This window comes from Carassius auratus, chromosome 28 (assembly GCF_003368295.1).
Source record: "Carassius auratus strain Wakin chromosome 28, ASM336829v1, whole genome shotgun sequence".
Lineage (NCBI taxonomy): Eukaryota > Metazoa > Chordata > Actinopteri > Cypriniformes > Cyprinidae > Carassius > Carassius auratus.
In genome coordinates, this window is record NC_039270.1 from 26,254,932 (window position 1) to 26,327,020 (window position 72,089).

Genomic DNA, 72,089 nt, shown 5'->3' on the forward strand with positions numbered 1-72,089 from the left:
CAGTGAGATTGTTATTCATGCCGGCGCTAATGATGTTCGACTTCGCCAGTCGGAGATCACTGAAAATAACATTAAAGAGGTGTGTGAAATTGCAAGCACGATGTCAGACACTGTAATATGCTCTGGTCCCCTCCCTGCTTACCGTGGTGATGAGATGCATAGCAGATTGTCATCACTCAATGGCTGGATGTCTAAGTGGTGCCCACAGAATAACATAGGTTTCATAGACAATTGGACGAGCTTTTGGGGCAGACCTGACCTGTTTAAAAGAGATGGTCTTCATCCCTCCTGCGGTGGCGCCACTCTTCTCTCTAGAAATATGGCAAATAGTCTTAGTGTTTATACTTGACTAACTGGGGCCTAGGTCAGGAAGCAGACAGACTGGCTAAACCGACCGTCTGCTAGCTGCCTCCCGTCACAGAGGTCAGTTAATTCTCAGCACATAGAGACTCTTTCACCTAGATATCACACTATAGAGACTGTGTCTGTTCCCCGAACTAGAAAATCCAACGTCCAGAATGTCCAAACCAAGTTAAGATTAACAATTTAATTGAGGTTCAACAAATAAAAAACAGAAGCAATATGGTTAAACAAATGATAAAGCTTGGCTTATTGAATATCAGATCCCTTTCTACGAAAACACTTTTTGTAAATAATATGATCACTGATCTTAATATAGATGTACTCTGTTTGACAGAAACCTGGCTAAAACCTGATGATTACATTACTTTAAATGAGTCCACCCCCCAAGATTACTGTTATAAACATGAGCCGCGTCTAAAAGGCAAAGGGGAAGGTGTTGCTTCAATTTATAACAACGTTTTCAGGATTTCTCAGAGGGCAGGCTTCAAGTATAACACGTTTGAAGTAATGGTGATTCATTTAACATTATCCAGAGAAACAAATGTAAATGATTAATCCCCTGTTATGTTTGTGCTGGCTATTGTATACAGGCCACCAGGGCACCATACAGACTTTATTAAAGAGTTTGGTGATTTTACATCCGAGTTAGTTCTGGCTGCAGATAAAGTCTTAATAGTTGGTGATTTTAATATCCATGTCGATAATGAAAAAGATGCATTGGGATCAGCATTTATAGACATTCTGAACTCTATTGGTGTTAGACAACACGTTTCAGGACCTACTCATTGTCGAAATCATACTCTAGATTTAATACTGTCACATGGAATTGATGTTGATAGTGTTGAAATTATTCAGCCAAGTGATGATATCTCAGATCATTATTTAGTTCTGTGTAAACTTCATATAGCCAAAGTTGTTATAAGTATCGAAGAACCATCACTTCTACCACAAAAGACTGCTTTTTAAGTTATCTTCCTGATGTATCCGAATTCCTTAGCATATCCAAAACCTCAGAACAACTTGATGATCTAACAGAAACTATGGACTCTCTCTTTTCTAGCACTTTAAATACAGTTGCTCCTTTACGCTTAAGAAAGGTTAAGGAAAACAGTTTGACACCATGGTATAATGAGCATACTCGCACCCTAAAGAGAGCAGCCCGAAAAATGGAGCGCAGCTGGAGGAAAACAAAACTAGAGGTATTTCGTATTGCTTGGCGGGAAAGTAGCATATCCTACAGAAAAGCATTAAAAACTGCTAGATCTGATTACTTTTCTTCTCTTTTAGAAGAAAACAAACATAACCCCAGGTATTTATTCAATACAGTGGCTAAATTAACGAAAAATAAATCCTCAACAAGTGTTGACATTTCCCAACACCACAGCAGTAATGACTTTATGAACTACTTTACTTCTAAAATCGATACTATTAGAGATAAAATTGCAACCATTCAGCCGTCAGCTACAGTTTCGCATCAGACAGTGCACTATAGACCCCCTGAGGAACAGTTCCACTCATTCTCTACTATAGGAGAAGTAGAATTGTATAAACTTGTTAAATCATCTAAACTTACAACATGTATGTTAGACCCTATACCATCTAAGCTCTTAAAAGAGGTGCTTCCAGAAGTCATAGGTCCTCTTCTGACTATTATTAATTCCTCATTGTCATTAGGATATGTCCCCAAAACCTTCAAACTGGCTGTTATTAAGCCTCTCATAAAAAAGCCACAACTTGACCCCAGAGAACTAGTTAATTATAGACCAATCTCGAATCTCCCTTTTCTGTCCAAGATACTAGAAAAGGTGGTATCCTCACAATTATATTCCTTCTTAGAGAAAAATGGTATATGTGAGGATTTCCAGTCAGGATTTAGACCGTATCATAGTACTGAAACTGCTCTCCTTAGAGTTACAAATGATCTGCTCTTATCATCTGATCGTGGGTGTATCTCTCTATTAGTTTTATTGGATCTTAGTGCTGCGTTTGACACAATTGACCACAACATTCTTTTGCATAGACTTGAACACTTTGTTGGCATCAGTGGAAGTGCATTAGCATGGTTTAAATCGTACTTATATGACCGCCATCAGTTCGTAGCAGTGAATGAAGATGTATCATATCGATCACAAGTGCAGTATGGAGTACCTCAAGGCTCAGTTCTAGGGCCGCTACTCTTCACGCTTTATATGTTACCCTTGGGAGATATCATCAGGAAACATGGTGTTAGCTTTCACTGTTATGCTGATGATACGCAGCTCTATATTTCCTCGCAGCCCGGTGAAACACACCAATTTGAAAAACTAATGGAATGCATAGTCGATATAAAAAATTGGATGACGAGTAATTTCTTACTGCTAAATTCAGAAAAAACAGAGGTGTTAATCATAGGGCCTAAAAACTCTACTTGTAATAACCTAGAACACGGTCTAAGACTTGATGGTTGCTCTGTCAATTCTTCGTCATCAGTATGGAACCTAGGTGTGCTACTTGATCGCAATCTTTCCTTAGAAAGCCACGTTTCTAGCATTTGTAAAACTGCATTTTTCCATCTCAAAAATATATCTAAATTACGGCCTATGCTCTCAATGTCAAATGCAGAAATGTTAATCCATGCATTTATGACTTCAAGGTTAGACTATTGTAATGCTTTATTGGGTGGTTGTTCTGCACGCCTGGTAAACAAACTACAGCTAGTCCAAAATGCAGCAGCAAGAGTTCTTACTAGAACCAGGAAGTATGACCATATTAGCCCGGTCCTGTCCACACTGCACTGGCTCCCTATCAAACATCGTATAGATTTTAAAATATTGCTTATTACTTATAAAGCCCTGAATGGTTTAGCACCTCAGTATTTGAATGAGCTCCTTTTACATTATACTCCTCTACGTCCGCTACGTTCTCAAAACTCAGGCAATTTGATAATACCTAGAATATCAAAATCAACTGCGGGCGGCAGATCCTTTTCCTATTTGGCGCCTAAACTCTGGAATAACCTACCTAACATTGTTCGGGAGGCAGACACACTCTTGCAGTTTAAATCTAGATTAAAGACCCATCTCTTTAACCTGGCATACACATAACATACTAATATGCTTTTAATATCCAAATCCGTTAAAGGATTATTAGGCTGCATTAATTAGGTAAACTGGAACCGGAACACTTCACATAACACCGTACTTTCTACATCATTAGAAGAATGGCATCTACGCTAATATTTGTCTGTTTCTCTCTTGTTCCGAGGTCACCGTGGCCACCAGATCCAGTCTGTGTCCAGATCAGAGGGTCACTGCAGTCACCCGGATCCAGTACGTATCCAGACCAGATGGTGGATCAGCACCTAGAAAGGACCTCTACTGCCCTGAAAGACAGCGGAGACCAGGACAACTAGAGCCCCAGATACAGATCCCCTGTAAAGACCTTGTCTCAGAGGACCACCAGGACAAGACAACAGGAAACAGATGATTCTTCTGCACAATCTGACTTTGCTGCAGCCTGGAATTGAACTACTGGTTTCGTCTGGTCAGAGGAGAACTGGCCCCCCAACTGAGCCTGGTTTCTCCCAAGGTTTTTTTCTCCATTCTGTCACCGATGGAGTTTCGGTTCCTTGCCGCTGTCGCCTCTGGCTTGCTTAGTTGGGGTCACTTCATCTACAGCGATATCATTGACTTGATTGCAAATTAAAACAGACACTATTTCAACTGAACAGAGATGACATAACTAAATTCAATGATGAACTGCCTTTAACTATCATTTTGCATTATTGAGACACTGTTTTCCAAATGAATGTTGTTCAGTGCTTTGGCGCAATGTATTTTGTTTAAAGCACTATATAAATAAAGGTGATTGATTGATTGATTGATTGTTGGCATCAGTGGAAGTGCATTAGCCTGGTTTACATCGTACTTATATGACCGCCATCCGTTCGTAGCAGTGAATGAAACTGTATCCTATCGATCACAAGTGCAATATGGAGTACCTCAAGGCTCAGTACTAGGGCCGCTGCTCTTCACGCTTTATATGTTACCCTTGGGAGATATCATCAGGAAACATGGTGTTAGCTTTCACTGTTATGCTGATGATACTCAGCTCTATATTTCTTCACGGCCCGGTGAAACACACCAATTTGAAAAACTAATGGAATGCACAGTAGATATAAAAAACTGGATGACGAGTAATTTCTTACTGCTAAATTCTGAAAAAAGAAACAGAGGTGTTAATTATAGGACCTAAAAACTCCGCTTGTAATAACCTAGAACACTGTCTAAGACTTGATGGTTGCTCTGTCAATTCTTCGTCATCAGTTAGGAACCTAGGAGTGCTATTTGATCACAATCTTTCCTTAGAAAGCCACGTTTCTAGCATTTGTAAAACTGCATTTTTCCATCTCAAAAATATATTTAAATTATGGCCTTATGCTCTCAATGTCAAATGCAGAAATGTTAATCCATGCATTTATGACTTCAAGGTTAGATTATTGTAATGCTTTATTGGGTGGTTGTTCTGCACGCTTAGTAAACAAACTACAGCTAGTCCAAAATGCAGCAGCAAGAGTTCTTACGAGTGACCATATTAGCCCGGTCCTGTCAACTCTGCACTGGCTCCCTATCAAACATTGTATAGATTTTAAAATATTGCTTATTACTTATAAAGCCCTGAATGATTTAGCACCTCAGTATTTGAATGAGCTCCTTTTACATTATACTCCTCTACGTCCGCTACGTTCTCAAAACTCAGGCAATTTGATAATACCTAGAATATCAAAATCAACTGCGGGCGGCAGATCCTTCTCCTATTTGGCGCCTAAACTCTGGAATAACCTTCCTAACATTGTTCGGGAGGCAGACACACTCTTGCAGTTTAAATCTAGATTAAAGACCCATCTCTTTAACCTGGCATACACATAACATAGTAATATGCTTTTAATATCCAAATCCGTTAAAGGATTTTTAGGCTGCATTAATTAGGTAAACCGGAACCCGAAACACTTCCCATATAACTCTATGTACTTGCTACATCATTAGAAGAATGGCATCTACGCTAATATTTGTCTGTTTCCCTCTTGTTCTGAGGTCACTGTGGCCACCAGATCCAGTCTGGTGTATTTTGTTTAAAGCGCTATATAAATAAAGGTGACTTTGACTTTGACTTGGTGCTCTTCAAGGATGTTGTCCCACCCTTTCTTTGAGAGCCTTCTCTCTTTCTCTAGTATCAACACAGACTGTTATCCATTATCCAATTTGTCTACAGTGAACTTTTAAAGATACATAGTCTACAGCTGGGGATTGATTAAAGAACTAGATTGTTGTATTCCCTATTATAATTTATTGTTATGCATTTGCACTTTTTCTATCTGGACACGGAGCATAATAAACTTGCAACTTGTTCATTATCATTACCTGTGAAACTGTTGATTTCTACATGGCAGTTCAATTAATATTGTCTTTTTAGACCATTGTTATTGACTGGTTTGAGTTATAAGCAAGGGACATGGGTGGCCTAAAATACACCAGAATGCAGGAAATCACAACTATGAAATAAAAACATTTCTGGGGGAGGAGCCCCCAGAGCCCCCGCTCAAACAGCCCCACCTAAAATACTTTTCACCAGCCGCCACTGGTTAGTAGTTATTCCAGTAGCAGTAGTTATTCCACATTATGAAATATTTATTAAGAAAAGAACCCCAGATGTTTTATCTGTGTTTACAGCCGAGTTGGTAGCTATTGTTATGGCTTTCCAATGTGTAGAGGAAAATAGAGTTAAAAAAGCAGTAATATGTTCAGATTCATTGGCTGTGTTATAGCGAATTCAGTCAGGCAGACAAGATAACATACTTGTAATACTGCAGTATATATATATATATATATAATATGGAAAAATCAGGGCATTTTTCTTTCATTCCCTTGGGTTCCAGCACATGTTGGAGTTGAAGGAAATGAGAAGGCAGATAAGCATGCTAAGGATTCTTTGAACTTAAATCACATAGGAATGGACATAAAATGGTTCATTTGTATCACAGTTATCATCTGTTGACATTGGATTGTCTGATCACTCAGCTGTTTTCTTTAATCTGGAGATGCATCTTTGAAGTATGCCTACAAAACGAACTGCAACATTCCGGAATTGGAAGTCTATTGATCAAACAGTTTTTTCTAATTCTGTTGTATCCACTTTAAGTGACCAGCATTCAACATCTTTGGAGGAGAAAGTTTCACAGTTTAACAATGCACTTGTTACTAATCTTGACTCTTATGCTACTCTAAGGTCACGTCAGATTACTTCAGCCCGCACTGCTCCTTGGTATAATGATAATTTGCGCACTAGGAAGGCTGCATGTCATAAAATGGAGCGTAAATGGCTTGCTTACTGGCTTGAATGGTCATTATTTGGCCTTGGAAGGACCTTCTGGGTGACTACAGAGCATTAATTGAGACTGAAAGATCTTCTTATTTTTCTCAGACTATTGAAAACAATCAAGGAAACCCCAGACATTTGTTTCAAACTATAAATAGACTGCTTAAAGTTGATGCTGCCACCACCTTGCCTGTTTCTCAACAGCTATGTGATTCTTTTCTTAAATTTTTTAACTCTAAATTTGATAGTGTTCGCAAACAAATTTCTGTTGCATCTGCTCCCACTGTCTCACTTCTCTGTTCATCTGGGTTTACTGGTTTTCCTCTCACTAATTTTCCACATCTTGATTCTGAGGGTCTCAAAAGGGAGGTATCAAGCATGAAATCTACCACTTGCTTGCTTGATCCCATTCCCTCAAGCTTATTTAAATCTTGCTTCGATGTTTTGAGCCCTATTGTCCTTAGTATTATGAATGATTCATTGCAGATGGGAGAGGTTCCAGCAGCATTAAAGATTGCTGCTGTAACCCCAGTACCAAAAAAAGAAAATACTACTCTGGAGGATTTTAATAATTTAGGCCTATCTCCAACCTTCCGTTCATGGCAAAAATACTTGAGCGTGTTGTTGCCTTTCATCTATGTAACCGTCTCGCAAATAATAACCTGTTTGATCCTCTTCAGTCAGGTTTTCGTAAATTCCACAGTACTGAAACGGCGATTTGTTGATGGCTTCTGACTCTGGTGTAATTTCCATTCTCATTCTTCTTGATTTAAGAGCAGCTTTTGATACTGTTGATCATAGTCAATTACTCGCCCGCCTTGAACAAGATTTTGGTGTGTCGGGGACAGCTTTGAAGTGGTTTAAATCCTATTTTACTGACCGCTCTCAGTTCATTTCCATGGGCGGTTTCAGGTCTGAGATTAGCTCTGTTTTCACTGGGGTTCCTCAGGGCTCAGTCTTGGGCCCTCTGCTTTTTAATATTTATCTGGCACAACTTGGACAGTTGTTGCGATCGCTTGACCTCCATTATCACTTTTATGCTGATGCTACGCAGATTCAAGTTCAAGTTCAAGTCTGCTTTATTGTCAATTTCCACATGTACAGTACATACATACAGAGAATCGAAATTGCGTTACTCTCAGACCCCGGTGCATACAGTTAACATTAACATTAAAGCCTAAAAAAAAAAAAAAAAACTAGATCAAATATAAAATGTAGATACAACTATACAATAAGGGAATGATATAAAATTAGAAATAAAGTTAAATAAAGAAGCGCAAGGCAAATGAATGATATAGTGCAAATAAATGAAGTGAACAACAGTGCAGTTAAAAGATTTTTTAGTGCAAAAAAATTACTTATTAAAAATATCTTATTAAGTCTGGTTAAAGTGACAAGTGACAAGTGACCAAGAGCAGTTATTTAACTGACTGATGAGGTAGTGGAATGACATCAGTTCCATGCCGAATGAGGTAGTGAGCAGACCAATGCTGCACAAGTGACTAGTGCAAGCCATCACATAATAATTAGTGTGTGTGGAGGGGGGGTTCATAGTTCAGTGGTACCTGGGGAAGAAGAGGGGAGGGGGGGCAGGTTCGGGAGGGAGTTCAGCTTCCTGACAGCCTGGTGGATGAAGCTGTCCTTCAGTCTGCTGGTCCTGAAGAAGCTGTGTGACGGGTGGGTGAGATCACCTGTGATGCAGAGGGCTTTGCGGGTGAAACGTGTTCCGTAAATGTCTTGGAGGGAGGGGAGAGAGACACCAATGATCTTCTCAGCTGCTCTCACTATGCGTTGCAGAGTCTTTCAGCAGGACGCGTTGCAGGCGCCATACCACACAGTGATGCAGCTCGTCAGGATGCTCTTGATGGTGCCTCTGTAGAAGGTGTACATGATGGGGGGTGGGGCTCTGGCTCTCCTCAGTCTGCGGAGATTTATATACACTCACAGTTTGGTGAACATCTTGATGTTGATTTTCTGTCCGGATGTGTTTCTGAGATAAAGGAATGGATGAGTACAAATTTTTTGTGTCTGAATAGTGGTAAAACTGAAGTTATGCTTATTGGTTCCCGTCATCAAATTTCAAAAGCTGGTTCCTTATCTTTGACTATTGATGGCTCAGTCTTGGCTACTCAAGCTAAAGTGAGGAATCTTGGAGTAATTTTTGATACCAGGCTTTCATTTGATTCTTTTGTCCAGAGTACAGTTAAATCATCCTTTTTTCACCTCAGAAATATAGCTAGATTACGTCCTATGCTAAATTTCTCAGTAGCTGAAAAGCTGATGAATTCCTTTGTCATCTCTAGGATAGATTACTGTAACGCCCTTCTAGCCGGAGTCTCTCGATCACCAGGAGCTCAGTCCTCATGTATCCGCAGAGAGCAGCTTCACTTCGGCTAGACCTTTTGATATGTGCCGCTGGCTCTGATGTCTCTTCAGTGGTTAAACATAAAATATAATTCAGCTGTGGGGTAAATCTAACAGGTTTTCTTTGGTCTGTATTCAATTTATCTATATGTTAAAATGAAAATAAAAAAGGCAAATTTATATAATATTTCGTTTCATTGTAATGGCTGCATATCCCTGAACTAAGTACATTTCTGTAGCTGTTATTATGCTTAAATGAAAACCAAAGTAGGCAGTGGTATTTGATATCCTATATCGTTTTATTGTAAATATACAGAGAGGAAAATTACAGGATTTGGGTCGTCGCGGACATCACACTCCCCAGTCGAATGCATGAAGTCAGAACTACCGATGATGCACGTCCAAAATCAGCGTACTTTTTTTTTTTTTAAATCAGCTCTACTTTGTATTGAGAAACGCGCGCAGACCTACGTCACCAGTCTATTTGCCTAATCTACTCAGTACTTTACACCGCGGTGGAAACGCAGAAAGCAACAGGTCTGGGGGGGGGGGGAAGTTCCTGGGAAAAAAAGTTCCTGTTACAAATGTTCCGGGTAATTTCGGTGGAAACGCGGCATACAATATGTACAAAACTCGGCCGCTAGGATATTGACTGGGTCCAGGGTAAGCAATCACATCACTCCAGTTTTGGAGTCCTTACACTGGCTCCCAGTCCGATTCAGAGTGGATTTTAAATTATGATGCTGACATATAAAGCATTGCATGGCTTGGCCTCTTATTATTTATCTGCGTTGTTAACTTCCTATACCCCAACTCGGAGACTGCGTTCTTCACAATCCAACTTGTTGGCTGTTCCTCAAACACGTGTCACACCCAGGGGCGGGCTATGCTTTGACTAAGCCACACCCCTTCTCAACTTCCACCTCGAGGAGGTCCCCAAAGCCAACCCAATGGCCAAACAACACGAGAACAAGTAAGTGATAAAACAATCTTTATTTAAATATTTAAAAATAGCTTGGGGAATAGGGAAAGGGCAATTAAAACTAAACTCTGACTCGGCCCTCCAGATGGGCTATGGCCGGGAAGAGGTCAGGGAGCAAGGGGGCCACGGGGATCCGGGGCGTGGGACTCGGGGCCCGGCCAGAGTCTTAGGTATCCGGGCGGGTGATACCTCCGGGCGGAAACACTTCCGGGCGGAACCAAACTTCCCGAATTTTGGTTCACCTTGTGACATCCTCCCCCGCCAATCCGTTCTAGTCCCTAGAACGTCCTCGGGCTGTCCACTCACCATAGCGGGCAGGGGGTCGGCCTCGGTTCTCTCGCTGGGATCGTCTCACTGGTGAATCGGGCTCAGCTTGTTCAGGGGCTGCTTCTGGTTCTCTCGGGGCGATCGGGGGTGGTGCCACCACGGGTCTCCCTGGTACCACAGCCCAACCTTCAATCCAGGGGGCCGCTGGTACAGGTTCCGTGGGGACTTCTTCCACGGCTTCAGGGTAGTTAGGGCATGGGCGAATCATGTTCCGGTGCACCACACGGTCGGGGCCTGACTTCCCTTCTGGCCGGATGGTATAGACCGGCTGTCCCGGCCTCTGCTGCCGGCAGACTACATAAGGGGTGGCCTCCCAACGGTCACTCAGTTTCCCCTTCCCCTGCCGCCGATTATCTCTCACCAACACCCTCTCTCCTGGCAGTAGAGGGGCTTCTCTAGCAGTCCGATCATACAACCGCTTACTTTTCTCTCCTGCCGTCTGTATCCTTTTCGACACCTGCTCGTAGGCGAAATGCAAGCGCTGGTGATGGCGCCCCACCCACTCCGTTACACTTGCTTCCTCTTGGTCGGCTGTCACTCCTAGGACCAGGTCAGTAGGCATTCGTATGTGTATGCCAAACATCAGGTAAGTGGGGGCGTAACCCGTAGTACTATGTATACTGTTGTTATAGGCCTGTAGGAGGTTTGGCAATGCACTCACCCAATCGTCCTGCCGTTGTTGGTCCAAGGTCCCCAGCAGCCCCAATAGGGTCTGATTGAATCTCTCACAGCCGCCGTTCCCCTGAGGATGATACGAAGTGGTGTGAGTTTTCGTGCAACCGTACAACTGGCATAGTTCTCTAATTACCCTGGACTCAAAGTTGGCTCCTTGATCGGAGTGCAGAAACTCCGGGCATCCGAACGTCTGGACTTAAACAATATGCATCTCGGGCAAGCTTGAATTAGGGCGTGCACCGATGCCTCTAGCCCGGGCCAAAAGAAGAATCTCCTAAGCAGGGACACGGTCCTCTCCTGTCCCTGGTGCCCCAACTGGTTGTGGTACGCCGAAACTAACGCCGTTACCTCATCTGCGGGTACCACGATCTGGCGTACTTCTTCGCCCAACTTCGGGTCACTGACCCTTCTGCACAGAACGCCATCTCTCAGCTCCAGCCTGTCCCATTGCCCCAGCAGCCTCCTCCCAGTATCCGTCTGGGCTAACCTCTCCGCTGGCGTCAGCCGTCGGCCCTGTTCCAGCCATTCTCTTACCAGCCGCACATCTTGTTCCCTGGCCTGTCTCTCCCTCCACCGACGGGGATCCCATCCCCAGTTCTCAGGCACGGCCTCTTGTCTGCTGCCTGGTGCCTCTACTGCTCCTACCATATAGCCCTCCTCCGGGCTGGCCCCTCCGGGGCTTTCCGCTTCGGGCAGCCTTGAGAGGACGTCCGCGTTCGTGTGTTCACGCCCTGGTCGGTACTGTAGTTGATAGTCAAAGTTGGCCAGTTGGGCCACCCACCGCTGCTCCACGGCTCCCAGCTTCGCCGTCTGTAAGTGTACTAATGGGTTATTGTCTGTAATGATCGTCACCTTGGCACCCCAGAGGTAGTCTTTAAATTTCTCACTTAGGGCCCACTTCAATGCCAGCAGCTCCAATTTGAAATACCTATAGTTCGCATCGTTCCTCTCGGCTGGGTGGAGGCTCCGGCTGGCGTACGCGATGACCCTCTCGACTCCGTCCTGCCGTTGAGCCAACACCGCTCCCAGCCCGAGATTGCTGGCATCTGTATACAAAAGGAATGGTTTTGTGAAATCTGCGTATGCCAAGATAGGGGCCTGTAGCAGCTCCTGCTTCAATGTCTGGAACGCCGACTCACAATTTGCATCCCAGTCTACGTTGGGCGACCCCCGGCCCCGGTTACGACCTGTGCCAACCAGCAACTGATTAAGGGGTCTAGCAATTTTTGAAAAGTCCTTTATGAAACGCCTATAGTATCCCACAAATCCTAAAAAGGATCGCACTTGCCTCACTGTCCTCGGGTTCTTCCAGTCTTTCACGGCCGATACCTTTCCAGGATCTACGGACACTCCAGCCGCACTGACCACGTGGCCCAGAAAGTTGACTTCTCTCCGTAGTAAGTGACACTTATTGGGCTGTAGTTTCAATCCGTACTTCTCCATGGCCCGAAAGACTTCCTCGAGGTGCCTCAGGTGTGAATCAAAATCTGGGGAGTAGACAATCACATCATCCAGGTAAACTAATACTGACTCCATTAACTGACCTCCCAAGCACCGCTGCATCAGCCGCTGGAAGGTGGCCGGAGCGTTACAGAGCCCGAAAGGCATCCGGTCCCATTCAAATAGTCCAAACGTGGTTGTAAAGGCATTCTTCTCCCGGTCTGCTTCGGCCACCTGCACCTGCCAGTAGCCACTGGCCAAATCTAGGGTAGAGTACCATGCCAAATGCGTGAGGCTGGCAAGCGAATCTTCGATCCGCGGCAAAGGGAAAGCGTCTTTCTTAGTCACGAGGTTCAGCTTACGGTAGTCCACACAGAATCTCCAAGCCCCCGTCTTCTTTTGCACCAGCACTATGGGGGCCATCTCCGAAGGAGGGCCTGTAACTTCTGTGTCTGTACTTGCTCTAAATCCTCCCCTTGTAATGACTCACCCGCCAGGTGGCTCGGCACACTCCTCTCCATACCACCCCATGGGGTGTCTACTTGTGTCAGGGCCACCTCGATGACAGTGGGGCACACCTGACGAAAACTAATATCCCTCTCTTCCCTTACTTGGTGGGGTGTAACCGTTGTCAGACGGGCTAATCGTTGGTGCCGATGTAGTTGCACCGCGTATGGGTGTACATTCCGTATCCTCACGGGGACTCTCCCCCGCCGGACCGTCGCTAGTCCTCGTGCCACTTCCACTTGTGGACAATCCACATGGGGCTCCACCAGCACCCACTCTTCTGGGCCCGCTCTTCGGGGCGGTACTCGCGCCCACACAACAGCCTCACTTTTTGCGGGGACAGACAAAGCAAAACGACACATCACTCTTCCTACCTCTTCCTGTTCTCTGCGGACTTGGCTCATTTGCACCCTTCGACAGTCAGCTACCACACACTCCCACTTGGGCCTCTCTGCAGGTGGTATCTTCGATACGGGCCTAGCCCGAAATAGCTCTTCCCAGCAATCAGCGAGGACATTCATGCCCAACAGGGCTCGATGTGCACCCAGACAATGGTCTTGCACGATAGTCACACCTTTCTGGGGGACCATCACTCCGTGAACCTCTAGGTCCGTCAATCGGTAGCCAATATATGGGATGTCGAGGCCGTTTGCGCCCTTCAGAGTAAGCCAGGGGGCCTCCGCCCCTGGTGCCCCTTGTTTCCCAAACACTTCTTCGGATAAACTCTCAGCAAATAACGTCACTTGGGAGCCTGTGTCTACCAGGCATTGAATCTCCTTGCCGCACACTCTCACCTTCGCCACGGGGCTACGCCCAATCATCTGGCTCCTAGAGCCATATCCTCTTCCAGGGTCTTCTCGAGGGGTCCCGGCCACACGACCCACAGTGGCCGGCCGACCTAAAAACCCCCTTCTGACGCCCTGCGGGGCCCACACTGGCGGCTATAGTGACCTGGTTTGCCACAGCGGTTGCAGATGGGTCGCCCTTGCTCGTCCCATTCAAAACGGGGCCGATTAAAGTGGTTCGGGCGCCTGAACGGCTCTCGGCCTCCCTCTGAGTACACTCGGTCTCGGGGCGCTGGCCGTGGTTCCTCCCGCGCCCGTCCTTGGCGCAATTCTCCTACGAGGGCTTTAGACAGTTCAGACATCTGATCGCGGACATCTTTCAAAAGTTCAGCCTTCAGTGCTTGCTTCCAGTCAGGGCCTCCGGGTTGTGCTGGATCTACTTCACTGACGGCCGCACACACTGGGGGACCACTCACCTCAGTCTCATCACCTTCCAGGGCCAGTGCCTCTTTCTTCAGATCTTCGAACGTAAGACCCGGGTCCCTTCGAAACTGGATACGTAGGCTCTGTCTCACCGGACCCTCCTTCAGCCCCAGAAGAAACTGGTCCCGCAATAGAGTTTCTCCATCTCCCAACCCGTGGTCCTGACGGGTCTGTAGTCGGGCGAATTGCTCTCGCAACCTCAGGGCGAAAGCTCTAATCGGTTGACGGGGGCCCTGCTTACAATTGAAGAACTGGGAGCGAAGGACAGCTACGGGGGTGTGGTCACCATACTGTTCAGTGAGGAACTGGAACACGGTTTGGGCGTTGGCTCTAACGGCTTCGGGGGCGGCATGCACCTCTCGCCGCGCTTCTCCATCCAGGGAGTTTAACACAAATTGAAGCCGCTGGGCTGCACTAAGGCCCTGTAGGTCGGCCAGGTACTCTAGTTGGGCCTTCCATTCAGACAATCGTACCTCGGATTCTGTCCCCCCATATTTTTGGATCCAGGGGCTCCCCATAAAAACGGGCATAGCACGGGGTGGGGCTGAAGGCCCCGCGTTGTCGGTCATTGGACGACCCTGGTTACTCAACTCGAGGTGGAAACCCTGCCGACTACGCCAAATCTGTCACACCCAGGGGCGGGCTATGCTTTGACTAAGCCACACCCCTTCTCAACTTCCACCTCGAGGAGGTCCCCAAAGCCAACCCAATGGCCAAACAACACGAGAACAAGTAAGTGATAAAACAATCTTTATTTAAATATTTAAAAATAGCTTGGGGAATAGGGAAAGGGCAATTAAAACTAAACTCTGACTCGGCCCTCCAGATGGGCTATGGCCGGGAAGAGGTCAGGGAGCAAGGGGGCCACGGGGATCCGGGGCGTGGGACTCGGGGCCCGGCCAGAGTCTTAGGTATCCGTAGCGCCCTCCTTCTTCCTCCTCTTCGCTGAATACAACTCACGGTAAGTACTGGTTCACACAGTTCGTTCTCGGGGTGCTCACTCTCTTTCTCTTCCTCCACAGGCAACGGCTGGGACACAAAGGCACAGTTAATTCGGCTTGGTTTTGCTCTCACCTCTTCGCTGATTGCAGCTCACAGTAAGTACTGGTTCACACAGTTCGTTCCTTGGGTGCTCACTCGCTTTCTCTTTCTCCACAGGCAGCGGCGTAAGTACAGGTTTCCTCGGTCTCTCCTCGTGTTACCCACTCTCTCTCCTTTTCTCTCCACAGGTATCAACTTGGGCACAATAGCACAGTTAGTTTGCTTTGAATGGCTCTCACCTCTGGGCTGGACACAGCGTACTGAAAGTACAGGTTTCGCTCTATTTCTCCTCGCGTTATCCACTCTCTCTCCTCCTCTCTACAGGTATCAACTTGGACACAAAACACAGTTACTCTGCTTTGGATGGCTTTCACCTCTGGGCTGGACACAACGTACTGTAAGTACAGGGTTCGCTCTATTCCTCCTCGTGTTATTCACTCTCTCTCCTTTTCTCTCCACAGGTATCAACTTGGGCACAATAGCACAGTTAGTTTGCTTTGAATGACTCTCACCTCTGGGCTGAACACAGCGTACTGTAAGTACAGGTTTCCTCTGTTTCTCCGTGTGTTACTCACTCTCTCTTTCCTTCACTCTCCACAGGTATCAACTTAGGCACAATAGCACAGTTAGTTTGCTTTGAATGGCTCTCACCTCTGGGCTGAACACAGCGTACCGTGCTATCTCCGGAGATCTGAAGCACGCTCACAACATATACTGTACTGAACTAGGCTAGAACCAGCAGTCTCCTTGTCCTCCCGCGACGAAGTGCGTGAAGGCGGGGGTTTATCTGACAGGACACACGGCAATATACAGCAACCCACAGCAATATACAGCACCACGTCAAAATTATAGGTTTTCACAGCACGAAGACTCACCCACCACACTCAGTGTACGAAAAGGACACCCGTCTTCCTTCACTTCGCTTGGTTCGGATCTGGCGATGGAATATGTGGCCTAGCTAGTGATGTCGTCGTTGTGACTACTTCAATAAGTATTCCTTCTGCTCTCCCACCACGCTATATTAGGGGTAGGGCCGCCCTCCTCCTCCTGGAGAGATCTACACAACGCCAGGTCAATATACAGGGCACTTTCGGCTTGCTCTTAGTACTCACATCAATGCCGCTTCCAATCCCCTTTTTCACGTCGTCTCAGTTCGCCGTATAATCCGTTCACTTCTCAACCTTTAAGGTTTGCGATGTCTTCACAATCATACAATTCCAGCCTGAGGGAGAGAGAGAGTTAGACAGCCACCAGCAGCGCACCAAGACGGGCACGACACAGTGCTTCACACACACCAGAAAGAGCTCCCAGACTGTGAAATAACTTGGCCTTAAGTACTGCCTTGTCCAGCGTATCCTCCAATCACCAACCGCTGTCCCTAACTAGGCACAGGTGCATCGAATTCCCTGATTTTCCCTCTTACGGCGCTACCGGAAGTTCCGGTGTTCCGGGCGGAAACACTTCCGGGCGGAACCAAACTTCCCGAATTTTGGTTCCGCCCCTAAAGATCGTCACCTTGTGACACACGCTCACGATCTATGGGTGACAGGGCCTGCTCCATATGCTCCTGTCCTTTGGAATTCTCTGCCTCCTGATCTTAGGGAAGCACAGGGCTACGACATTTTTAAAGGTAGACTTAAGACTTATTTTTTTTAAATTAGCATTTGATTGCTAATGTTACTTTTATTGTTTGAGCTTTGTATTGCTTGTTTTTGTACAGCGCTTTGAGACAGTGGCGTAGCCAGGGGAGGGGCCATGGGGGCACTGGCCCCTCCTGAAAACTGATTGGCCCCCCAGTGTGCCCCCACCTTTCTACTTGTCTGTCACTCACAAATTCAAATCATAATCTTTCAGTTTAGTAAATAACTCATGATTGCGTCGCGATGCTTCTCAACGAGGACCAAGAATAGCGAGCTGCTGTTTTCCAACAACAACAAAAAAGCACACGATAAGTTGATCTATTTTATATAGCTTATGTTTTTTGATTAGCCAGTTGTTGCAGTGCAAGAAGTGTTACTAACGTTAACGTCTTTCAGTGTTAGACCAGGTTCGATGACGATGTTATCTCCTAGAGCAGACCAAGATGCTAATCATTATATTTACTATGCTCCTCTGATGCTGAATGTTGTGGCAAAAACAATTACAAACAAATAGCATCTCAGTGTAAGAGACAAGGAATCAAATTATATTTAAGGAAAGAAGTTTATTTTCCTTAAAGAGGTGCGTTCACTGTTTCAGCAGCTACCCTGAAACACAACAGACCTGAATCACACTGAAAACAGACAGCCTTATTATACTGTTATCACCCCCACTCCTTACAGGGCTCCTTCTCTGTAAATTTCCACTTAACCCCGTAAACCAAAACTAACTCTTTCAGAAAACACAATGGTCCTCCTAACCCCCTGGGCTTTTATTATCTTCACACCCGTGAGGTCAAAGGTCTTTATTTATGGATAACCCCTCTGATCTTTCCTGAGTAAATTACCCACACTAAAGACTTCAAAGGCTCTTTGTTTTACTGTGTGATGTCTTCGTTGCATTTCAGGTGATAAACATACATACTGAGAGAGAAACACAAGTTAAATCAAAAGGAAAAACAAAAATATATGAAAACCCACAAAATGTCTAAGAAAGTAAATAAGTAAGAGTAAAATATAAATTTTTCTACAACACTGAATGTAAAAGGGGTTTACTGCGTTACGATTTACTTATTTTTCGGCCGAATGCGCCGATATAGGCAACAACGCAATTTAAAGCATGGTTTAAAAAAAAAAAGTATAATTGCAATTCTAATAAAGTCATTATTGAATCATGCAGTCGATTAGCAACTTTTTTTCACTTAAGTGAGATGACGAAACAAATCGTATGATGTTTATCTAACGCTCCACACTTGAGACTTTTTTTATAGTCTATGGGTGAGACACATGCAAAAACATCGTTTTTTTTTTTACTGGTCATTTTTGAGATTTGGGGCTGTTTGTTTTCAATAACATGTCTTCTTTCAGACTTGTGGTGAAAAAAAGTCCAAAATACACATATAGCTCTTTATTTTACTACACCTTTAGTCTATTTGCGTCTGTAGATTTCTCATAAATTCAGTTGCCGTTCTAAAATCACCACGGTGCTCCGCGATTGTTGTCTGCACCCTGGAAAGCTCTCTCTCTAAAATGAATTGTATGTAATTTCTATAACCTGATTTTTACTTGCTATATAATATATTGTAGTTTTCTTGAATTTTGTGTCAATCAAAGTAAATAAAATAAGTCTCAAATTCGGTGTGTACTGTGTGTTCACAGAAGTTATTGACAAAACGTCATTTGATGACACCAATACACCAATACATACATAAATATTTAATGCATGATTAAATAGCAAAATAAATAACTAATACTAAAATAACACTGGACTAATTAAGCTATTCTAAACTGTTTCTATAGGATCCACATATTTTACATGTTAAACTAAAGCTACCTTTTTGAACAAGTAGCTATCTAACAAAGTATGGATATATGATATTTTAAATCAATATGCTCAAGATTAATTAGCCTTGACATAAGTAAATTTTGTTTATAAATCAATGCAAATTTACTGCAACTGCTGCTATGCAAATTGAATGGGATGTAGATAATAAACAAAAACAATTTATTATATTAAATTTATATTAGTTATATTAATTCATTAATTGTGTATTTCTATGAATTATTAATGTTATTCTGCATTTATATAAATAAGGCTAATATATATATATATATATATATTATATAAGGCTATTATAAATAAATTCTATTATTATTATTTGTGAGTTGTACACTATTCATACAGTGGATTCTTTTATTTATTACAGTTTTTCTTTCACTTTTGTAAAGTGAAAAGTTAATACACATTGTATTTGTTTTGATTTAGATCAGTGAATAACTGCTATTGAAATATAATAGGGTATCACTGTTTATTACTGATTTTAAAGGTTACTGAACTCTTGAAATGATTTGGATATACAGTTCAAACAACACAAGATTGGCCCCTCTGTATTAATCGTGGCCCCTCTTGTGCCCCCCAGTTGAAAAAATCCTAGAATCGCCCCTGCTTTGAGAAGTTGCCTAAAGTTCATTATTATTATTAAAAATGAATAATTAGGAAAGCTCTGATAAATGCATGGCAGGAACTTTGGGAGAAAGATAAGACTGGACAACATCTAGATAGATTCAAGGGGATGTAGGAATACGTAACTGACATGAGATTAAGAAGATGAGAAGAATCCATAATAATAATAATTAAATTAGGAAATACTGCATTAAATGGAAATCTAAATATAATCAAGAAACATCTGAATGGATTGTGCATGCATTGTAGGATTTTATAAACTGTAGAGCATATAACAACAAACGACAAATGCTAGACGCTAAAAGTGGAAGTCAATGTTAGAAAATAATAAGCTTAAAAGGAATACAAATATTAGATTTGCTTTATCTTAAAGATACAGGATATTCTCTAACAATATAATGATTATTTATCTATGACTATGATGATTTAGTATGATACAGGCATCGATGCTCCACACTCCAGTCCAGATGGTGGCGGCAATGCAGTAATAAGCTAGTCTGCCAACCTCCAGTAAACATCAGAAGAAGAAGAAGAAGAAGAAGAAGAAGAAGAAGAAGAAGAAGAAGAAGCAACATCAGCTCGTGAGCATCGAGTCAGACGCCCGCGCCGCGCTGAAGAACGGTTTGTTTGTTTTTAAAGCTTTCAAACCGATGGAAAAATTATTCAGACGTTCATGAAAGTTTTACAAGAACTGTTATTGAGTGTAACGTGATTAGCGCTAAAATAACTGCAAATAAATAATAGCATCGTTAACCATTAGGACTGATAATGTAACGTTAGCCTAATTTATACTATTTTTATATTATTTAGGCGCTCATAGGCTATAGTTTGACAGAATGATCTAATTCAACACGCCATGAGAAGTCAATCTAACTTAACATTGTCTTCTATTGTTTATTTCTTACTGGTGAACAGCTGATCCTCTCAGGCCAGGTTTATCCATCACCCAGAACACATTCAGACTTGTGCTTATGACAATAATGTGCCATCCCATTCCCTCCTCACAGCAGTCTCTCTCTCTCACTCTCTCTCTCTCTCTCTCGGTCTCTTTCTCTCTCTCTCTCTCTCTCTGTCTCTCTCTCTTTCTCTCTATAGACTGCATGTAAATGGTTGCCTATGGCAAAGGGTCGTGCTTAAAGTTTGACATATGAACTGACTGCCACTGAATGTAATCTTCTTTGTCTTTATTCTTGTTTGTCACTGCTGTAAGTGTTTAATCTAATTTGTTCTGAAAATGGTTACCTAAAGTGTAACATCTTGTCCTAAATTAATAATAGCCTATAAAAAAAAACACGAATCCCCAACCCAGCGTACATTAATTAATTTATAATAGCAAGATTAATTGTATCTATCTTATTGAAACAATTCACTTTGAGCAGTGTATCTTCATCGTTATATTATTTGATTATAATATTATCCTTTGCCTTTGCCACAGAGAGATTAAAGTGTTTTAAAAGTGTATTGCGTTATGCATTTTGCAGTTAGATTAGGAAATAAGAATTAACAGTTGCAGCATTTTAAATGATTATAAAATACATGTTTTTTTCAGACTTGTTAACGTTTTTGAGGTAAGCAGAAACATTTTAAACATCCTTTAGCTGTTAAATATCTGTGAAAATTTGGCATGCACATAATAATATAGTGCAATTGTATAGACTGTGTAAGCAATGTGGTACATCGAAGTGAACTAGACGGAGAGAAGTTAGCAGCCTCCATGTATTATAAACACACATCCAGTAGTGATGAGATAAACAAAGCTGCTCGAACCGATCGACTCACCAAACCATTCAGCTGAAGTGCTCAGATCAATGTGGTCATGAAGACGTGCATTATTGTTTTGAGCATACGTTATTTTACATTTATCGTTGAAGTAATTCCTACATTTCTCTTTTCAAGTATGTTTTTTAAGTGGTTGCATAATTCGTGTTGTTTTATACACCATTGACGCTCACTTTGACTCACTTGAGAGATTTAGTTTGGGTTTATATTCATTTCTCCAAACACAGAAGTCTCCTGTTGACGCGAGATGGTGTTTATTAAAGACGAGAGTGAAGAGCTGAGGATTGCAGAAGTGTTGAAACATGAAGACCCTGAGGAACAAACAGGTTGGTTTCCTCTCGGAGCTGATCTCACTCATTGTTTCCTTATTAAGTCTCCAACTGTACAGAAATGAACGCTGTTATTGAAGAATGTCCTGATTAAAGAGCTTCACATGACCAGACTTATACTGCTTTCAACCAGGTCCTGGCTTTTCTAAACAAGTTAGGCATTTTTAATTACAACAAGTATTACATTTGAAACATAGCACAGAAGTAGCCTAAACAAAACAATTTAGTAACATTAAATCAGGATTAATTTCTTAATCAAAATCAATGAATGCTTGAGATTCTTTCATTTTATATAGGATTTTTAAAAGAACCGATGATGTTTATGATAATTTGACCGTCATCTTATTTTTTTATGTAAGGAATAAAGAGTAAATAGGTAATTCTGCTATTATGAGTGTTAAATATTTTTGCAAATGTGCATAGGATAATTCTATGTATTACTGAAGATTTGAAGAAGATTTTGATGAATTAATGAAGACTTGATCTTTTACACTGCCTGAATAATTAGATCATCCACACTTTATTTTATCTACATAGTGTTTTATTTATCTTGGATATATTGTTGTGTTGTGTATTCAATATTCTTCAAAAATGTTGAATGTTTCAAAATCAGCCTAATGATGCCAAAAGCAATGGGTAATGGTTCACACTGATGTACCGAAGCTAAAAAAGTGCTAGAAATTAAATAGATTTTCAGTTAAATAAGAATTTTGTATGGGTCTCAAATTATTTATATAGTACTTTCAAAATGTCATTCACAAAGTAAAATATTTAATGATACAAACATTAAAACACTACAACACATGTCATACATCACGCTACTTATCACTCACAACAATTAGATTCAGTCAAACACTGAACACAAGAGGAAATTAAAGTCTTTAAGCCAGATATAAAAGTGTCAATACACTCTAAAGGCAACTCGTTGACCTCAGAAGGATTTGTAAAAGGAAATGTCAAATTCAAGCACTTTAGGAACCTAATATAACACTTAATGACATTGACAAATGAAAAAGACATTTGACAAATGACTCTCCCACCCCTCCCTAAAATATAATAAAAAAACAAATAAAATATGGACAGTAATTGGCCAACTAAAAAGCCCATTATCGCAGCATGTACCGCTGCTGCAGGGCCACAGCGTTAACGGCAAGTCAGTTGTGTGTTAAAGTCGTTCACAAAACTACCACCAGGTGGTGCAAAGGGACAGATTGCAAACTGACTGGAATTATGTTTTGAAAACCCGAGATCAAATAACTAAAGAGAAAAAGGTAGCACTTTATTTTACAGTCCTGTTCCTCAAGTACATACTATGTACTTATTATAGTAATTACAATAACTATGAAATAACTAGGTACTAACCCTGAACCTAACCCTACCCCATGCAGTTACCTTGTATTACCAGAACTTTCTTAGATAAATACACTGTAAATACACTATAAGTACATGTTAGTACACATACTGTAAAATAAAGTGCAACCGAGAAAAAAATAACTTTATAACTGTTACGAGCCCCTGCTCTTTCTCTGTTTCCTTTCCTGAGTGCAGCTGCTAATGTGGGTGGAGACTACTACAAACACCTGAATTCTCTACCTATTTAAGAGCTGCTGGCGCTTCAATGGTGGCTTGCCCTGGGATCTCTGTTTTGTGTTTGTGTTTAGTCTTGTTTCGCATTCTCTTTTGTTTAAGGATGGTGAGTGACTGCCTTTTTAGTTACCACAGAGTACATAGAAAGCATGGTTAAGTGAGCTGACCCGGAAGACTTTTGCTGTGTTTGATTTCTTCCTCGGGAGATAGGAAGTTTCCTTGACTCTTGAGTTAGTGCTAGTTTAAATTAGTTAGCTCACCAGTCCTTATTTAGGATTAGTTTTTTATTCACTTTTTGCTGATTTCCTATTTTTGATATTAATTTTACCTGTATAATAAAACTTAAACTTTTGCCCTGGCCACTGTGGTGTTTGTTGCCTTTAGAATGGCTTTCTAATGTTGGTCTCTAAATAGGGTCGTTACAATAACATTAAAACATCCTTAAAAATCCTTAGAAAATGTATATAAAAATATTTTTAGAAAGTTAATTTCAAAACGTGAGATATTCCTCTAGGCTGCAGCCTAATGCATCAAAAATATGATTTACACAAAACCTTTTACTGCATGTTACGGTTATTAAACAGTCATTATGAAAACCATTAAAAATTTACAATTTCCTTATGTTGTATTAAGGGGCTTTCATTTAGCTCTAAAGGCTAATGAAAGTTTTAGAATGGAAAAATCTTGACCTTGGCCGTTGGTCCACTTTACAAGCATAAATATATGTGTACAAGGTTGCACGTTCATGAGAAATTATTCACCTCGCAGCTTACTCTGACATCATAACATTAAAAAAAAGAAAGAATAATAGGTTAAAACTGCAACATGAAAAACTTGAAATCGTACAAAAATTATGGATTATGCCATAAAATGATTGAAAAAGATGGCTTATTGTTGAGTGTTATAGGCTAGGCCTAGTTCCAACACATTTTGGCATTATATTCACATTAATGTCACAAATTATGAGAGGCTTGAAACTTACATTTAATAATTAACTTATTTCAGCAGGTCACACATTTATTTGTTATCTGGCCTTTTTTAACAAATTTATTCCCCATTTACAGAGCCCATGACATGCCGAAAAGTATGTACATGAATTAAAAAATTTACAGTTGGTAGACATCCAAAATGGGTAATACCTGCGGCGGCATTAACTGTAATTCAGTCGTGCGCTAAAATAATTAGCGAAACTACCACTAGTTGCCGCAATTGGACGGATTGAGAAATGAATGTAATTGTAAAATGAGATAAAAGGAGGAAGTAAAACAACAATAACAGTATGATATAACATTGTAACATCTTTAAAGATCATTACAATTTTTTAAGAGTAAATTTCAAAACGTAGGATAGTCTTAGGCTACAGTCTACGCATGAAAAATTAAAAGAAGACCTTTACACAAAGGATCATATGCATACTATTGTTATTTGTCATTAAATATTCAATTCAATTCAAGTTTATTTGTATAGCGCTTTTAAAAAATAAATCGTTACAAAGCAACTTTACAGAAAATTATGTTTCTACAATATTTAGTAGTAGCTAGTAGTTTGTGCACATTTGACAGGATTTTAGAAAAAATAATAATAATAATAATACAAGACGTAGTCAGCTAGACGATGAACTATCAATATTATTAATTAAGTTATTATATGATTCAGTCACACATTTAGCAATAATTGTTAGTTCCCTATCTGTCGGTCACTACGAGTTATGTCGACCGACAAATTAAAGAGAAAACGCCAATGAAATTGGCAAGTGGATTAACACACCTGAGCCACTCCCCGTGCCAGCGGGTATAAATAGGGCGACAGGTGCATCCACTCATTAGATTTTTGCTTCGGAGCCGAGTGGTTGTATGAAAGCCGTTATACTCCACAAAGCCATTCATCTGCTGTGTCGGGAAGCTGTTCTGGTTGGCGGTACGGCGCAAACAGCGGTGTCCCTTTCAGCGATTCCCCTGGGCGCTTCAACTAAGAGAGCAGATTTCCTAAAAAAGCTAATCGCGGACGATTCGCGTCTTTTTCAAGACGCCGTTTCGTCCGCGTCCTTCTGGATGCGGTCGTTTCCTGTTCTCTGACAACGGCCACGTTCGCTCTTTTCCGTGTCTGGGCATTCAGCACGCTGAAGGCGCGTTCGTGGATGGTTCATGCACGCACTGCGTGTGTGACCATGGCAACGCTGTGATCGCGTCTCCCCTTTCTTAAAGGGAAGGGAGTAGAACCCTCTGTCACTACCCGTTCTGGTTTCTCTGTCTCGAGCAGAGGACCGCCGGCTAGTGCTCTGGGAGATTTGAAGGTGACAGTGAGAGCTTCTCCGCCGGGCCACGCCCCACGGACCTCTTACCCCTTCCGCAGTGTTTGTCCTGTGCAGCTGCTGGGTGATTTTGCTGGGCTGTCTTATGGCAGTCCCAACGGGTCATTCAGTTTGCCGCCGGAGATCAGATGTCGATTGCAGCATCGGGGATGGGTTGTTGACCTCTGTGGATGAAGATTCGGCGGGGCTGCCCCCCTCGGGTGTTGTCGCCACTGCCGAATTGGACCCAGAGTTGACAGCCGTGCTTGCCCGGGCAGCTGTGAGCATCAGGATGGAGGTGAATGCACCGCCCAGCCCTGAGTGCTCATGGCTGTTTGATTGGTTCTCGGTGTGGAGCGCGACTCACAACCGCGTTTTACTCTGGTTCCTTTCTTCCCGGATGTGCATGGGGAAGTGATGTAGTCGTGGATGGCCCCTTTTACGGCCGGAAGCAGCTCATTTCGTTCCTCCGTCCTCACTACCCTCGATGGCGAGGCAGCTAGGGGTGTGTTGACATTCCCCAGCAGGAGAGTGCGATTGCGGTGCACTTGTGTCCGCAAAACGCCGCCACTGGGAGGGATAGTCCGCGCCCCTCACCCAAGGCCTGTAAGCTGTCGGCCGCGCTCGCTACCAAGGCTTACAGTGCTGCGGGCCAAGCTGTCTCTGCTTTGCATGCCATGGCTATCCTGCAAACCCAACAAGCCAAGGCTTTAACAATGCACGAGGGTAGGACCAACCCGAGGTTGATGCAGGAGCTGCCCATGGCGACTGACCTCCCCCTTCTGGGTGACGGAAGTCACAACGCAGTCCCTCGGGTAGGCGATGTCCACTCTGGTGGTCCAGTAGTGCCGTTTCAGGTTCAGCCTGGTCTGTATGAGAGACATTGACAAAGTGCACTTTCTCGATGCTCCCATGTCCCAGGCTGTCCTGTGTGGCGACGCTGTCAGGGGCTGTGCCCAGTAGTTCCTGACAGAACAACAGCAGACTGAGGCCATACAGCACATCTTGCCACGACGTGATCCTCCGGTTGCCACCATTCCATCGCAGGCAGTGCCTCAGCCTGCTCGTCGCCAAGGGCGCCCCCCTGCGTCCTCCACACCAGCTCTGCCCCATGCTGAGAGTTCTTCGAGGCCGGCGCGTCGAGCCCCGCGCAGGAGAGCGGCGCCCCCCGTGTCACTCCCGGCTGCAAAGTCCTCGAGGAAGTCGACTAAGCGGCCCTGACATGGGCAACTCGGAGATGCGGAGAACTGCTCTTCAGGAGATGGCGGAGAGAGCGCCACTCCCTCCCCCGGAGGAGGGCCGGGTGGAGAATCTTCTGGTTCTGTTCCGCCGCTGGTCGAATGGCCAGTGGCACCCACATTTTCATTGGAAGAGCAATTTCTCCTTCCTCCGAGTTGCAAGGCTCGTGGGCTGACAATGAGCGACGCACAGCTTCCTCATTCTCACCCACGACGCCCCCTTCCGCCAGCGGCCAAGAGGTCGCGGTTCGTAGACGCAACGCCTCTCCATGCGTCTCTGGCCAGTTCCTCCGGGAACACGGGGAGTGTGGTTGCGATGACCCAGGACGCAGTGCCTTCTGGGCCTTCCGGCACGACTCCCCATCGCTGCACCACTGCGGGTATGTCGACTGTCCCTTTGGTGCCACTTGTACGGTATCTGGGAGCGTGGCTTGCGCTGCCCAACCCGTCACGCTGGCTCATCCGGACGGTTCGACTCGGCTATGCGATTCAGTTCGCCCGGCGACCCCCCAAGTTCAATGGCATGCTCGAGACTTCGGTGGCAGTCCAGGACGCCCCTGTCTTGCGCGAGGAGATTGCTGTCCTCCTGGCGACGGATGCAATCGAGCCGGTCCCTCCAGCCGAGATGAGGACGGGGTTTTACAGCCCTTACTTCATCGTGCCCAAGAAAAGCGGTGGCCTTCAACCTATCCTGGATCTGCGAGTCTTGAATCGGGCCCTACACAAGCTCCCGTTCAGGATGTTGACGCAGAAACGCATTATCAAATGCGTCCAGTCCCAGGACTGGTTTGCAGCGATCGACCTGAAAGACGCGTACTTTCATGTCTCTATCCTCCCTCGTCACAGACCGTTCCTGCGCTTTGTTTTCGAGGGTCAGGCATGGCAGTACAAGGTCCTCCCCTTCGGGCTCTCCCTGTCCCCCCGTGTCTTCACGAAGGTCGCGGAGGGCGCCCTTGCCCCACTTAGGGAAGTGGGCATCAGGATCCTCAACTATCTCGATGACTGGCTCATTATGGCCCGGTCCCGAGAAGAGTTGTGCGATCACAGGGACTTCGTGCTTCGGCACCTCAGTCAGTTGGGGCTTCAGGTCAACCGGGAGAAGAGCAAGCTCTCCCCTGTGCAGAGAATCTCTTATCTCGGTATGGAGTTAGACTCGGTGAGTATGTCTCACCAGCTAGCGTGCCCACTCAGTGCTGAACTGCCTGAGTTCCTTCAGAGGCAGGACAGTGGTACCGCTGAAACACTTTCAGAGGCTCCTGGGGCATATGGCATCCGCAGCCGCAGTCACGCCGCTCGGGTTGCTTCATATGAGACCACTTCAGCACTAGTTACACTCCTGAGTCCCGAGCTGGGCATGGCGCCGCGGTACACATCGTGTCACCATCACACTGATGTGTCGCCGCCTATTCAGTCCTTGGTCGGACCTTGCTTTTCTATGGGCCGGCGTGCCCTTAGAACAAGTGTCCCGGCACGTTGTTGTCACAACAGATGCCTCCAACTCGGGCTGGGGCGCGACATGCAACGGGCAGGCAGCTTCAGGGTCCTGGACAGGACCTCGACTGCTGTGGCACATCAGCTGCCTGGAGTTGCTGGCAGTGCATCTAGCTTTGCAACGGTTTCGTCCGCTAGTGCTGGACAAGCACGTGTTGGTCCGCACGGACAACACTGCGGCTGTTTCGTACATCAACCGACAAGGCGGTTTACGATCACGTCGCATGTCTCAACTCGCCCGTCATCTCCTCCTCTGGAGTCAGACGTGGCTCAAGTCGCTGCGCGCTGTCCACATCCCGGGGGAGCTCAATCGTGCAGCCGACGTGCTCTCACGACAGCTCACTTTCCCCGGGGAATGGCGACTCCATCCCCAGACGGTCCAGCTGATCTGGAGTCAATTCGGGGAAGCCCAGGTAGACCTGTTTGCTTCCCACGAGTCCTCCCACTGCCAGCTGTACTATTCCCTGTCCCAGGCCCCCCTGGGCACAGATGCACTGGCACACAGCTGGCCTCGGGCTTTACGCAAGTATGCGTTTCCCCCAGTGAGCCTGCTCGCACAGACACTGTGCAAGGTCAGGGAGGACGAGGAACAGGTCCTGTTGGTTGCGCCTTACTGGCCCACCCGGACCTGGTTTTCGGAACTCATGCTCCTCGTGACAGCCCCTCCCTGGCGCATCCCCCTGAGGAGAGACCTTCTCTCTCAGGGGCTTGGCACCATTTGGCACCCGCGCCCAGATCTCTGGAACCTCCATGTGTGGCTTCTAGACGGGACTTGGCAGACCTAAGTGATCTGCCCCCAGCGGTGGTAGACACTATCACTCAGGCTAGAGCCCCTTCTACGAGGCAGGCCTATGCTCTGAAGTGGAGTCTGTTCACGAATTGGTGTTCTTCTCACCGGGAAGACCCCCGGAGATGCCCGGTCAGAGTCGTGCTTTCTTTCCTGCAAGGTAGGCTGGAGCGTGGGCTGTCACCCTCCACCCTGAAGGTGATTGCAGCCCATCACGATGCAGTGGACGGCCGGTCCCTGGGGAGGCATGACCTGATCGTTAGGTTCCTGAGGGGTGCCAGAAGGTTACATCCTCCTAGGACACCCCTGATTCCCTCCTGGGACCTCTCTATTGCCCTGGCGGGACTTCAGAGGGGTCCCTTTGAGCCGCTGGATTCGGTTGAGCTGAAGTTCCTGTCTCTCAAGACAGCGCTCCTGATCGCGCTCACTTCCATCAAGAGGGTCGGGGACCTCCAAGCATTTTCGGTAAGTGAAGAGTGCCTTGTGTTCGGGCCGGCCTACTCTCACGTTGTCCTGAGACCCCGGCCTGGATACGTGCCCAAGGTTCCCACCACTCCCTTACGAGACCAGGTGGTGAACCTGCAAGCGCTGCCCCTGGAGGAGGCAGATCCAGCCTTGTCGTTGCTGTGTCCCGTAAGAGCGCTTCGCATATACGTGGACCGCACCCAGAGCTTCAGAAGCTCTGAGCAGCTCCTGGTCTGCTTTGGAGGTCAGCAGAAGGGGAAGGCTGTCTCTAAGCAGAGGTTGGCCCACTGGATAGTGGACGCCATCGCCTTGGCTTACCATTCCTAAGGCGAGCCGTGCCCCCTGGGGGTGAGGGCCCACTCCACACGGAGTGTGGCCCCCTCCTATGCGTTGGCGCACGGCGCCTCTCTGACAGACATTTGTCGAGCTGCGGGCTGGGCGACACCTAACACCTTTGCGAGGTTTTACAACCTCCGTGTAGAGCCAGTTTCCTCCCGTGTGTTGGGTAACAGGTAATTGGCGGGAAGGGCTGGCTGGGTGTCTCGCTTGCTGCGCCATTCCCCCTAACACGGGGATGTGAGCGCCTTCTTCTCCCAGTAGAGTTCCCCGGTTGGCGTACCCTGGTCGAGCATCATCCAGCACCCTCGGCGTCAGACTTGGCGGAGCAGTCTGTCGCCAGGCCCAGTACTGGCGTTAGCATGCCCGGAGCCGGTCAGCCCCTGTACTGGGCTAGGTGTCCATATGGCTGGGTTCCCTACGGGTAATCCCATATGTGTATTCTTCCACGGTAAGGTTTCCCTCTTGGCAAACCCGTGTCTTCCCTTGACAGATCGCTCTGTCAGTCTCTTCTGGCAGCCGTTCCATCCCTACTCCAAGGTAGGACCTGCCTCAGAGACCCTTTCCATATGTAGTACTGCCCCCTGGGTCAGTCCATATCGGTATATCCACATGTCACCTCCCTACGGGTAGGATGTGGTCTCCGTAGCGACCTTTCCTAAAGGCTCACTTCCCCATTGTCTTGCCAGCTGAAAGAACAAATAGGGAAGATTTGAAGCAATCTTTCACTGAAGGTTGAAATCCCTTCCATTTACTTTATGTGGGCGGAACAGCAGCATGGCCTTCTCCAGCAGCGATGTACTCACCCTTTGGCCCCTTCGGTACCAAGGTCAGTGAATTTGCGCTGGGGCTTTGGGAAGGTTAGGACCTTAAGCGTAGCTTTTAAGGCACGCCAAGGCTTGTCAACAATTGCAGCGCCTCAGGGTTGTGACGAGGTTCAGGTTATGGCGTTTTCCATAGGACCCCATTTGTCGGTCGACATAACTCGTAGTGACCGACAGATAGGGAACGTCTCGGTTACGTACGTAACCCTCGTTCCCTGATGGAGGGAACGGAGACGTTATGTCCCCATGCCACAACCTTGGACCATTCGCTGTTGCCGGGACACGTTCTCGGCTCCTCAGCGTAAAACCTAATGAGTGGATGCACCTGTCGCCCTATTTATACCCGCTGGCACGGGGAGTGGCTCAGGTGTGTTAATCCACTTGCCAATTTCATTGGCGTTTTCTCTTAAAATCAGAGATGATTGGCCTCCCAAGTGAGACCCCATTTGTCGGTCGACATAACGTCTCCGTTCCCTCCATCAGGGAACGAGGGTTACGTACGTAACCGAGACGTTCTGTTTGTTGATTCAGGGTTAGCATCATATGAGGTCCTCTGAGGGTCAGCATCATCTCTTCTCAGGTGTTCTGGATCCAGACTGGAGCTTGTGTAAATCCTAGTTACCACGGGATGTAAATCCCAGCAGAAACAGAGAAACAAAATACAGACATCATTAGCATAGCTGCTGATCCAACAAAGTAAAATTAGTTTAACCCAAGCTAATGAATAAAAAAGCACCTTTGATCAGATGCAACTACACTCACAATTTAAAAGATACATTATTCGAATGCTTGGCGAAAGAGATGTGTTTTTAATCTAGATTTAAACAGAGATATAAATATAAATATAAAGCATGTATATGTGTGTATATATATATATATATATATATATATATATATATATATATATATATATATATATATATATATATATATATATATACCGTAATTCCTCAAATAAAAAGCCAGTAGTCAAATAAACGCTGGGTGTCTTATAGTGGCTGGGGGTTTGGTCAACACGGACAAATAAAGGCCGGGGGAACGTTTGTGCAGCAGAGCCAGATAACGAACGTACACGCCCACTGCCAGAGCATTTCTCATTCTCGAGTCAATAACCGGTTGCATCGGTTTTTGGATCACCAGTACACTGAACTGAGAAACGTTTCTGTCAGACGCGTCTGATTCATGAACTGAGGAGCTGATGATACATCATGTGTGATTCAGTGTGAAGCAGACCGACACACAGAGCGTCTGAACCGAACTGATTCTTTTGGTGATTGATTCTGAACTGATTCTGTGCTAGTGTTATGATCTCTGTCCACTGGAAAGCTATCGCTTTTAATTTAAAATGGGTTATTTAAAACAATTACTTATCAAACAGAAGGAATTAGAAATAAAGGCCTGCTTCTAATAAAAGCCTGTTACCTTCTGCAGTTCAGGTAAATAAAGGCCCCAGCTTTTATTTGAGGAATTCTGATATATATATATATATATATATATATATATATATATATATATATATATATATATATATATATATATATATATATATATATATATATATATATATATATATATATATGTATTTGTGTTTTCATTTAGGTTCATTCTTGGTTTAAAAAAAAAAAATCTTCAGGTCCAAATGCAGAGTGGAAAGAGAACGGTGCAGCATTTAGAAATTATTCTTGATTTTTCAAACTACTAACACGTTGCATTTTTGAATTATGCCTTATGTGTGACAAAAAATTGAGTTATTATTAAAATTGATTATTTGTTTCAGCTGTTTGATCGCGCTGGTGTCTCGTGCACATATTCACTGGAAACAGCAGTCTTTCACCAGACATTCAGCATTAGCAGCGATCCACTTACTCCACATATTGTTAATTATGATTTTTTTTCCATCGATACTGAAACGCGTGTGATCTACACAGCCTATTTATGCTTAGCTTTAAATTATTATTTTTTGTTTGTTTATAGCTAAGCCTATATTATTATATACTGCAATTATATTTATCCATTAGAATTATATATTTTAAATTCTTGTTTTGTTCTGATAAATTTGTTAAATTTAAAGGATTTGTTGTAAAGTTAACGGAACTAAAAATATCCTGTTGTTACATTATAACATTATTTGGCCAGCCGTTATTATTTCTAAATGTAATAAAATGCAACTTATACTTGACTTATTTTTTCCTCTCACAAACTTATTTAGCGTGTTTAAAAAATAAAGAAAGAAAACATGCAGCATATGAAAATAGGTTACTCTGGGTTAACAGTAATTATAATTATTATATACTTAGGAACAGTCTGGCCCTAATCTAGGCTATACAGGTTTTTTTTTTCATTGCATTTGAAAATAACTTCGTTCATCACATTTACTTCACGCGCTCTGGCGCAGATCCCCCTCTTGCGTTGCTCAGCTGTGGATGATTTAAAAATGTTTGTTATAAAGGTTGCTGTCCCATTTTATACAGGAATTGTTCATTTAAAAAATTTATTATATTCTTAGTTCTAATTATATTGTTAACACAAGTTCATTTAGGCTATTTAACATGTGCTGTGACATTTTATAGTTTTTAACTTATGAACTCCTTGAGATTTTAAAGTCAGTTTAATAGTATTTAAATTCAAGTTTAAAAAAAGGTTTTAATTGCTTAAATACTGTGAATGTTTATTCTTGTAGAAAATAAGTGTTTATTCTTTAAGAAAATAAGGGAAAAAATAAGGGATGATCCAAATATTTGTTTTGCTTCACCTATTTATGTAGGCTACAATTATTCAAAAAATTATAAAATAATCTAATTTAAAAATGCCATTGGCCTGAGTAAATTTGACCATTCTAGAATTGTAAATAGTAAATAGTAAATGATAGTGTTTTAGGAGGTGAAAATACTGCAAAATTACAAATGGCATTGGATTTTACAGAGCATAACAACTGAAGGTTTATGAAACATTAGTCAATAAAAAAATGTTTTAAACAATTTAACTTAAAGGGTTAGTTCACCCAAAAATGAAAATTATGTCATTAATGACCAATGTTGGGAGTAACGGCGTTACTAACGGAGTTTAATTCTCAGTAACGGAGTAATCTAATTGATTACTTTTCCCCATAGTTGCAACGCCGTTATCGTTACTGAGAATGTAAAGTGTTACTACAGTTTGGTTGAATAAAGTGCGAGGTGTCATGCTGTGGCTAGTAGCTACACATCAGCTGCCTGACACCGATGCAAATCCGATGATGATTGGCTGGGTGGGCGGTGCCCTGCTCACGCTGTTTCACTGCACGCTCTGACAACCACTAAACACAAGATGGCGTCAGCGATAATGGCGTTCTCAAACTGGAAGTACCAGAAATTAAAGGCGAGAATGTTTCTGTAACATGCACGGTATGCCAAGGAAAAAAGACTTTATCCACGTCTACCTCAAGCAACTCAAATCTTATGAACCAACTCACATCAACACATGCTAACATGTTACTGTACTGAATATTTAATGCTGTTTTTAAAACCAGACGCTACTTGTGCGAATAAATCTAGTTTTTAAAGTATTTCATGCCAGAATGTAGTTGTTTTAAACTCGTATGCGGTTTATTTATAAAGTCAGTGTCTATTTAAAAATGTGTTTCGCCGATGTTCTGAGGTTGTCTGTTTATGTCTTTGCATTGACTTAACATTGAAATCACTCGCGCCAGACGCTCTATTTGCATCTGGTGTGAACACACCATTAAGAGTTGGATAGTGTTCTGTTCATTGAAGTGAAGTGACATTCAGCCAAGTATGGTGACCCATACTCAGAATTTGTGCTCTGCATTTAACCCATCCGAAATGCACACACACAGAGCAGTGAACACACACACACACACACACTGTGAGCACACAGCCGGAGCAGTGCAGTAACGTTAGGCCTAATATACAGTTACAGAGATTTGCACTAATGGCCAGGTTTCCCTTTGTTTCTTTTTACCCAAGTTTAAATTTGTTTGTCTTAATTTTGTTTTTGAATTTTATTTTCATGCATATCATATGGCAGGCTGCAATCTATTGAGTTCAAATAAATACAAAACTTTCTAAAATACTAAAATAAAATAGTGTTTTTATTCTTTAATAAGTTAATATAAACATATTATATATTAAAGATGTTTTAGGATGTAATTGCGTTAAATAATACCAGTTATTTTGCTGAGTAACTAATTACTTTTACAATGTGGTAACTGAGTTACTAACTCAATTACATTTTGGGAGAAGTAATTTGTAACTGTAACTAATTACTTTTTTCAAGTAAGATGACCAACACTGTTAATGACTCACCCTGATGTTGTTCCAAACCTGTAAAACCTCCGTTTATCTTCAGAACACAGTTTAAGATATTTTAGATTTAGTCCGAGAGCTCTCAGTCCCTCCATTGAAGCTGTGTGTACGGTCTACTGTCCATGTCCAGAAAGGTAAGAAAAACATCATCAAAGTAGTCCATGTGACATCAGAGGGTCAGTTAGAATATTTTGAAGCATCGAAAATACATTTTGGTTCAAAAATAGCAAAAACAACGACTTTATGCAGCATTGTCTACAAACATAATTTTGGTGTCTTTGCAAAGAAGACCCTTTGGGCTTTACTTTTGATCAACCAGATTTGATAATGCTCAAAAAATATTAAAAGTTATAGACACTGAAGTGCCTTGAAATTTCTTTACCACACTTAAATATTTTTTTTATTTGATATAAAAATACATGAAATGAGTCCTGGAGCAATCTAGAAAAGTAATGGGTTTAAAGCCACATGTCTCATGAGTTTCTATTTCAAATCTGAATAAAATATAATGAAAAATGAGACTCCTGCAAATATTTTTATGAGACTGTCTAGACCCCCACCCCCAAAATATAAGAAAATATATTTACCAATAATATTGAAGGCTTCTACAAACTATTTAGTCAATAAACATACCACTGCATAGTTTTTTTCAATTATAAAACACTAGACAGAAACATGTAAGTGATTTATTTGAGCACTAGAAAACTACAATAAGAATAATTTGAGTAAGAAAAATAAGAATAATAATAATAAAAAAAGATTTAACTTTGTTTGCCAATTACAGAACATCCTGAGATTGCTAGAAATATAGTATTTACAATGAATTACGATGCAAATAAGTGCTGATGTGCTGATGGCCACTTATACAGATGGTAATAACACAAATGTGCCAAAGTAAATAATCCAGTCTCTCTATTCATATAGACGCGTTCACTTTGATAGCCGTGATCATACAGTAATCGCGAGCTGATTTGGGCTGATTTGCACTCAAACACACTCTCACATATATAAAAACTGTTGAAAAATTAAACCGACAAAGGTGATCGCTGTAAGTTCCGCCTCCATCAGCTGACATGTGCATCAGAGCGCGTCACGAGGGAGCGCCAAATTAAAATAAACTATCTTTCGCCTATCTTTCATTCATTATTTTTTCTGGTGGATCGCTTCATTCTGTTTGTGACACTGTACGCTGCAAAACCATGCCGTGTTTTTACTACCGAGACGCAGTTTCCAACCCTGAGTTATTTCCATAACGAATGCAAACAGTTCTGTCGCTGAAGAAATGAAATGTAAACAAAGGAATTATGATCCATATTACAACGTTATTGCTTCGTTGGACTAAACGTGCTTCATGAGATGTTGTTCAGTGGACCCTTACCTTCCTAACTAAACCTGGATTTACAGCTGTGGATGTGTTTATGACTCGTTATTACGATGGATCTGGTATGTACAGAGTTTTCATTGCTCATGTTTTCATGTGTAGTGCTTACACAAATGTAGCAAATACAGTCTTCATAACCTTTCCATTGAAAAACAGCGATCTGTAGTCGATGCTTGAGGCTTCGATCTTTATGATGATACATAGTTTGTCAAGATTAAATTTGTCCCGTTTCATTTAATCTTTTCATAAACACTGACACGTGCAAGTTGAAAGGCGTTCAGGACGAGGGTGTCTTTGTGCTGGCTAACAGGTTAATTTGGAACCTCTTTTTGTTTAATGGTATTTTCACCATCTTATAAAATTCACTGCAAAAGTTGTATATAATGTGAAATTATTAAGAGACTATCCATTCTGCTGCCTATCCCTTACATCGTTACACCAGAAGTCCAATTCAATGATACTTTTAAATATGAATAAACCACCAGCGGGTTGTGGGCAAATGTCTTTTAATGACATATTTATTCATTCAGCCGATTCATTCAAAAATGGCTGATTCGCTCAGATATGAAAATGCAAGTGACTGTCCTTATGAATGGGCCACTGAATCATTGACTCACTCGATTTGTTAAAAAATTTGGATTCATTCAAAGTAAACAAAAACATCAACTTCTTGTTTATTGAAATACAAGGTGTGATCATGTTGATATTGATAATAAACACAAAATAAACCCCAGGCCTGGTCCTCTCTCTTCCTTCACTGTCGTCGCTCCTCTTTTATATCCTTCCATCTCCTCCGTGGGACTCGAGACCGTAGAGTGAGACTCATTTCCAAATCACTCCACCAGCCTCGCTCCTGTTCCCACTTCTCTCGGCCACGCCCCACTAGTCACAGATACATTTGTTGCATCCAGTGCGGACATAATCACTGATTATAATGACTTGTCCTGTATTTTTACATGTTGCGTTTGCATAAACGTAATATCATTTCTGCATTTGTGATCGGAGAAACGTAAAAAAAATACAGCGCTATTCTACTCAAAACTCATGTTTAAATTATCAGTAGCAAATCCTTTAAATGTGTAAACATACTTACAGACTGTGAGTCAGAAGTGCCGGACTGTCATTGCAAAGTTTGAACTGCCCCACTTTATAGACACAGTCTTTGTGCATTGTTGGCTACTGGTTCAGGAAACAGTCCTCATCCTCCATAAAATGCACAGCACACATATGAATATTTGGGTTGGACTGCTCTGGAACAGTGTTGTAAATACAACTTAACCACTAATTTCTAGTGGTGTCCTCTTTTGGAAGGCCAAACCAAGTAGTTTATCTTTTGCAACGAAACACATGGCGGCGGGTGCAACAGCGAGAATAAAAGTTACGCCTTCTTTGTTTGAACATTTGGGTGGTGTTAATGCATCTTCCCACATCGTGATGTAGACGTGGGGGCATGTTAGAATGAGTCGTTTTAGGAGGCCGTGGCTGACTCGTTAAACTTTTATAAAGAATATATTTTTGGGTTTGAGACCTTAGTCTTTGCAACGTTACAGATCTTCTTTATGCACCAAGAGCTTGTAACACTCTAAGGAGAAAATTTTAAATAGCAAAATATGACCCCTGTAACTACTTCTCCTACACTTCAATAATGATGTGGTTTAAATTCTGACTGAAACTGTTCACAAGTAGCGTTACAAAGTGAAGGGGACTCTTTTTATATATATATATATATATATATATATACATTTTTTATACCTGAATGTCAGATTTTCTGTTGCTTTGAGCCATTAAACCCCTATTAACTTCTCTTTTTTCCTCTTTAGACCTGATGGCAATAAAAGAAGAGAATCAAGAACTGAAAGAAATAGAAGAGAAGGATCAATATGAGAGACATGATTTCTTGGCTGTAGAAAAATCCATACGGAATGAAACAAATTCAGTTCAGAAGATCATACCTCCCAGTTACTTAACTTGCCATGACATGAAAATTCACACCGGCGAGAAACCGTTCACATGCCAACACTGCGAAAAGAGTTTTGTTACAAAAGGAAACCTTAAACAACACACGAAGACTCACACCGGAGAGAAGCCGTTCACATGCCAACACTGCGGAAAGAGTTTCGTTACAAAAGGAAACCTTAAAGAACACACGAAGATTCACACCGGAGAGAAGCCGTTCACATGCCAACACTGCGGAAAGAGTTTTGTTACGAAAGGAAATTTAAAAAAACACATGAAAATTCACACTGGAGAGAAGCCGTTCACATGCCAACACTGCGGAAAGAGTTTTATTACAAAAGGAAACCTTAATGAACACACAACAGTTCATTTAGGGAAGCCATTCATATGTAATGTGTGTGGAAGAAGTTACAAAGATGAAGAAAGCATCAAGTCTCACATGATAGTTCACACTGGAGAGAAGTCATTCGCACATGATCTGTCAGGACATGGTTACAAATACATTGAAACCCTTAATTCTCACACGAAAAGAGAACATTCAAGAGAGAGTGGTTTTATGTGCCATCAGTGTGGAGAGAGTTTTAGCTGTAAAGTGAGCCTCTACACTCATGTGAGACTTCATACTACAGAGAAGGCTTTCACCTGCAAACTGTGCGGGGATAGCTTCTCACAAAAAGGAAATTTTAATTTTCACATGAAAATTCACACCAGAGAGAAGCAATAAGTGTGAAATGATTCTCATACATAACCCTTGGATAAGTGAACAGTCCTTACAACTGTAGACTGTAGGATCCATAGAAATGTATTATTCACTACTATAAAATGACATGACTGGGGATGTTTTGTTTTTAAATGGCACAAGAAAATATGCATCGGATTGTCCACCTTTAAAACCATATGCATTATTTGCCTCTTTATAATTTACATTATAAAGAGGCTGCATCTGACCATCTGCTTTGCTATAACTTAGTTGTTTTCAAAGTTTTTTTTTGTCCCAAGGTACACCTTTATGGTTATGAAATTAACATTTTACCTTTCACACCCTGAAATCTAATATCTGAATAAGTATCGAAGAGTTCTGTTCTGTCAAATGCTGAAATGTAAATGAAAGATGATAAATAATAGGATGGGAGTAAAATAATAAAAAAGGTTCAACTGTATTATTTAATTCATCTTTAGTGAATCCGCACAAATTGAGTCACAATTTAGGTTTAGCCTGATGAGCACCTCTCTGAATATACAAACGGGTACCTTCCTGGAACACAGCAACTTGTCCTTCAGTATTGCAGTTTCAGCAGAAGTTGGTGCTAATTCTCAGATTAAACAAACAATTGTGACCAGTGCTGACAAAATGAGTCACAATGAGCAAAAAAAAAAAAAAAAAAAAATCATTTTTATGTTCACATTTATGACCAAGCTTAGACACCCCTGGCCTGTGGCTTAGTATTGCATCTGTCATATCTCTGCAGAGTCTTGAGTTTTATCAGATTTATAAAGACAGATATGTTATTCAGTGTTACTCAGAAAACAGGATACTGTCATGCCCCTGGACTGATTTTGTTGTGTTTTTGCTCCCCATGTGCTCCATGACCCAGTTTTTGCCTCCCGTTGATTGTGTTATTTGGTCCAGGTGTGTGTCAGTAATTAACTTCATTTGCCTTATTATTCAAGTCCTAGTCTGTGCAGTCTCTGTCAGTTGTACTTATGTTTGTGTTTCCTGCCATTCCCAGTTTCGTTTATTCCTAGTCTCCATCGTTCCTTGACAGATACAAGTTTATCTTGCTTGTTGTCTTGCTCTGGCTACTATGTATAGACCACTAGGACCATATACAGATTTCCCAAAATAATTATGAGATTCCATCTCAGACCTGTTGGTTACTGTTGATAATACAAATGATGCATTAGAACTTGCGTTTACGGACCTAACAATCTTCCGGAGTCAAGCAAAACATCACTGGGCCTACTCATCATTTTAATCATATGCTAGATTTAATTATATTGCATGGAATGTTGATATAAATATTGTACCTTAAAAGTAATGTACCTGACCATTTCCTTATAGTGCATATAAACATATTAACTAGATGAAATTACTAGCAACATGGGCACTATCTTCTCTAATACATTAGAAGCTGTCGACTCCATCAAATTGAAAAAGGTTAAAGAAAAACTGCGCCATGATACAATATTAATTCAAGGGCAGGCTCTAAGATGGTTTAGATCATACCTGTCTGATCGCTACCACTTTGTTTATTTAAACGAGGAGTCATCTTATTTATCACCAGTAAAATACGGAGTGCCACAAGGATCTGTCCTAGGTCCTTTGCTATTTTCAATAGACATGTTGCCCCTTGGTAATATTATAAGAAAATATGGGATAAGTTTCCACTGTTATGCTGATGATATTCAGCTATATATCACAATGAGACCAGATGAAATTTCTAAATGATTTAAACTAACAGTGTTTTAAAAATGTAAAATATTGAATTACCAATCATTTTTTCTTATAAAATTTAGATAATGCAGAGATATTACTTTATTGGACCAAAAAAAGTACACAGAATCTCTTCAATTACAATTTGCAACTAGACTGATGTTTTGTTACTTCCTCTACAGTCAGAAATCTGGGTATTATATTAAACCAGAACTTGTCTCTTCCCATGTTACAAAAACTGCATTGTTCCATCTTAGAAACATTGCCAAGCAAGAAACACGTTACCTGTTTCTGATTCAGAAAAGCTAGTTCATGCATTCATGAACTTTAGACTGGACTATTGTAATGCACTTCTAGGTATTTGTCCTTTATCTTCAATAAACAAGCTACAGGTAGTGCAAAATGCATCGACTGGGTAATGCTCACGAAACTGTTGAAACGCCATGGCACTAATCATTTTAGATATTAAACATGCAATTTAGTAATATATAGAAAATCATAATAAAGACAATACTGTTCTCTACCTTACACAAAGAGCAAATTAAACAGGAATTAATTATTTTTGCATTTTATTGCATTTTCTGCTGAAATTCTCATTACCGCAACGCCTCCAGCTGTGTCTGAATTTATTTTGTAATTTGAACAAATTAGAATTCAAATATTATGAAAAAAGTAAATGGATATTCTTCTAGATGTTTTCATATGACAGAAAAATGACTGACTGAATAATCATGTATAATAATTTCAGGGTTCCCACACGTCCTGGAAAACCTGGAATATTAATGACCAATTTTGCAGTCCTGGAAAACACATGGAAAATGAGAGAAAACATAGATTGTCCTGGAAAAATCTTGTTGTCCTGGAAATGTAATATTTTTAAATGTTCTTGATCAAAGAATTGGCCGACAACTGGTTGAAACAATTAACGTAACCGAAAGCGCTCTGTTCAGGGATGCTGAGTTTTGACATGTGAGCTCACGCTGTTTAAGCTCCCTGTGACGTATGACGCTGTCTCTTGTTGCCGGTTTTGAGGTGCTAGAAATTAAGTGCTTAAATATTTGCAGCAGATGTTCACTGGTATGCAGGTAATATTTAATTACGTTAATATTATTGTAAAACGCATGTGCAAGGGGTCTGCACGGCGAATTACAGCATGCGTGACGGCATTTGCCTGAGAAAAGGTTATCGATTTGTTAAGTCTATTTTATTTAGAATCGTTGGAACGTCTTGCATCCCCATAACAAATCAGACCCAAACTTCCCAAACCTGTTTTATGAACGATACAGGAAGTGAAAATGAAATGCTGACCTGATGCACAGCGATAACTCCATGGTCATAGTGCAGCACAGACTTGTGAACATGAGGCGGAGGCCAGTAGTATATAATAGTACTTATATAAACTTATAAAAAATCTGAAAAGATGGCGGCAGGCAGGTGTGGAGTGTTAATCTCACTACTCATCTTCTCACTATTTTATACGTTTTTATGGCATTTTAATGAGGTGGACAATATTAATTTTGATTTTAATATTGAAATTAAGCAACCTAGATGTTGAGGTAAACATCTCGGTTTTGGAAAGAATGTTATCTATACGTTGATTTTTCGTCCATGGATTACATGTTCAAAGAAACAAAGACGCGGCCAAAAAAGACAGTTAAGTGACTTAGTAATCATATTAATGTGTCTACTTGTGTCAGGAGACATAAATCAATGTCCTGGGCCTGGTTCGTGCTAAGGTGGTGAAGGAGTTTGCCAAACTTTTGCCGCGGATGGCCGTCGGGCTTTGGGCGCAGAGCAATGTCGGTGTTCGGAAATTGGTGTCGAATGGAGCCTGATGGCGGATCAGTGGAACGATTTACGTCCTTGTAATGAAACGAGATGTATGTCGAAAGGAATATTGTGTGTCTGATATGTTCTCTATGGTGGAGAATAGAGGCAGGATACTGAGGACTCGGTCGAGTAAATCTACTGTGAATGATGAAATACAACTCCTTTCAAAATCAACAACGTCCAAAATCAGTGATCTTCTGTCTATTGGGACAATGAAAAGTCTGCACGTGGTTCATCTCAACGTCAGGAGTCTGCTTCCAAAAATAAGTGAACTTCGTTATTTATGTCAAGAATCTAATGTGGCGTTGCTCAGCTGCAGTGAAACATGGCTTGATGATTCGATACTGGATGCAGAGATTCAAATAGACAATTATTGCTTATTGAGAAAAGATAGAAATCGAAAAGGAGGCGGTGTATGTGCACATATAAGGTCAGATTTGATGTTTAAAGAGAGAAACGACTTTGCAAATACTGCAGTCGAGGCAGTTTGGCTTGATATTCTGTTGCCGAAGAGTAAACTGATTTTGGTTGGTATTTGCTATCGTCCTCCTGATCAAAGGGACTTTTATGAGAGTCTCGATGAGATTTTAAATGTGTCAAATTATGTTTTGTGTCAAGAGTTAATCATTTTGGGTAAATACAAAAGGTTTATTAAAGATTCAGCTAATTTTATAACCCCTGTGGTCATTCATATTTTATATCTCTCTATAGGCCAAGCTAAGGTACCTGAAGAATTAAAACAAGCAAGAGTTTTCCCCGTTTAAGAAAGGGAGTAGGTTTGAGTGTAATAATTATAGGCCTGTGTCAATTCTATCTTCCTTATCCAAAGTGTTTGAAAAGATTTTATTTGACCAAGTTGAAGAATATATTTTTAAATGTCATATTTTGGGAAGTCGTGGCCTAATGGTTAGAGGGTTGGACTCCCAATCGAAGGGTTGTGAGTTTGAGTCCCGGGCCGGCAGGAATTGTGGGTGGGGGGAGTGCATGTACAGTTCTCTCTCCACCTTCAATACCACGACTTAGGTGCCCTTGAGCAAGGCATCAAACCCCCAACTGCTCCCCGGGCGCCGCAGCATAAATGATGGCTCCGGGTGTGTGCTCACAGTGTGTGTGTGTGTTCAGTGCTCTGTGTGTGTGCATTCCGGATGGGTTAAATGCAGAGCACAAATTCTGAGTATGGGTCACCATACTTGGCTGAATGTCACTTCACTTCACTTTTGTATGAACTTCAGTCTGGCTTTAGAAGGATGCATTCCACTGAAACAACTATTTTGTATTTGACAGATTACATAAAGAAAGAATTGGATAAAGGTAAATTAAGTGGAATGGTATTACTAGATTTACAGAAAGCCTTTGACACAGTTGACCATAATATTTTGTTATTAAAAATAAATGCTATGGGTTTTGACTCTAAAGCATGTAAATGGATTAACTCTTATCTTTCAAATAGGTGTCAAATGGTAGACTTAAATGGAGTGTTTTCAGATAATTTACCCATCTCTTGTGGTGTACCACAAGGCAGCGTATTGGGACCCTTACTTTTTTTAATGTATATTGTAACAGTCACCGCCTGTCACAGGATCTTTTAAGACTGGTGGGTGCTATTTTCTTCCTAGCCACTAGGAGGAGGCTAGAGGGCACATGGTATGGGATAAAACAGGAAGCATCAGAGTAAGTGCTAAGGTCTGTTTGATGCTGCCATATGGTTGTTTCCAATCCTGTTTGAGAAACTGATTGTTTCCTGCTCAGATGCAAGTTAAAATGTTTGTGTGAAATGTTTGGGGGAACGGATGGGGAATCTATTTAGTAATTGATGTGTATGATGTGTTTCTTGTAGAGGATTGGTTTGGGGATGTAGCTATTGTTTCTCAGGTGTGGATGTAGCTACGTGATGGGACCAGAACAAACCCTGCTTATAAGGGCATGATTGGAAATAATGAATTGATCGTTGTATAACAAGTGTATGTTTTGTGATATATGGGTTTTGGTGGAAAAGGAACATTTAAAACTTTGAATTAAATGAAGAAAGTACCATTGCACTTGGGGTGGAAGAGTTTATTTTAGATCTTATATCAAAGATTATATCAAAGTTTAATTGAGTATTGCACACAAGATTTTTATATAGCTTTTTTTATATAGCTGAACTAGTGCAAAGAAGCTGGGACTGTTATAATATAAATTATCTAAAAATGGCCTGTTCTAGCCACCTTCTATTATATGCTGTTGATGCAACAATAATTGTTTCTGATGAGAAGAAAGAAATAATAGAAAATGAATTAAGTAGAGAGATTGCGGAAGTATCCAACTGGTTTTTTCAAAATAAACTGAAGCTATTTTATTTGGTTCTGCGGCTAAATTGAGAAAATGTTCCAAATTAGAAGTGAGGGTTGGAGATTTGACGATTACTGCTAAGCAAGAAGTGAAATATTTAGGATGTACTTTGGATGATAAATTAACTGCGGATAGTATGGCTGTTCAAGTTCATTCTAAAGTATGTAATTGAATAAAATTCTTAGGAAGACAGGCTGCTTACTTAGATACTCAAACCTTAAAAATGTTAGCTGGTGCATTAGTGCAAACACATTTTGATTATGCAGCTACTTTCTGGTATAGTGGCTCTACGAAACGAGTGAAAATTTAATTACAGACTGCTCAGAACAAGTTGTGTAGAATTATTCTATGCCTTCATCCACAAATGCATTTAAATACTAATCATTTTAGGGAAATAGGGTTTTTAAAAGTGGACAAGAGGGTAATTTTGCTTAAGTTTATGGTGTATAAAATATTACAGATAAATGTTCCTAAGTATTTGTGTGATTATTATGTTTTCATAAGAGATATTCATAGTTTTTTACAAGGTCAAGGATAAACAATATATACTTGTGTCGGTATAAGAGTTTAAATGGGAAGAATTTGTTTTTGTATTCTAGCGCTGTTGCTTGGAATGAATTGCCTGATTGCTTAAAACAAATTCAAGAAGAAGGTTTTTTAGAAGAGAAGTTAAAAAAAAATGTCTTTTTAACAATGTTTGAGGTATTATATGATGATGTGTGTTGTTTGAGCTCATTCCCATTATGAACTGCTCGTCCATTTTTGAATTCTGAGGACCACAATGGAAATAAGTCTATGGCTTTTTTGTGTATTTTATTCTCGACAGTTTCTTTTTAAAGATGTGTATGAATTGGTCTTTTGGGCTTGATTGTACTTGTTTTTAATACATTGTCAAACAAATCAAATTAAAAAAATAAACATAATAAAAGGCACGTTTGTTATTGTCTGTTTGCTCTGTTTCACCAACCTAGTAGTTCCAAACAGACGTTTCTCTTGGCAACATACAGTACAGTGACGTTTCTTTGCCAACTGAATCTGCGTTTTTAAATCATATCTTCGTTTTTGAATGAATGGTTTGAGAAACAATTCATGACCCATTCATGAAGACCGTCATTTTCTTCATTCCTAAATAAGCATTTTTAATGAATCGTTTGATCCAGTGACTCCAATGATTCACTCATTAAGACAGCTAGACACTAGATTATTACTAGTTTTTATTAAATAGTTGGTTAATATAATATGAATATATAACAGAACTTTAAATATAGAATGTGTGCTTTCCAAAAAAGGAAAGACAATGAAGATTGTAATAAAAATAAAGCTATAGAACATGTAAAGGTGCTTTATACTCGTCATTACATCTGTAACACTTCTGATCTTAAATTACAGAAATAAGTAAGACAAATGTCAGGGAGGCAGTGCAAATTTAAGAAGGAATGGAAAGATCATCCCCAGTTCAGGGACTGGCTAGGGGAAGTATCAGGAGATGTGCAAAGGGCATATTGCAAGTTTTGCAAGAAATCCTTTGATGTTGGTAACATGGGTCTATCGGCACCCAAGAGTCATGAATGAGGACAAGGCCATGTAAAGGTTGATACACAAATTAAAAAGGAGACAACAATTATACATTTTCTCAGGGAAATTACTTCTGAAGACAGAGGACAGGACATTTGCAGACAAAGCAAAGACTTACAGGCAACCACTGTAGATGTAGAAAGTGGCTGTCAGGGAAGCATAGCTTTTCAAGTGTCCAATACAAATGAAGAGGTGAAATGGTCAGGCCAGCAAGGCAGCTCAACACTGTCAAAGTTCTTTTCAAGCCAAGCTGTGCTTGAAGCTGAGATTCGTTGGGTAATCAAAATGGTCAGGTCACACTACTCATTCAACTCAAGCTCTGATGTGTCAGTCATTTTTAGTCAAATTTTCCCAGACAGTGAAATTGCCAAACGGTTTGCATGTGATGCAACAAAATCTGCTTACCTTTTATCCTTTGGCTTGTGCCCATATTTCAAAGAGGGGTTGATCAAAGATGTCAGGAAGGCACAATGTTATGTTGTGTCATTTGATGAATGCTTTAATAAAGTGACATAGAAGGAACAGATGGATATTATTGTCTGTTACTGATGTGATCGTGAAGAGAAAGGGGCTGTGCACTATTTTGATTCAGAGTTTATGGGACATACCCAGGAAGAGAAACTTTTGGAGAAAATTAAGAAAACCCTCTCACCACTTGATCCCAAGAAGCTCCTGCAGATCTCAATGGATGGCCCTATGGTCAATTGGAAATTCTTGAAGCTGTTCCAAGAAGACAAGAGTCAATCAGACCCTGATGCATCAAAGTTGCTAAATTTGGAAAGTTGTGCTTTGCATGTTGTGCATGGAAGCTTTCAAAGTGGAGAGAAAGAAACCGGTTGGAAGGTGGGAGATGTACTGAGGGCTCTTTGGCAGTTGTTCCATGACTCACCAGCCAGACGTGAGGATTTCATTGAGATGACCAAAACAACAACATTTCCTTTGAAGTTCTGTGCTCATCGATGGGAAGAAGACTTGGCATTTGCAGAGAGAGCAATCGAAAATTTTGCCCGCAGTGCAGACATAAATCAACAGCCACAGGAAACTTCCGAAAAAGTAGAGTTCCATCATCAGCATCATACTGCACAGTAAAGGAGGCTACTGCAGACCAGAGTATGTGAGCGGAGCTGAGCGGGAAGAATTTGCGCTCCACGCTCAAAGTATTTCATAATTACTCCGCTCAAGCTCCGCTCTGGGTGTACAATTTTCCGCTCCTCGCTCCCTCCCCCACTCCGTCCTTATACGTCTCGCTCAGTTTTCGCTCCAGGGTATTATTATTATTATTTCTTTTAATAACACCAGTGTCTGATCAGAAGATGCATGTAGTGTAAAACGAATAGGCAGTACTAAGAGAAGAACATCCATACTTTATTGGAATTTTGAACACTGAACAGCCCTAAACCAATAGCTCACTTTTAAACAAAGCAAAATAAAAAAACAACTGTTGAATGAGGCTAAATTAAATAAAGTATCAATTGAAAAACATATTAAATTATCAAACGAAAAACATTACATTAAATAAAATAAATCACAAACTAGAATATGAAGTTAAACAAATTGCCAAACGAAAAAATATAGATCTCTTTTAGCCAACTTTTAGCCTATATTAATATTGAGAAATAGGCCTGTGAACAGAAAAAATGCTGGCTGGTTAAACATAGGCTATTTAAAAAAATAAAAATAAAATAATCAAATGAAAAACATTATATTAAATTATCAAACGAAAAAAATTACATTAAATAAAATAAATCACAAACTAAAATATGAAGTTTAACAAATTGCCAAACGAAAAAATATAGATCTCTTTTAGCCAACTTTTAGCCTATATTAATATTGAGAAATAGGCCTGTGAACAGAAAAAAATGCTGGCTGGTTAAACATAGGCTTTTTTTTTTAAATAAATTATCAAATGAAAAAAACATTATATAAAATTATCAAACGAAAAACATTACATTAAATAAAATAAATCACAAACTAAAATATGAAGTTAAACAAATTGCCAAACGAAAAAAATAAAGATCTCTTTTAGCCAACTTTTCTATGAACAGAAAAAAATGCTGGCTGGTTGAACATTAGCGAGCGAAGCTAAATCTCCAGTGCTGCGTTAACTTTTAGAAAAACGAGCTTTTGCAGAGTGGCAGGTGCCAAGCACAAGCGATTATTGCTGGACATCAGACCAGCGATAGAAAACACCCTTTCCACGCTGGCCGAGCCGCTGGGAATGCTAAATATGCGTCTTGCAATTTGTGAAAGTTGTGGCAGTACATTAGAATTTTCTTTCCAGAAGCGAAGGACGTCGTCAACTTCGGTGTTCAATCTTGGCATTCCAAGGTATTGCTCGACTTCTCCTCTGACGTCTAGTGTTGTAGAAGACGAACAGGCCACAGTTGCGTATGACTGGAACATTGTCTTGACTTTTTTTGCGCTCGATGGCTCAGGGACAGGGTCAGGGACAGTCACAGGGTCAGCGACAAGGGAAAGGGATGTTACTTTTTTATTTACACTGCAGAGAAGTTCTGTTTGATATACTAACAACTCCCGGATCTCAATCTGTTTGCCTTGAACCTACAAGAACAATACAATTAGCTATGATTATTTAGAATAATAATAATGAGTTTTCATACATGTAGGCCTAGCATTATTGTAAGTTAGCATTTATTTTATTTTAATAAACCATGGTTAATTTCTGAATGCTATACCTTTGTGTAATGAATTACTTGCCTTTTCATCTCTTGCAATCCACTCGTTCTTGAAGCGTGGATCTAATAATGCAGCCAGAATAACGTGAGTGTCGTCATAAAACCTTTGATAACGAGTCTCAAAGTTCTCAGCTAGAGTTTCTGCGAATGCGGCTATTTCCAGTGGAGTGTCACTGGAAACATCAAACATCATTCTGTGTATTTCTGCAACTGCCGGTAGGATCATCCCTAGGTTTCCCAGCTCCTTTTGTAAACTGTCTGTCAGTTCAGCAAATGGTGTTAGTACTCTCACTAAGCCTTTAAGGAGGAGGACATCATTGCATGTGATTTTCCCATCATCTGTGATCGACGTCAGCCTGTTTTGCCACAGCGTGTCCTTCTCAAACATTTTCAGCACCGACTCGATCATCCGCAACTGACTGTTCCATCTGGTTGCGCATGCAGTTGTGGGACGAACGCCTAATTTGTCGATTTCCTCTGTGTTCAGTGTGCTTTTTCTGACTGTTCTGACTATTTTCCCAACCTTGTTGATTATTGAATTGATTGCATTGTGCTTCGCAATTGCGTCTTTAATTGCAAGTTGGAGTAAGTGGATCGGACATCTTAGGTGAAGATTTGATTTGGTGACGTAGTTCTCTACCATCATGTTCAATTGGATGGCCAGCTGGTCTGCATGGAGCTGCAGGAGTGCAACATCTGGAGCATCACCCTCACCATCTGTCTCCCTGTCCCCGAGATCTTGGTCCAGCTGATCCCCGAATTCGCTAAAACCAGGCAGATTGAAGGCTTTTACCATATTGCTGGCGCTATCAGTTACTACTCTGATAACACCACGCTGAATATTCCAGCGTCTCAGGACCTCCTCATATTTTTCAGAAATGTGCCTCGCTGTGTGGTGTCCCTGAATGTGTTCACAACTCAGCAGAACAGTGTGGCCTTGAAAGTTTTCATCTACAAAACTTCCCACGATACCCAGAAAACTGTGACCTCGTCGGCTCGTCCAAATATCAAGGGCCACTGAGAGTCCACTGCAGTTCTGTAGCAGAACGCGCAATTTGTTCTCCAACTCTAATAAAGCATGTGGCATGAGTGTGTAACGGACCGTGCTATAGCAAGGTGGGGTGTAGCCAGGCTGTGCAATGTTCGCAAAATAGCGCATCCCTTCTCTTTCTCCTTTGGTGAGTGGCTCATAGTCCATGTAAATCATTTTAAAGAAAGCCTGGTCTAGTTCACTCTTCCTCTCCTGTGAAATATTTACTTTTGTCGCTCTTTGTTGAAAGAAACCTTTAAATTTACTGCTCTGTGTCTCTTTACATGTTTCCTGTGATTTTTTCTCTGCAAAAAAATGTAAATTGAACATAAATATGGCGCTAAAATTAAATATAAATAATAAGTAGCCTAAATGCCAATACAATATTTACAAATGTATTAATTCTGCATTGGTGGTTTAGGTTGTTCAAGCTGAATAATACCGACCTTCAGATTTTTTTTCCACGTGCGAGCGAAAAACTTTATCGTGTTTCCTTGACACGTGCCTTTTAAGATTCCACAATGAATCTTTTGACGTTGCAATCACCTCCCCGCACTCACGTTCTCCTTTGTCATCACTACCTTTTATAATACATTTATATTTTTTTTCCCCTTCTTCACGGTAATATTTCAGAAACTCCATTTTTCTGTCTGTCTTTACCTGTGCTTACTGCTTATTACCAACTTATAAATTCGTCCATCATATAATGGAGATGCATGGGTGGAAATCGCGAGGGGGTCGGTAAAAATATAATTAAAATCATGTGATAAATTAATTACATGATATATACTTTATATAAATGTTTGTGAAAGTACTAATAAAACAATACAAATGCAAACAAATGCAAAATATGATTAGAAACATTTTGAGTCCCCCTCCTTCTCCTGACAGTGGTTTGGTCCTGGGACTCCTGGCTCGTGATTGGTAATTGAGCGATAGTGGAGCGTTTCGGAGCGGGAGAAAATCACAACGCTCCAACATTTAAAAAATCCGCTCCTCGCACCTGGCTAAATCACACAGCTCCGCTCCTAGCTCCGCTCCCACTCCGCACCGCTCACATACTCTGCTGCAGACCCTCTTTTTGTGGCCAAGCTCCATTTTTTTTTTTACATTTGTTGCTAGACAGCTGAAGCCAATGGTCCAATGGTCCCTTGTTTAGCAAAGGAGCTAGTCAACCATGAGAGACTTGCTATAATGCTATATCAAAAGGGAAGAACTGGAAAAGTTAAAGACACCTCTCCAGCTGCTGAAACTAGATCTTCAAGACAAAGCAAACCATGTAACACTCAAACAGTTTGACATTGTATTTGGTACAAAGCAAGCTTTAGAAAAAGCATCTGAAAACCTCAAGGAACATCCTGTAAAAATTCAGCTGTTCAAAAAAAGAATGTGTCTCCTTCCTTTTCATGACTTGCAAGAAAATGATGGAGAGAAGTGCCCTAATGTACTCAGCTGTGCGGCACCTGAGCTCCCTTGACCCTGTAATCATGGTTGCAAACCAGATAATTCAAGAGAAAAGTTTCAAAAACTCTTGCAAGTTACACGTCTACACACACCATAAAGCAGAATTCCAAAATTTAGCTTACACTTCCAGACTGGACAAGTTTCTTGGAAATCTTGTCAAGGCAGAACAGAATATACAGCCTTGTGGGACCTGATTAAACATCTGCTCACACTCTCTCATGGATGGGGCAGTGGAACAAGGATACTCTATCAACAAAGACATGTTAGTTGAAAACCTTAAAGAGAGGTCTCTCGTAGCACTGCACATGGTTCGGGATGCAATGGCAGGACAGCTACTAGATGAAGTCCTGCCAAGAGATCTTGTCGCACACTGTAAAGGAGCAAGGATGAGATATGTGCAGTGCTTGGAGGATGAAAAGAAAAAGAAAGTCCAAACTGCCAATGAGAGAAAAAGAAAAGACCTGCAAAAAGAAATTGCAAATGTCAATGCAAAAAGACTGAAAAATAATTCATAGCATTGAAACCATGCAGAAAGAGGCAGATGAAATGGCCGTCAGGGCAGAGAGAAAGCATGACTTCACCTTACTGTCAAAATCAAATGCATATCGAAAAAGTGTCGCAGACAAAAGTGAGGAGTTAACAGCTCTAAAACAAAACTTGGAAAAGTTGCAAGAGAGTTTGAGCCAACTCAAACAGTAAAAAAAAAAAAAATTACAAGGATACTGTGGAGCTTAATGCAGTAAATATTTTGGACAGACATTTATTTGTTGTTTAGTCTGTTTGGGACAGAAGCTTTTTGCAAACTATTTTTTTTACAATGCCTTTTATTTCTTTGGAGACTGCGGTTGGGGGAAGAGGGAAGGGGAAGCTTAACAAGAAGGGTCTAGGCAGTCGTTATAATGTGTTCATTAAAATAAAGTGTAGAGTTTACCTTCAGAAGCTGTGTGTGTGCGTGTGACCAAATGGTCCCCACAAAGATAGTATAACCTGAGATCATGTACATTGTGGGGTCCAGCCAGCAGTCCTCATTTGGGAAATGGATCAATAAACATACTAAATGTTTTTTTGAAAATGTAAAAATGTCAGGTTTTCTGTGATAGTGTAGGGGGATAGAATATACAGTTTGTACAGTATAAAAACCATTATGTCTAAGGAGATTGTCTAGCAGGATAGTGAACCAGATGTGTGTGTGTATTTGGTGCATTTCTGATTTTACAGTTGGGTTATAGCCATAAATTGTATGCTTTTTTTTAAGAGAGGAGAGAGGAATATATTACTTTAGGCTGTGAATATGTGATCCTTATATTTTATTCCCATCATCATGAAATTTGAAATGTCCTGGAAAAGTCCTGGAAAATGATCTCTGAAAAAGAGTGGGAACCTAATGATACAATAGTGGAAAAATAGTGTCCATGACACATCCTCCACAAATTTTTTTTGAGGGCCATTTACACACAGTTTTTTTTTTTAACCTGTTAAATGTCACCCCGTCCCGTATACGGGACGCCTACGTTGACTATACTATATTGCAATCAAATTTAATAAAGACTCCCAAATATATATTTTACCAATATTTTTTGTTAAAAATTATGTAGGAAAAGTAATAGATCAATTTATGACAAGAGTGCACCCTCAGAAATCTACATTACAAAAGGAGTTTTGACCTTTTTTTTAAAAAAAAAAAAAGTCTTCCTCGTTGCCTTTTTCTCTATTACATTTTAGAAATCATCAGAAGTTATATATCACTTGAAAACATAAAATCTCAAAATTCATCCTTCAAAACCCATTTTAAAATCAGACATTGTATTACCATGTAAATGGTACATCAAAATCATGTTACAAAATGTTTTCAGTAATGAATTATAAAAATTTAGGTTTGTATCATGCACATTCAAGTCTATCTTCAAAAACTAGAGTGACAGTTAACAGGTTAAATCTTGATTTTAAATTCAGCAACACATGGCAGAGCCTTCGAAATAGCTACCAGGTAGGCAGATCTCTTCATATTGTTCCAGTTAAAAGTAAAAAAATTATCTTGTCAGAATGAGTATGCTACAAATTGATTGTCATTACCGAAACGGGTAGTTTTCCCACATTTAAACAAATATTAGATTACAAATTTCTATTAAAATATACTTCATTAATGTCTGATTATATACACGGAGTAAATAATTAGCTAAATCAGCATAGCTTCTATGTTGTTAGCAAAACAAGCTAAGACACCTCATGCCATGCAACACCATTCTCACTTACCGCAACAATTTAAGGCGAGTTGCAGTAGAGAGAACTTCTTTTTTGGTAATGAGAATTTAATCATATAGACTATTTTGAAATGTAAATAATGAGTTATTACATTAAATATTATTTAATAAAAATACATTTTTAAAAAAGCTTAAGCGAAAGGCTAGGGTGACCAATTTCAGAAAAAAAGGTTTATAACAACCCAGCAACTCCCAGAAGGAGAGAGACATTGAGGTTACAGCAAGAGTAGTTATCAAAAATAGTCTACGGTGTTGGAAAGCCTACACAAATGTTGGTACATCTATAATTATGAGGACATTTTACTCACTGTATGTTTATTAACCCATTTGATTTAAGAATTATGAATACATACTACATTATGCAGACACCAGTGGCGGCTCCTGCCATTACTCTCGGGGGGGCACGTTTGCTCGATTAATGAGGATAGTTCACCTATTCAATTGATAAATTAACAGCTAGTTAAAGATGTAAAGGAAACTGAACTACTATAGTATTAATTAAAAATAAACTGACATTAGGAATGCAATCTCTTGCTTTGGTTTCGTTTTCCTTTCCAAAAACTTTGGAACGCGTCACAATGAACAGTAATTTAGCAAAAAAAAAAAATTTTCGTTTCATTAATCTGTCAATATGATTTAATTCAATATATTTAGTGTATGTGCCTATATTCCTTTTTATGTAATCCTAGAGTTTTTCTGTTTTCTCCATTCACAGAAGTGCTGCAGGTGTGTGTGATCTGTTGAATTCATCTCACACTATCCTCAGATGAACTCCTAAGGGTGACTTGCCTCTGATGAGTTCACAGCTGAGCGGACATTTCACTCATTGGCTTCAACGTAACATTTGCATAGTACTGCTGGAATCCATGATTGGTTGACAGCAAATTTCAAATATTAAAATGGAACAATAAAATAATGTTATTAACCGGTTAGTGGCCATTTCAAATTTCTGTTTCCGGTTCTATTCCTGCCAAATTTTTTTCATTTCTGGTTTTCATTTTCGTTCCTTGAACCGGTTTGGCGCCCTGTGCCAAACATGTGCGTATATTGCGTATCAAGATTTTATTTTTATTTGGTGTAATATTTATTTATTTGGAGACCTCTTAGGTTTCGTGCAAGTTGGTATCGCTACTGTCGTATTAATTTAGGGATGTATCTGCTCATGACCCAAGTGAAAGCCCCGATATCTGACCTCCACACTCCCAACCGCACACTTCTTCGGGTTGGCCGTGAGTCCTGCAACTCAGTGCTCTCAGAACAGCCTTCAAATGCTCCATATGACTTTGCCAGTCATTGCTATAGATGATGATGTCATCTAAATATGCAGCGACATATGCAGCATGGAGCTGAAGAATACGGTCCATGGTGCCCAGAACAAGCCAAACGGAAGCGGGTATAATCTGTGTAATCCGAACAGCATTGTGAAGGCTGTCTTTTCTTTAGATACTGGCAATAAGGGGATCTGCCAATATCCTTTTGTTAAATCCAGTGTCGAATAAAAATGAGCTGTGCCCAGCCGGTCAAGCAAATCATTAATCTGTGGCATTGGATATGCATCGAATTTCAGAGTTGAAGTTGGGAGTAATTACAAGTACTTTCTCTCCTGGTGCAAATTTCTTAAGCTGGTTCCCATGTTGTACAGCTGGCTTTGTTTTTTCCTGAGCCTGTAACAAATTCTCCATAGTGTAAGCTCAAAAGGAATCATTCAAGATTTGAAAGAAATTTGAACAGAATTACAGTTCCATGGCTGATCACTGAAACGGTCAGCGAAGAGTGAGTTTAAGAGAATGAAAATGTGGAATCCCAAGTTTACAGCAATACGTGAAATTGCATAGACATGAACAGACATCAATCACTTAATTAACCCTCGCATTGAGTTCCTCAATGAGGTTAAAATTATATTAGATACACCAGTACAGATCAGAGTCTGGAGGTAAAGTTACTTGCCACCCGTTTAAAGTGGTTCCCTTTGTTGTCTTTGAAAGGGGGTTTCCCGATGTCGCTGATTGGCTGGAAGTTCACTAGTCGCTGAAGTGACGTCTTGGGAAGCCCGTGGTTGGGCGTTGGCTGACGATGCAGAGTTGTGTGGCTGGTTGAAGTTGAACGGGCACTTGAGGTCAGACTCGGAGATACGGTGTTACAAAACCTAAATCAGAACAAGAAACTCTCAAAAGGAAATGAACAGAAGTAAAGTTTGACGAGACTAGGTGGTGTAAGTAGCACTAATTCAAGCTACTATTGTTGACAATTTTTTACAAATATTAATGATGCAGCCCTAACTGTGCGGAAGGTACGTGTAATCAAAGTCAGGATTTACACCATGAGAGAGATACTAAAGGGGTGCAGCAATCACGATCACATTTTTTCTGCGTTACTGATTGCTGTTTTCCACTTTAAAACATCAACACATACAGAATATAAATGCCAGAGTGAGGTTGCGTTTAATCCGCCAACCACAAGCAATCTGCCAAAGGTAAGTAATCTGTTATCCTATATTAAAATAATATAAGGGTTCCTTACTTATTCTGAATCGCAGACAACAACATCACCGGTGTTCAATAATCACTCATTTTAAAAAAACTTTGGGGTATAAAAGTTGTTTGTTGTCCTATGTTCACTTGTAAATGTATAATCGAAATGTCTAAATGTATATTTCAAATTTTCTCATGTTCTGTTTTTGTTTTATATTTTACCTGCAGGCCTCCATGACTGTGAACACAATGAGGAAGTACATCTTCATGTGATCTATGGTCATATCAACAGATACAGTAGCAGATAACACACCTCGGCTGATCTCAAAAATTGGTATTGGGGCCAATCAAGCATTTTTCTGATTGGTATCAGCTCTCCTCAGCCCGATCCCTATTTTATATCAGCTGTCATGCCGACATCGTACAGTGGGTGGAAGTATTTGCCTTCCAGTAGATTTGCCAACCGCCATTCAAAGAAAATAAAAAAAGTAAAGAAAAGTGCATGCTCAGCTGCCATTAAAACCAAAAGAAAGAGAAATGTGCATGCATGATGCGTGAGAACCAGTGAGTTCTATACTAGCATGATACACAAGTTTGAGCTACCATGTTCAGTGTATTTGAAACACCTTTGAAATGATCACTCATTCATTTATTGTTTACTTTTATCTGCCATCAGACTGCCATCTGAGATGTCGTTATAATGCATTTCTATGGGTTGTGTCTTACTTGGGATTTGACTGACAGACTAGATTTTTGACACCGCAAGCTTCATGCTTCTTAACCATATCTCCACTTTTTTACTTTTATGTTTCCATTGTTTTGCTTATAATATATCTACATATATTACATCACTAGTCCCATATTCTACAATGTCTTTATACAGTTCTGTCAGGACCACTATCATTCAAATGATAGAAACTTAGCATAAAGTTTGGTTTGGCGGTATGGTTCTGTTCTGGGCAAAAACTCCCTGCCATCAATGCAGCCTGTCATGAATGAGCAGGTAGAGCAGCAATAATACCTCCAGCTGCAGTGACCCTCTGATCTGGATATAGGCTGGATCTGGTGGCTACGGTGACCTCGGAATAAGAGAGAAACAGAAAAATATTAGCGTAGATGCCATTCTTCTAATGATGTAGCAAGTACATCGGGTTTTATGGGAAGTGTTCACGGTTCCGGTTTACCTAATTAATGCAGCCTAAAAATCCTTTAATGGATTTGGATATTAGAAGCATATTAGTATGTTATGCGTAAGCGTGGTTAAAGAGATGAGGTGCTAAACCATTCAGGGCTTCATAAGTAATCGGATGAGATGTTAAATAGAGGTCCTGACACTCTGTGGTCATTAAAAGTCCCAGGATGTCTTTCGAAAAGAGTAGAGGTGTGACCTGGGCATCCTGGCTAAATTCACCCATTGGCCTCCGACCATCATGGCCTCCTAAAAATCCCCATATCTGCTTATTGGCTTCATCGCTCTGTCTCCTCTCCATCAGTAAGCTGGTGTGTGATGGGCGTTCTGGCGCAATATGGCTGCTTTCGCATCATCCAGGTGTATGCTGCACACTGGTGGTGGATGAGAACATACCCCCTGACTATGTAAAGCGCTTTGAGTGCCTAGAAAAGCGCTATATAAATTAGGGGTGGGCTATATCTCGATATTTAAAATATATCAATATATTTTTTAAACGCGATATGGATTTCGACATATCGTATATATCGATATATTGTTTACATTTAATTCTGATTCTGCCACTTCGCTTGTTTGACTTCTCTGTGCTGTGCTCACCCCCACCTCCTTGATTTTGTACCCCCTCCCCTCGCGTGTCGTCTCATTGAACATGGCGGCATCTTCAACCAGACCTGAGGCTACAGAACTAGTAGCCTATCAAAAAAGACAACTGGCTCCATTATATGGAGATACTTCGGTTTTAAGGCGTTGGATGAACAGCAGGCAGATGTCTACTGTAGGGCCCTATGATTTCCGCGATGCAGAAAAGGCATACGGAATCGCGGAATCCAGTCATAAAAATTGAATTTACAGTTTAACGCGGAATGTCACAGAATTTGTCAAATTTTGAATGAATTAATCAAAAGTAGGTCATTGCACTCACATCAAATCACGATATGGACTTATATCTGTAAATATTCAGCCGGAAAAATCTATTTAAATATGAATCCTGCATGTTCTGCGTGTCTGTGTTAATGAATGGCGCAGAAGCGCGTCTTCATTCACGCTCTTGGTGATTTCAGCGTCTTTCCTCTCACTAAATAAAGACGTGAACAATTGAGGAACATCTCCAGAACTGCACCGAGAGTCACTTCATGAGCATTTGACCATTTGATTTGCGTAAAACTAGCATCATATATCACATCAGACTGTAGTATCAAATAATCTATTACTATTGTTCAGCAGAATGTACATAGCCTACTACTACTACTACAATCCTTTGGATTGACTTTCCCCAGCAGAACAAGACTGAAATTCCTAAGGGGGGCCTTTTAACCCAGTGTTAATTTCGTTGACTAAATATTTTCGTCATTAATTTCGTCACGAATATATTTTTGCGGACGAAAACGAAACGAAAACTAAAATAGAAGGCACTGATGGAGACTAAAACTATGACTAAATTGATTGACATTATCGTCAACGATTAAAGGACGAGACGAAAATAGACTGTGACGAAAATCAAATCAGCAGATGGGAGAGATGCGAGGAATGAGCAAAAGAACCAGCAAAACGGAACAGGCGAGACTGCATGAGAGAAGAGAACCAATCCGAGCCTGACTTATTGAGACGTGAAGCGAAGGTTTTCAGTTTTTAAATGAGCTCCCGGGAAGTCGGGATTCGAAGAGGTGATGTCTAAAAGAGCGACAAAATGTCCACAGCTCACTTCACGTTTGACGACGAACAAAACAAAACAAAGCGTAAAGCACGCGGAGCGCTCATTCGTGGCAAGAACACAACCAATTTGAAAAGACATTTACAGACGAGCCACCTGGACATTTTCTCAAATGTAATTTCACAACGATGTTCTTTTGTTTATTGAGCTAAGCAAAATTGGAAGACTGCAGTGCGTAGATGTTGTAGCATTAAATATTACGAACTGAAAAGTAATGTAAAATAGCCCCTTCTTCAAGTTAGATGAGAGCACAATACTAATACGTAATATTATGATACATACATTTGATTAATACCAATGTTTAGTATATTTTATAATGTTCTACTTGTTGACAATATCACAAATATTTCTATATTAGTCATGTGAAACGTGAATGTTCAAATCCTATCATTATACATACTAATCTAGCAATATTGTAGTATTTAAAACATACAATATTGCTAGACAAATGAATACCTTATAAAATCTTGTTACTTTTTTTATCCACCTAATTTACTTTAAATGTATGCACTTATTGTTCAGCTCAGCTGTAAGCTTTAAGGTCCTGGACCTAACTTTATTTTTCTTTTATTGATGGTCAATTGGCAGCTAGTTATTGTTTATATTATCATGACAGTGTTTGTTGCTGCATAAAAGCTTTTGAATCGAAATAAAGACACAGTTGTGTTGAAATAAAGTTGAATTTGTGTTTTATATATTTTGGTTAAGTTTGTTTCCTATACCAGCTGTAAACAATTGTCTAGTAAATCTGTTATTGATTTTAGTCTTATTTTAGTCTAAAATACCAAGCAATTTTAGTCGACTAAAATACCAAGCAATTTTAGTCGACTAAAATAAGACTAAAATTAAAACAAATCAGATGACTAAAACTTGACTAAAACTAAAAAGAATTATAGTCAAAAGACTAAAACTAAATTAAAATTTCGTGTCAAAATTAACACTGTTTTAACCTCTGGTCTCCACAGAAATCTTGGTCAAGAGAATGGCACAGAAACTGTCTTTTCTACATATATATGGACCCAAATGAACTCAATAAGACTTATAAATGAATATAGAGTGAAGCCATGGACTGATATTCATTTATATGTAACCCACACATTTGACTAACATGTTATAATCACTTATTGTGTATGTCTTTTAATAACTATTGGATAGCTTAAGGATACATATTCATGTCTAGTATGTATGTGTTTGAATCAGTCCTGACCATCAGTTATTTGTCAAATGTATCATATTCTTGTTATAGGAATCATGTCCAAAATTAGACCCTGCAAGAGCGGGAAAATTCGGACCACATGCTTGATAAGATAGCATATGATTTTTGATACCCCTAAGCCAAGACAATCTGATTGGTCAAGACAACCTTTGAGGTGTGGGCCAACAGGCCAGTTTAAATACTCAGGACATGGACATTTAGCTTTTAGCTTGCGTTTAGCTTTTGCTATCACTCATGCCGGTTGCTTTTAGATTTTAGCTTGCGTTAAGCTTTTGCTATTAGCCATAACTGCTTTTAGTATACTTTTAGCTTGTAGCTTTGCTTCCTAGCTTTTGCTTCAGTGCTCACTGTTCTTTGAGCGTGGTTCCAGCGTGCTTCGGCCTGCACGTCTGCTGCTACTTAGCCACAATGAGAAGAAACACCACCTAGTCTCGTCAAACTTCTTTTCTATTCCACTTGAGAGTTTCGTGTTCTGAGTTAAGTTATGTAACGCCGTGTCTCTGGAGTCTGACCTTGAGTGCCCGTTCAACTTCAGCCAGCCCTCACAACCTAAGATTCCATGGGATTCCACATTTCCATTAAACCCATCTTTCCCTAACTTTCGATCTTCCTGCAACCTGTGTGAATGTGTGCGTTTATGTGTTAGATTAGTTTATATATGTCTTAGATTTATCTAATAAAGCCTTATTCATAATGAAAAGAGAAGTATCTTGTGTTTTGTGCTTACAAGTTAATGTCTTAAACTGCCGATCTTGTTACTGTGCTAATTAATAGTGTTTTCACTATACTTTGGTTATTAATATCCAGCACAGATTTGATGTTAAACGGCTTGTTCAGTGAATCGCAGGGCGTCTCAGTGATCAGCCTTGAAACAGTGATTCTGTTCAAATTTCTTTCAAATCTTAAATGATTCCTTTTGAGCTTAATTGACCTGTTTCCCTTACAGTATCATAAGCATAAAAGTGAAAGCTAACGCCATGTTTCCTGATGATATCTCCCAAGGGTAACCTATAAAGCGTGAAGAGTAGCTGCCCTAGTACTGAGCCTTGAGGTATTCCATACTGCACTTGTGATCGATATGACAACTCTTCATAGGGTCAAACATACTTGTTGTTGGTTTAAATTATTTCACAAACTTATAGAATTCTTACACATTAGCTTCTTGCTGTTGAAATTTTAAGTACCAGCACTTGTTGTAACAACCAATAGCTTAAAGCCACAAGCAAGTCTAGCAACAAACATGATACTGAACACTAGATAAGCCATAACATGTAAGCAAAAAGAGAAGCAGTGGAGGAGTGCACTTCTTTAATAAGCAGCTGAGAAGAGCAGTATGCCGCTTTAATACACTCCAGCATATGGTCAATACCTGAAGATTAGGCAACAGCCTGTAGCCCTATCCAGATCATCGTTAACATCAACATCTTTAGTAGCAAAATCTACATACTGCAAGTTAAGTATCAAGCAAATTGCCAATACACTAATTAGCTTTAAGCATCAGCATATCACAGACTTAAAACACAGCTTGATGGAAACAGTAATCATACATATAGGTGTGACGAGTGGGGCGGGGCCGGTGGAGTCATTGGAAATCAGCGACACCTGTGACACTCACTGTCTCGAGTCTCACGGAGGAGATCGGAAGGATACAAAAGAGGAGCGACTACAGTGAAGGACGAGAGAGGACCAGACCTGGATTTTATTTTGTGTTTTGATTTTGCTTGTGCGCGGCAGTGATCAGCGAGGGGCTGTCGTGCTGTTTTGCATTTATTTTATTATTTAAGTATTGTTTGATTGTCTACCGGTTCCCACCGCCTCCTTCCCACGAACGAACATTGTTACAATAGCATATTCAACATTCTCAATACCTGATAAGCCTTAAGCAGCAAACCTGTTTCATATCAGACAGCAATACATAGATTTAAAAACAAGCCTCAGCTGGGTAATGCTAATGTTACCAGCATGTCAAAATGCAACCAATAAGGCTGAAGCAACAGCGTGCCTAGCAAACAAACATGTTACTAAACAACTAGCTTAAACAAAGAGCAATATTTGACAGTGTCATATTTGCCAGCATAGCATTAAGGCAGGAAATGTTGCTTAAAGGGGGGTGAAATGCTATTTCATGCATACTGAGTTTTTTACTCTGTTAAAGAGTTGGATTCCCATGCTAAACATGGACAAAGTTAAAATTAAGTTGTATGTTTGAAGGAGTATTCTGTTCCAAAAATACTCCTTCTGGTTTGCCACAAGTTTCGGAAAGTTTTTTTCGAGTATGGCTCTGTGTGACGTTAGATGGAGCGGAATTTCCTTATATGGGTCCTAAGGGCACTTCTGCCAGAAGAGCGCGCGCTCCCGTATAGCAGAGCACTGACTGAGAGCACAACAGACATTCACTGATCAGAGCGAGAGCGTCGCGAAATGTCACAAAAGGAGTGTGTTTTTGGTTGCCAGGACAAGACAACCCTGCACAGATTACCAAAAGAGAAACAGCATTAAGGGACCAGTGGATAGAGTTTATTTTTACAGAGCATCAACGGAGTTGTGCAAGTGTTTGTGTTTGTTCCCCTGCATTTAGAAGTCGCTTGTTTTACAAACAAGGCCCAGTTTGATGCCGGATTTGCACATCGTTTATTTCTTAAGGATAATGCAGTCCCAATGAAAAAGGGTCACGATCGTGTGTTGGAACCGCATGCGGTGAGTAAAACTGCTTCAAATATCTCTGTGTTGTTAACTTAGCTATCGGCGCGTAAGCACATCAAGTAAACAATATGCGATGTTGTCATGTTCAGCTTAAAAAATAAAAAAAAATAAAAAAAATAAAGATGACAAAGTGGAACTTAGTCATTTTCCAAAACCGCTAAGCAAATATATACAGTTTCAGTACATACCACATATATATATGTCATTGCTGATGCTGCTCTTGTTAAATTTCAGCCTCTGGGTCTGATTCTGGATCATAAATATACGCCGAATCTGACTGTTAGCCATGGTTTGTTTTGGTTGGTTTTGTCCTCATGGTAATGTCACAGCTTCCAAACGCTCTCAACGCAAAAGCCTACTGGTGCTCGTGATTCTTTAGCTCCGCCCACACGCCACGCCTCCAGCCGGTCGTGTTTTTCCGGGAAAAATTGGTACATCTTTCTCTTATGAATATAATAAAACTAAAGACTTTTTGGAGTTATGAAGGATGCAGTACTACTCAATAGGTACTCAAGATTAACAGGATATTGAGTGAAAACGAGCATTTCACCCCCCCTTTAATAATATATTTATGGGTGAAGCATCACCCCAAGGAGGGACCAGATGAAAACAACTGTAGTTACTTTTATTTTATAATTATATATTTTAAGCGTTTCTTGCGCTTAGAATAATTGGAATATATTTAAATCCCTTTCATTCTTTCAAATTCATTTGAGTGCCATTACCTTCTATCATACTTGCAAGACCAAGCAATTTTTTTTAAATGAACACAATAGCTTAATCACAACCGTTTGATCAGGTATTAAATCAACACATCATATCATCCTAATTTATCAAGCTCATATGCTCACATTACTCACCGTGAGCACATATTCAAGAATATCAGAAATTAGTGCTGGGCGATAAACCGGTGTATATTTTCGTTATGATATTAATTTGGAATATACCACCATACCGGTGTATTTAATTACTCAGCGTTCGGAATGAACGTTATGCTGTGCCGTGGCTGTGTGACACTGTTTCAGATGGACCCTTTACAAGGTTGCACTTCTAAGCAGCGACTGTGAGGCATGGAGAGGGTACACAGCAGTGGCGTTACGTTATAACGCCTGTTTCACACATACTCCGTCTGCAGTGCATATTAATGGATTCCAGCTGCATGAGATTGCGGTCCTTCAGCGCGTTCAAGGAGCGGTGCATCGTCTATAGCAGTACAGCGATTGTTAATATACTGAGTCTATTTTTGCTGTGCTGCAGGCGCTGAATTAAAGTGAAAGCGCATTGTTTGCGGGAAAAATGAACATGGATTGACATGGAAACGCATTCACAAAAATACAGTTTTACAAATGCCTAACCCTAACCCTAACAGAGCAGCAATCAAGTCTTAGGCAGCATTCTAGGTTATTTCATGCAGAGGTTTTAGGTCATATAATTAACACCTCTGTTTTCAAGAATTAGCAGTAAGAAATTACTCGTCATCCAGTTTTTCTGGTTATCCAGTTTCCTGATGATATCTCCAAAGGGTAGCATGTAAAGCATGAAGATAAACGGCCCTAGTACTGAGCCTTGAGGTACTCCATACTGCACTTGTGATCAATATGATACCTCTTCATTCACTGCTACAAATTGATGGCGGTCATATAGGTATGATTCAAACCATGCTAATGCACTTCCATTAATGCCAACAAAGTTCTAGTCTATGCAAAAGAATGCTGTGGTCAATAGTGTTGAACGCAGCACTAAGATAGCACTAATAGAGAGATACAACCATGATCAGATGATAAGAGCAGGTAATTTGTTCTTCTGAAAGCACGTCTTTTAACAGCTTAGATGGAATAGGGTCCAACATACATATTGTAGGGTTAGATGATTTAACAAGTGTAAGGTCCAGGCACTCGGCCCAAGGAAGGTATCCGGTGCTGGATGAAGGTTTCCTGCGTGTTCTGTCTTTCAGCGCATAGAGTTATTTAATTCAGGTTAAGCTCAAATCTGACTCCATTTTATTATTTAATCTGACTCCATTTTCTTATGATCTCGAATTTAGGTTGAAATGCAAATTGGTTGTATGCCTTTTTAATTAATATTCTTCTGACATTTGATTATTCTAGTTAACTCTATTTTTATATTAACTCATTCATTCGGGTGCTCATGTTGCTAACAAGGATACAATGTAATCTACTAGTCAATAATTACAGAGTAAAACAGAATAGAATCAAAATGTAACAATTTATTAACAGTCAGGTATATATGTATTTTGCCAATTACACATCCAATTGAAACACATCAAATCATATCAATACAAAACATCAAATTCTCAAAGATGAATCTAAAAGTAAAATATGCATACCTAACCTTAGAAAATACATAGTATGAAGTGAAGAGACACACAACACACTACGGGCTTTCTGGCTACAGAAATCGCCCTGATCCTTTTGCTGCAATTCTTTAAATACCTCAGACCAAGACAAACATCCCCCGAGATGAAGACAGAAACTAACAATTGGAATTTGCATTACCTCAGGTCCCAAGCCTGGGTGGTTTTACAACTCAATGGGAACAGGGGGTAATTTACATGGAGGGCCCTAGGAAAGGACACTCCCATCACAGTAATCAAGATATCTCTTGACTCTTCAGATCTGTATTATCTTCTAATCTACTTTTGTGAGAGTGAGACCATTGTACCAGTTGCACTGAGACATTTCCAATGATACTAGACATGAGTGTTAGTTCACTTGCATTGACATTTTCATGTAATCATTTTGAGCAGACTGAGTAGAAGGAAGAATGGGTGAAGGGATTTAAAATGAAACAAATGGCCGGAAGGGGAGGAGGTCTCCTGCTCCTCCACTCTGTGGGGTGTCTTGAAGATGCTCGTGTATGTTTGTATTGTCTGTTTCTCAGGAGATCAAAGTATCTCAGGTTCTTTCGTCCTTACACAAGTATATACAATTCTTCCTCTCCTATGGTAGAGAATGAGTGGAACTATTGCTCAGGGGGTCTATAGAGCGCTGTCTGATGCGATACTGTATCTGACGGCCTAATGGTTACAATTTTATTTCTAATAGTATCGATTTTAGAAGTAAATTAGTTCATAAAGTCATTACTGCTGTGATGTTGGGAAATGTCAACACTTGTTCAGGTATTTTTTCATCAATTTAGCCACTGTACTGAATAAATACCTGGGGTTATGTTTGTTTTCTTCTAAAAGAGAAGAAAAGTAATCTGATCTAGCAGTTTTTAATGCTTTTCTGTAGGATAGGATACTTTGCCGCCAAACAATACTAAAGCACTAATAGATAGATACAACCACGATCAGATGATGAGAGCAGGTAAATTCATATCAATAGAATTGAATCAACCTATTTACTAATGACTGGTGTAAATTGAAAAAATAAAAATCAACTCAGAGCGCAATCATGCAATTGTGGATCTGGTCTAGCTCGATAAACAATTGTTTTCAAGACACGCGCTTCCTGTTTTCCCTTTTTTTTTGGAGGGGGGCGGGGCGGGGGTGGCTTAAATAGACAGGTTTGTATAAATTACAACAGCTCCCCCCAATGGGGTGCACGTCCCTCAAAGGTTTGGAATAGGGAGCTGAGGAAAGGCACTGGCCGACGCTCGTTAGCTTATACCGGCTCCCCTTCCGGGGGAATTTTCGTGGGCCCCCCGATCATTCAGAACCTGAGTTCCCACCCCCAACTGGGTGCATAAGTTTCCTGAGAAAAAGCCTAAACTGACCCTAGCCCGCGTCCTCCACAGACCTCCCGGTTCATTCACCCCTGTCCAACGCTGCCCCAGATGCTCTCCCCATCTCCAGCCCACTCAGATCCTATCTTGCAGACCAGACGACGGCTCGAGCCCATGGGACTCATCCGGCACATGCCCCTGTTTATTAATCCCCGGGACCGACGAATACTCTGAAGCCCTTACAAATTCTATCCCACTGTGTCTCCCCACTGGGAGGCGCCTTCCGTTTATCCGATCCAGACTCCCTTCTGAAAAGCACCTGACAATCCAGCACTGCCGTTCCCTGTAGTCACCTGAACCCCGTTCCTAAGGTTTCGCTTAACTTGGGCCCCGTTGGCCTTTCCTAGTCTCCCCAGAGCAAGCATCGGGAGAAATGTTTAAGACACATTATCAATAGCGTACCCCAGGATCCGCAGGTGTTTTGGTTCTTTAAACGCTAGACACCCTCCACCGGGGCGACCCGCCCAGGGTGATCAGACCTCGGCGTGTGTCTCATAGTCAATTGGCTAATGCGACCTTCACCGGATCCGCAATGCCACTGTTGGGATCCAGATAACTCTCGAACAACCACCCCCGGCTGTCTGAGCCCACTTTGCAAACCAAGGCAAGAAAATCCTGAACTGGACCCTTCCACTAGCCCTATCCCCCTTTATATCCTCCCTCCCCACACCTGGTGCAATCCATGTACCGAGCAAAATGTGTTCCTCCCCATAGAAGACTGGGCTCCAATTAAGGCCTGTTAGCCCAACGCCACCTGCCCTGCGTGCTGTCCAAGTGGACCCAGGGAGGCTGGATACTCACTGTGCAAGTGACGCTTCGTTAACACCGCAAGGTATCCGGGTCACCTGATACAAAAGGCCCAATCCCATCAGGCCGAGAGAGTGAGACTGGCGGATGCACATTTCTGCACACCAATCTTCTACCAGCCCACCCCTCCACAAAGTCTATACATTGTAAACAGAAATAATCCTTACCAGGATAATTGTCAATCTAGAACCTTCTGCCGTTGCTGTCCCTTGTATCTTTTATGCACCTGCTTTAACATTGCCCCAGTCACCTTGTTCATGGTGACTCCCTAACCCGGGACAATAAAGGTCCTCGCGTAAAAACTCCTTTCGCCCGACTCTCCCGTCATTTCGTTCTTTTTATCACATTCAGACCCAACAACCAGTGGATCAACTGACCAGAGAATGTTTTTGGATTTATTCTCTAAATACTTTGTCACCATTAGGGTTGAATGAGGATTTTGATATCAAGCCATTTCTATAAATATTTTCATATGTTTGTTTTTTTTTTTTTCAAGTTATTTGATGCTGCATTTTGAGTGTTTGTTATATGATTTTCAAGTTATTTGATGTTTTTTGAGTGTTTGTCATATGATTTGTTTCTGTCACATGATTTGTTTCTGTCACATGACTTCTAAGTGAGGAATTCTAATTAAGGTGAGCACCTGTTATGTATTTAAAGGTGTTCCTCACTTATTGAGATTGTGCCTGATGAAGACCTGAGGGTCGAAACGTTGCCTTGTAAATAATTAAATACACTTTTGTATGGAGCAGTATTTTTCAGTGTGCAGACTGCATTTTTGTATTTATTGATTGCATATCCAGTTGTCTTGCACCTGGCCCAAATTTGGGTTCATGTGATGTGCACACCACTTCTGTGTGTTCTGATTCTTCAGTGATTTTTTTGGTTGTTGCACTCCCTTCTTTGCTGACTCCAGTATGGCAGATGAAGATTGCCCGTCTCTAAGTAAGACCTTTGAATTCAGTGAAGCAGATTATTCTGAGATCCTGCTAAAAGACTCTATTTTTGATGAAAATGATACTCCATGTACGACAGATGCCGAAACACTTATGGACAAACTTCAGCATAATCTTCAACGGGAGATTAAGCAATACTATCATGCAGTTACTCTCAGTGATTATCTCCGCCAGAAAATTATACCAAGAGGTCTACGTCTGCAAAAGTCTCCTGCATTTGGGTTGCAGAACTCAGATTTTTGTACCCGTTGGTGTGAGATATTAAACAAGTGCTCATTTGATCTGATGGCATTGGTGATTACAGAGACCACCAAACAACTTGAGTCTACAAAATTGGAGACTAAGAAAATGGAGATTCAACTCGGTGAAATGGTGACTAAAAGTAAGCTTACTGAGTTTAAAAAAGACTTGGAACGTCAACGTGCTGAGATATCTAAAGAGATTAGAGCAATTAAACGTACTAAGTTTGCGAGAGACAATGCTGATTACCAACAAGGCAAGATCTATTTTTGGAAGGACGGAAAACCTGAATCTAATATGTTCCATCGGAATCGGGCGGCTACTGCTGGTTTTCGCACACGCCAACAACATGGTAATAGATCCCTGGCTTCTTCTACATCTTGTGATTCTGACTCCGATTCTGTTGTACGATGGCGAAATGGCTCCACTTTTTTGGGCCGTACCCAGCCCGACAATCAACGTATAGATCGAAGATTAAATCGACCAAGAAGAGGTGCAGAAGGGGCAAGAGAAAAACACTCCTCTCTACCTCCACGGATGACAAGGAGCAACCAGGGGACACACTGATGAACTTTTCAGATAAGTCTCTTTCTAGCTCTTGCATTTCTGCTTTGAGTAAGGGTCTTTCTTTTGTTCCCACCACTGAGGCTAATGATTTTGATACTATAATTGACTTTCAAAAATTTTTTAGAACTTTGAGACTTCGCGAATTCTTTGGCACGAATGAACAGTCGCTTCCTTCTAACGAAGTATCACCTGCTACCACACAGGACAGCATCACTATTGAACAGTCCACCACTCGTCTCCCTTTTAAAAGAAAGTCTACTTTTATTCCACCTAAGAATAGGAATTCATCCCTTGATACCTATTGTAGACTTGTGGAATGTGATGTAAAGACTGCTCTTAAGAACAAAAGGCAGTATAAGGTTTACAACAACTTGTCGAAAAAGGAGAGGGATGCTTTACTTGATCTTGGCAAAGATAATACGGTGATAGTGCGTCCTGCAGATAAGGGTGGCGCGATTGTACTTCAACGTGCTTCGGATTATGAACAAGAGATTCGTAGACAATTGAATGACCATATTTTTTATCAATCTTTACCTGCTGATCCTACCAATAAATTTAAAACCTGCATTGACTCCAAGTTGTTATCCCATTTTGAGAATGGGGAGTTTAGCAAAAATGAATATAATTTCCTTAAGGTAGACTTTCCAATAATACCTATTATATATACTCTGCCTAAGGTTCACAAAGGATTAGACACCCCTTTAAAAGGCCGTCCAATAGTGAGTGGCATTGGTAGTCTTACTGAAAACATCTCCTCTTATGTGGATTATTTTATAAAACCTTTTGTACCAATGTTGTCTTCCTATGTCAGAGACTCTATGGATTTTATTGAATCACTATTTTGTGTTGATTTTGCTATAGATGATGTGCTCTTGGCCACCTTTGATGTTCAGAGCTTATACACAAATATTCCTCACATTGATGGTTTAGGTGCTTTAGAACAATTTCTAACAAAAAGACCTGCAGATGAAAAACCCAGCACAGCATGTTTATTGGACTTAGCGAACATTGTCTTAACTAAGAACTTTTTTCGTTTTCAGGACGATTTTTATTTACAAATCAAAGGTACTGCAATGGGTAGTAAAATGGCACCAAACTATGCTTGCTTGTATATGGGAATTTTTGAAAATGACTTTATTTTGAATGAGTCAAATTTCTTTTTTCCTAAGATTTTGTTCTACAAACGGTATATTGATGACATTTTTATGATTACCAAGGCTACACCTGCAGAGATGATGTTATTTCTAAATTATCTTAATTCAAGGAATGAGCATGTGAATTTTACTATGGAATATGACTCTGTTAGCATTAGTTTTCTTGATGTTAGAGTATACAAATGTGACGGCAAACTTCATACCGATCTATATCGTAAACCTACGGATCGAAATACCATTTTGAGAGGGGATAGTTTCCATCCTAGACCTTTAGTTAAGAGCTTGCCTATCAGTCAGTTTAAACGTGTGCGTAGAGTGTGCAGCACGGATGAATCTTACACTTACCAATCTAATCAGTTAACTAAAAGATTTCTGAATCGTGGTTACCGTATGGAATGGATAGAAAATGCCAAACAGAAGTTGAATGATACATCTCAAATGCAGTGTTTACAAAACAAAAGTAACAACAAAACGCAGGCCTTCAATGCTCCCATTTGCACAACGAAGTACTCCTCTTTGGGTGCGGAGTTTCGTAGAATTTTAAAAAAACACTGGCATATTATTTCTAGTGATCCTAGTTTGTCTGGCGTTTTTAAAAACAGTCCTAAATTAGTTTTTAAACGTCAAAATAACTTCCGTGATTTGTTGGTAAAATCTGAATATCCTGCACGAATGAAAGGTATTCCATCTCTTCCTCCAGGTAATTACAGGTGTGGCAATTGTGCTCAGTGCGCTTTCACACACAAATGTAATTCTTTTAGTCATCCACGCACTGGTCGCGACATTCCGATACGAGGCACTATCACATGTGCTTCAACCCATGTGATTTATTTAATTCGCTGCCCGTGTGGTCTTGCCTATGTGGGTAAAACATCCAGACAATTACGTATTCGTATTTGTGAACATCGCAGTAACATCAGGACCGGTGATATGCGCAGTCCCATTGCGTCTCATTTTAGGCAAATGGGTCATAATGTCAGTGTGTTAAAGTACATCGGTATAGAAAAGGTAACTAAACCATCAAGAGGTGGAGACTATGAGAAGAAATTATTACAGAGAGAATGTTTTTGGATTTATTCTCTAAATACTTTGTCACCATTAGGGTTGAATGAGGATTTTGATATCAAGCCATTTCTATAAATATTTTCATATGTTTGTTTTTTTTTTTTCAAGTTATTTGATGCTGCATTTTGAGTGTTTGTTATATGATTTTCAAGTTATTTGATGTTTTTTGAGTGTTTGTCATATGATTTGTTTCTGTCACATGATTTGTTTCTGTCACATGACTTCTAAGTGAGGAATTCTAATTAAGGTGAGCACCTGTTATGTATTTAAAGGTGTTCCTCACTTATTGAGATTGTGCCTGATGAAGACCTGAGGGTCGAAACGTTGCCTTGTAAATAATTAAATACACTTTTGTATGGAGCAGTATTTTTCAGTGTGCAGACTGCATTTTTGTATTTATCAACTGACCAGCCCCCAAGAAAACCTGCACCGATCGGGACTCAAACCCCGGTC

General features: G+C 40.9%; 1 protein-coding gene across 1 annotated transcript; it reads left to right on the forward strand.

Moving 5' to 3' along the window:
- Positions 1 to 19,949: 19,949 nt before the first annotated feature.
- LOC113047313 (gastrula zinc finger protein XlCGF8.2DB-like) lies at positions 19,950 to 39,974 on the forward strand. Its single transcript, XM_026208673.1, has 3 exons — positions 19,950 to 20,043; positions 21,429 to 21,527; positions 38,054 to 39,974. Exons 2-3 carry the CDS (start codon positions 21,449 to 21,451, stop codon positions 38,911 to 38,913), a joined length of 939 nt encoding a protein of 312 aa, XP_026064458.1. The 5' UTR covers positions 19,950 to 20,043; positions 21,429 to 21,448; the 3' UTR covers positions 38,914 to 39,974.
- The last annotated feature ends 32,115 nt before the right edge of the window (positions 39,975 to 72,089 follow it).

Coding starts and splice junctions, on each gene's coding strand:
- LOC113047313 (XM_026208673.1), top strand. CDS start 21,449: ATGGTGTTTATTAAAGACGAGAGTGAAGAGCTGAGGATTGCAGAAGTG. Junction 21,528..38,053: donor AGACCCTGAGGAACAAACAG/GTTGGTTTCCTC, acceptor TTTCCTCTTTAG/ACCTGATGGCAATAAAAGAA.